The sequence below is a fragment of the Helianthus annuus genome, chromosome 16 (genome assembly GCF_002127325.2).
Source record: "Helianthus annuus cultivar XRQ/B chromosome 16, HanXRQr2.0-SUNRISE, whole genome shotgun sequence".
Taxonomy (NCBI): domain Eukaryota; kingdom Viridiplantae; phylum Streptophyta; class Magnoliopsida; order Asterales; family Asteraceae; genus Helianthus; species Helianthus annuus.
Genome location: NC_035448.2, coordinates 26,038,753 through 26,110,841, shown reverse-complemented (window position 1 = coordinate 26,110,841; position 72,089 = coordinate 26,038,753). Strand labels below are relative to the sequence as shown.

The 72,089-nt window shown below is 38.5% G+C and overlaps 3 protein-coding genes across 3 annotated transcripts; all 3 read right to left on the bottom strand.

Annotated features, from left to right (window-relative positions):
- Positions 1-41,879: 41,879 nt before the first annotated feature.
- Positions 41,880-42,765, bottom strand: LOC110918019 (anther-specific protein SF18-like). The gene is made up of 2 exons (XM_022162413.2): positions 42,695-42,765; positions 41,880-42,482 (listed from the first exon to the last, which is right to left on the bottom strand). The coding sequence occupies exons 1-2, from the start codon at positions 42,756-42,758 to the stop codon at positions 42,052-42,054; spliced, it is 495 nt and encodes a 164-aa protein (XP_022018105.2). The 5' UTR covers positions 42,759-42,765; the 3' UTR covers positions 41,880-42,051.
- Positions 42,766-48,015: 5,250 nt separating this feature from the next.
- Positions 48,016-51,256, bottom strand: LOC110918022 (anther-specific protein SF18-like). Its single transcript, XM_022162416.2, has 2 exons — positions 51,152-51,256; positions 48,016-48,653 (listed from the first exon to the last, which is right to left on the bottom strand). The coding sequence occupies exons 1-2, from the start codon at positions 51,240-51,242 to the stop codon at positions 48,193-48,195; spliced, it is 552 nt and encodes a 183-aa protein (XP_022018108.1). The 5' UTR covers positions 51,243-51,256; the 3' UTR covers positions 48,016-48,192.
- Positions 51,257-62,098: 10,842 nt separating this feature from the next.
- LOC110919147 (serine/threonine-protein phosphatase 7 long form homolog) lies at positions 62,099-64,534 on the bottom strand. The gene is made up of 5 exons (XM_022163427.1): positions 63,549-64,534; positions 63,378-63,465; positions 62,853-63,299; positions 62,523-62,774; positions 62,099-62,446 (listed from the first exon to the last, which is right to left on the bottom strand). The coding sequence occupies exons 1-5, from the start codon at positions 64,532-64,534 to the stop codon at positions 62,099-62,101; spliced, it is 2,121 nt and encodes a 706-aa protein (XP_022019119.1).
- Between the last annotated feature and the right edge of the window lie 7,555 nt (positions 64,535-72,089).

The window sequence follows — 72,089 nt, the reverse complement described above, 5'->3', positions numbered from 1 at the left end:
TCCTCGAACACGGGGCCGTGTCCTATTTTCTTCCAAAACATGGGGCGTGTTGGATTAGCACGGGGCCGTGCCACTCGTATTTTCCAACACAGGGCTGTATCAATTAGGATGTAGGTCGTGTCTCACTAACGGACAACATTCTCCGACTCATGCAGACAACACGGGGCCGTGTTGTCCAGGCACGGGGCCGTGTCGACGTGCTTTCACTGTCTATAAAGTCAGCCTTGAGGAGTATGTTTGGAGCCATTCCAAAAAGACAAAGATCCTACAGATCTTACACACATACCCAAAAAGGTATGTTCTTGAAGCTTGAATATTCAAGCTCAAAATACTTCAATAGGAGGTTCAAAAGTATGGTTTTTTGCTCAAGGTTTTGGAAATATACTATAGTAAAACATTATTTTAAGTTATTTACATCCAGAAAAGTAAAAATCAAACACATTTAACTTTAAATAAAATTTCTTGAGCTAACATTTCAGAGCTGGTGGTGCAGCACGGGGCCGTGCCACATGGGCACATGGTCGTGCTAATTAGTCTGTTATTCCAAAATTGTTAATGGTTTGTCATATTTCCTAGAATGTCGAGCCAACGGAGCGGAACCTCATCAAATAGCTGAAGGAATAATCGCCGAGGAAGAAGACTTTCCCTTGAGGCTACTCTCGTTAGATACGTGAGTGCTTTAAGGGAATCTCTTGAGGAGATGACCGCGGTAGAAGAGGTTATAATCAACCGGGTGAACTACCTCTCCATGGCCTTGGAAGATTGCTTCAAGGAGATAAACCTTTTACATCAAAGGTTGAACATCTTGGTTGTGCCTCCAATGGAACCAATCTCACCTCAAGAGGATTGGAACCTTGCAAACGAGGTCAATTAACCCACCGGATGGGATGACGAGATCCCGGAACCTCCTCCTCTCAATATCGCCTTTACGGTTTCGGTCAATCTCGTTCTCCTACCTCAAGAAGAGGTTGATGAGGAGCCTTTCATCTTCCTTCCAAGGGAGAGAGAGGAAATGCTCAACGACCTCTAATTGGGTGTTTCTAGAAATAGCTCAAGCCCTCCGAAGACTAACATTCTTAGATCTAGGAAATAGCTATTAAGGTTTTTAATAAGATCTCGTGCGGGCATCCCTCATAACTCTATCTATCCTAGGATTGTAATTTATATTTCTTATTTTATTTGTCTTTTATTTAAATTAAATGGAAGTTTCTTGGATGATGGTATCAATCAATGTGTGAAAGAAATTGAAAATGCCAAAGATGGACGTTGAAAAAGGACCCTATGCACGTAAACCACAATCTCTCGCTTCAAAAACTGCAGATCAGTGTCTGCAGCATGGGGCCACGCCCACCACACGACCCCGTGCTCAATTGTCTGATGTCAAAAAAATTTTTGCCGAGAAGATGGCACGGGCCGTGCTTATCCAGCATGCCCCCGTGTCCACCATATTGTAAGTTTTCTGTTCAACATTGTTACTGGCACTTTGGCCACGGGGCCGTGTCCCCATAGCACGCCACTGTGCTGCAAGTGCCAGTAACCATACAAATTGTTAATTTTTACCCATTTTTTACACATTTAATCAAAACAAATCTTATTTGGGATACATTGAGGACAATGTGTTATTTAAGTGTAAGGGGATGTTAAAACCTTGAATCGTTTATCCTAAAAACAAGCCTTACAAAAAACTCGCCTTGGAAAACCGCTAATCACCCCAAACTTTTTCAAAGTTTTTTATTTTCTTTTTTACTTATCTTGGTTTAGTTGGGTAAAATAAGTTCTAAAAATTATGTTTTTACTAATTTACACCTGATAGCTTCGTGATAAAAAGAAACAATTAAGAAAATTATAAAAACGGGCATAACAAATCTTTGTAAAATTTTATTATATATACATTTTTACACTATAACCCCTTTTCCCACAAAATGAGTATCGAGCCTTTACCAAGCATATAAATACACATCCATACTAATTGCTCAATTTTCGTTTCTTGTGTGAATAGCCCGTTTAGTGCTTACAAATCTAGAACTTGCCAAAGCGATACATTCCAACCCCTTTCCGGCACAAATCTAAGTAAGTAAATGATGGAGGCATTAGGATTAAATCCATTTTTCACTTCAAACCTTTATTTTTCTTTTCTTTACCAAAAACACCCCCTAGATAAACCCCTTTGAGCCTTAACCCTTTCATTTCTGAACTCGGAAAAATGCATACTTTTGCAAAAACAACCTCCCACATCCGCAAACCTTTTTATTTTCACCTTTTATTTTTGTAAAGAGACCCGTTATAAAAATTACAGGTATGGCTCAGTTTCAACTTTAGTAAAAACCCAAAGTATTTTTTGCTAAGCCACAAAGCAATGGAAAAACCGATACTTTTTACGTCTTTTGCCATTTTTACCAAACACACCTAACCGAACCACAACCTTTCCTTTAAAGCCCTCTTGCTATTTACGAGGATTAAACGGCACGAGCGTTTTCACTTAAACAACTTCGGCTGATTGTTGAGTGACCACTTGTGAGGTGTGTAAATTTGTATATAACTAAATAGAATTTTATAAAGGCATGTTATGCCCAAAATAAATAATTTTTCTTAATATGTGTTCTAAAGAAACCATGACGAATAAGATTGTAAATGAAATAATAACAAAATAGACTTAGAACTTCGATTCCCGACACTGTAAAGATAAGCCTAAAAACCTACACTTCTACCTATTCCGTTTGGGTGTGTAAGCCACATTATAGAGTTTTGTTTGAGGACAAGCAAAGATTCAAGTGTGGTGGTATTTGATGTGCGTAAAATACAACATATAAATTATATAAAATACGACGTAAAATCAACCCTTTTTCGGTAATAATGTTGGTTCCTTTGTTCCTTTTTAATTTACAGGGTCAAAAGAGCTTAAACGCACAAAAGAAGCAAATTAACAGGAGAAACCAACATAAATACAAAGAAGGAGGATTGACACGACTCGCCAAGCCCCCATGCACATCCAAACCAAAAAAATAACAAGAATAGAAGCTCTGGCATGGGGCCGTGCCCACCAGGCATGGGCCATGTCAAGATTCTTTTCAGAAGAAAAGAAAACAGCAAAAGACAAACCAGACAAACTAACACGGGGTCGTGCTAACCCAACACGGGGCGTGGTCAACTCTAAGATTCACAGAATCTCAGATAGTACAACAAGTACAATGGCCACGAGGCGTGCCGTTGACACGTGGGGTCGTGTTAGTACAAGACTTGACATTTCAGATAGTGAGGAAGAGAGAGAAGGAAGGCCACAAGGTCGTGCCAGGTAGGCATGAGGCCGTGTGAACTGATTGACTTCAGCTATAAATAGGTGTGCTTGGTTTCATTCCAATCCATCCCTTGGCAAATCACTTCTCTCACACTTGCCACCACTCCACCACCACTACAACACCAACACCTACCACCATCATCCATCTTCCATCAGTTAGAGTGTGTTGTAGTCTTGGGATCCAAGATCAATCGTAAGAGTTCTTGTCAAACAAAGGCCATGCTTGGCTAAACTCTTACATTACTTGGTGAAGACAAATCTTTTATGTATTACTTTTTGATTTCCAACCTTTGGCTCATTTTTATTTGGGTATGTATTAATGACTTTAATAACCAATTTTCTATATTGAAGGTGAATTTATTTAATCATTCTTGATGTTTCGTTGATTTACTCGTTCGTGTCTTTACGGTCTATATAAAGCACGTTAACTGCCTGGAATGGGGTTAGAAGGGTGGTTGGCTAACTCTATGTCTCGTTTAGTATATAGATCCTGTGAGAACCTGGTTCAAGCCTAGCAAGAGTTTACGAGTGGGCAGTACAATCTGCCTCGGGAGAAGTAAGAACCACTTGAATCCCTTATCTATAAACTACTATTAAAACTTTAAACCAACCTTGCGGGACTGTATCCTTGCTGACTCAGACGAATAGGTTGAGGGTAACGCTGCTTGGAAGTGGGCCTACCACTTTTCGCATTAATAACTTAATTATCTTTCAATAATCCGACCTTGCGGGACTGTATCCCTGGTGACTCAGATTAATAGGTTGAGGGTAACGCTGCCTGGAAGGGGGCCTACTACTATAACTTAAAGATAATCTCTTAAAATGCCCAAAGTTGTGGAAATCATTAAAGGATTCATAAAAGAGGAGTTAGAACCAAGTGATTCCTTCTTGTCTATTTGTTTTTCCTTATATTTTCCTTTTATTTTCTATTTTATCTTTTTATAACTTTCAAAACTTTTTTTATCAAAATTTGGTTACATTAGACGTTAACGATAAGTCGGTACTAAAAGCTTTTGTGTCCTTGGACGACCTCGGTATCTTGCCGTCACTATACTACGTCTGCGATGGGTGCACTTGCCCTAACGTGTGTAGAGTGATAGTATTATAATGTGTTCTATAAATTTAAAACTTAATTTGCGAGTAAAAAGAGCATAAATATATCTGAAAAATATAACCTCACACGCACACGTCACCGTCTTAAGATACGACGGAGAGACGCACATGTGGATTTTCGATCGGATTTGGTCAACAACTTTGGTTGGATCATGAACTAAATAACGACAAAAAAAGACGAGTAGTATGCTTTTATATTAGTTGGGTTATGTAATTTTCTTCTTCTTTTTTATAACTTGGTTGTAATTTTATTTTTTAGTTATTTAAATTGTATTTTATTTTTATTATTTGTGAGTAATTTTATTTATTATTTAGTTTTAATAGAGTAAAAAATTAAAATAATTATTAGGTAATGATTGTGAGGGCTTTAAACTACACTAGGGGCTTTATTCAGAAAATGCAATGGAGCCTCTTATCCTACGCGGAACCTACATGGTGATGAGGTGTCACAATGGAGCCCCTTAAGGGGCTCCGACTGTCACACCCCAACCGATGGCGGAAAAATCGGAGTGAGACGAAAACGAGATTTGTTTGAGACTTCATAACACTATTTGCGACAATACTTAGATAAGACTGGTCTCATTTCATTGATACAAATTGTCAAGCTACATCATACGAAATCAAGTACGACATTGTTTCAAATACAAAATAAGACAAGGTACAATACAACATAATTCAAAATTGATACAACTACACAGTCTAACGATTTCTAAGCGTGTATCTAAAGCATCCTCGCTAAGCCCATTTTAATATCATCATCATCCTGCAAATATGTTTAAAATACATAGTTCAATACAAAAGTATTAGCGAGTATACAAGTTTAATACATAGCATAAGTATAAAAGATTTAAACAAATCCACATGGAAAACTTAAATATCAAGATTAACGTAAAACTGGCATGTGAATGTTCAAGTCAACCCAAAGATTACCACAAGTGTTTAAAGACTTAACATGACCTCAAGAATACGGGCGGTGAATTACTCCTATAGCGCTATACATGTTAAGGGTAGGCTCGTATGAAGTTAATGACAAGTTTATCACACAAAGAATAATCAAGAACAACGAATCAAGTATAACGTATGTATGCATGTATTGGATTGTTTATGCATTTGAATAAAGTCTAAGTGTAACTGTGTATGTTTAATAGTAAACATATTGCACCCAAAGTGTAAAATAGAAAAAGGGTGTTCGAGTATACCTCACGGTTTTGCTAAATCTTCTTTAGTAATTCCGCCGGCGAAGAGTTGAGTGGCGTAGTACAGGAACGCCAAGTTTATTCTACCCTACGAGCAAAGGTCGTTGGTATTGTATAGAAACACCAAGGTTACCCTACAGGACAAACGAAGGCGTGAGTTGGAGTTGGAACGGAGTATTATGATACAGAATTAAAGTACGTAGTATAGTACGAAAGTATAAGTAAATAGAAAGTATATTCTGTCTGAGCACTTATCACGACACTGAGTTTCTGTGATTTTGCAGGTCCTAGTTTGCTCGACAAAATTAGTAACAAGGAATGCGGAAACCGAATAAACGGGGAAACCGAAACACAAACTGTTCGGATGAGAGAACAGTTAGGACGACAAGCCGTTCGCGCGAGTGGGACCACTTTTTTGCGTGAGAGGGACTGTTTGGCGAACCGATTCTTGTTTGAATGTTTTAACTATTAATCAGTTACGTTCCTGAGTACAGTTAATTTATTAGTTATAATATTAGTCTAGAATGTTCATAGAGTTCATAGAAGTCATGCATGGAGGTAATAACCTCGTTATAGTTCACCAAAGCACAAATTAGTTAACTTAGTTAACTAACCGGTTGGTCATGAATAAGGAAATGAAAATGACGGAATGTAAATATGGCCAAACAATTGAACAAGGACAACCCAGGGGTGCAAACACGACATAGAAAGAATGAACTAAGTGTCAGAGGCGGGACGAGATCAACTTGTTCTTGGTCTAGGAGATTGTTTAGGTGTTCATCTTACGAGTTTAAGTGAAGTGGTGGAACTAGGTTGGAAGGTAAGGCTTCCACAGACAACAGAATGATATTCCACAGTCGTCTATATTGAAAATAGGGATCTGGATAATCATTCAACACTTAGAAACGTTGGAAGGTAGTGAAACAGTCCCATTTGGACGACAGGAGTTCCCTCTCGCGCGAGAGGGTTATCCTCTCGGGCGAGTGGGCCACCTTTTCGGGCGACTAGTACTATTTCGAGATGAAAAAAACTCGGTTTTGGTTGTACTGTTCATCTTCTTGGATGGAAACTTACTCTAACATGAATCCACAGTAATGAACTTAGCTTGTGAGCTTAGAGAGTATTTTGTAAAAGATTGTAAGATTACTTGACTTTATGCAGCTCGGTCCTCACCATGGAGAGTTCAAATCAGATTGCCAAGGTAGATCTGATGTACCAGCTTAATGTGAAGTTCTTGTGAAAAGTTTGAAAAATAGAAGAAACTTAGAAGAAATGAGAGTGTTAGTGAGTATCAGTCTCACTTCGGAAGCTGCTGGAATAAGCTCAGAAGAATGCTCGAAGTTAGATTTTTGAGAGAGAATTCAGAGTTGTTAAGGTTGGAAATGATGGAAGTGGGTTGGTATTTATAGACTGAGGATAGAGGTTTGGGACGAGTGGATTCCAGACGAGTGGGGGATTTGGGACGAGAGGGTCCTCTTGTGCGAGAGGGACCAGTCCCTTATGTTCGAATTTTAAGTTTGCGTAATTTGTTGGTTTTAAGCGTTTTAAAGGTATAAGTGAAATGTATAAGTGTAATGCATAAATAAATGAATGTATAAGTGAATTTTGTATGTATAAACAAGTGTGAATTTGCGTATAAATTGTATCAAGTATGCATGTATCACGAATGTTTAACAAGTATTTACGTATTATGGATAACACAAGTGTATAAAAGCTCGAGTTTTCAGTATGATTCAAGTCTCGGATTACAACGTTTGAAATGGAATACAATTATCAGGGGAATATAAGTTTCCATAAATAGAAAGTACAAACAAACCTGCTAAATAAGAAAAGTATTTACGTATTATGGATATTCCCATCGTTCGCAACTTTCCTGAGGTATTTCCTGATGAATTACCAGGTCTCCCACCTCACCATCAAGTCGAATTTCAAATCAAGCTAACTCCTAGAGCAGCATCTATAGCTCGTGCACCTTACATACTAACCCCAGCCGAATAAGAAGAGTTATCCACGCAATTGCAAGAGCTATTAGATAAGGGTTTTATTCGTTCTAGCTCATCACCTTGGGGAGCCCCTTTATTATTTGTCAAGAAGAAGGATGGCACTTTTTGTATGTGCATTGACTATCACGGGCTGAACAAAGTGACTGTCAAGAATCGTTACCCACTTCCATGCATCGACGATCTATTTGATCAGCTGCAAGGATCAAGTTTCTATTCCAAGATTGATCTGAGATCGGGCTATCACCAACTAAGATTCCGAGACGAAGACATCTCTAAAACGGCATTCTTGACTCGTTACGACCACTATGAGTTTCTTGTTATGCCATTTTGGTTGACAAACGCACCTACGGTTTTCATGGACCTCATGAACCGAGTGTGCAAACCATACCTTGATAAATTCGTAATCGTATTCATCGACGACATCCTGATCTACTCGAAGAGTCAGGAGCAACACCTACGCCTTATTCTGGAACTCCTACGAAATGAACAACTCTATGCCAAGTTCTCGAAATGCGACTTCTGGCTTCGTGAAGTCCGTTTCCTTGGACATGTGGTTAATGAAGCTAGGATTCACGTTGATCCAGCTAAGATTGACTCCATCAAGGACTGGCGTGCACCTAAAACTCCAACCGAGATCCGCCAATTCTTAGGTCTGGCGGGTTACTATCGTAGATTCATCGAGGGTTTCTCGAAGATATCTCAACCCCTAATAACTCTAACCCAAAAGGGTATCACCTACAAGTGGGGTGATGCTCAGGAGTCTGCGTTTCAGCAGTTGAAGGAAAAGCTTCGTAGCCCACCTATTCTTTCGTTACCTGAAGGCACATGGGATTTTATTGTCTACTGTGATGCGTCTATCCAAGGACTTGGTTGTGTGTTAATGAAATCCGAGAAAGTTATTGCTTATGCATCACGCCAACTCAAAGTTCACGAAAAGAACTACACTACCCACGACTTGGAGCTGGGAGCTGTAGTTTTCGTACTCAAGATATAGAGACACTACTTGTACGGTACCAAGTGCACGAACTACACCGATCACAAGAGTCTCTAGCACATACTTGATCAGAAGGAGTTGAACATGTGGAAACACCAATGGGTCAAACTCCTAAACGACTATGAGTGCGCAATCAAATACCATCCGGGCAAGGCAAACGTTGTAGCCGATGCCCTGAGCCTAAAGGAAACCAAACCTAAATGTGTTTGTGCATTGCAACTAACCATTCATTCAAACCTCCCCGACCAAATCCGAAATCCTCAAGTTGAAGCATTGAAGGAGGAAAACCTTCTGGTTGAGTCCATGCGGGGCATGGAAAAGCAAGTCAAACTCAAGGATGACGGCATCTCCTACTTTATGGCACGTATATGGGTTCCATCCTACGGAAACATCCGAGAGCTTGTGAGGGATGAAGCATACAAGTCTCGCTATTCTTGTAGGACCGGTTTTGACATCGTTCGATTGCGTAACGAACGTTCGACGTGCGGAATCCGTGAACGTGCGTGACCGAACACACAATAACGTACTAGAACCGTGATTTTATTGATGAAGATGACGTGTACAAGCAAAAATCACGTGGAGAGAGTTTTCTCTCTCTAGACTTTCTCTCTCTAAACTTGAATCTCTAAATCACCAAATGGAGCAAAAGTCTTACACTTTACACAATAACTCTCTATTTATAGGCCAAGGCTTTTAATGAAACTTTTCATTAATTACAAGATTGCCACCTTGCCTTTACTAACTAGAAACACTATAAAGACTTGATTTCTTCGGTTTCGGCTACGAAATGGATTGACGAAGGCGATAGACATTAATGCACTAACAATCCCCCCCTTGGATATTGCCGCAGTCAATCTCGTAGCGTCTTTTCTTTCTCTTTCTCGAATAGAATCCCCGTGGATCTGTCTTCAACTTCAGTTGCTCCCCTCCTTGGTAGTCTCTTTCTTCAGGCTCCCCCTTTCGTCAAGCTTCTGTGCTTTGGGATTGACGCCTGGCTTTCCGTAGCAACAGAATTAGAAACCTACACATCTCAACCTCTCGTAAGACAAAATAATTTTGACTCTAAAAGAATTCACTCAAAATTCTCAAACATATAACACACAATATTGTGATTCAAATTAATGAATCGTCTAAACATTTGAGGATCTTTCACATTTAAAATTTTATCAAAATTTGAAACATTCCAATTTCTGATTCAAATTAATGAATCATTTTAAACATTTCAAACCAATTAACCAAACCATCTGTTCATCATGTTTAGCCTTTGAGATTTTGAATATCCACTTTTCAACATCAGTTGTCAAAAATCTTTTTGGATTTTTTTTTTCAATAATATGAAACATAAATGCAAAAACAGAAATTAAATGCAGAAATGAAATATGTACAAACATATTTTTGTGAGTTTGTGCAAGAGGATCATATCAGTTTTTGAGACATATCACCAACACCGTTAAGCTTTTAAAGATTTCAAGTTTTAAACAATTTACCTAGATTGTCAGTATATTGGTCCACTTTAAATTTTCACACAAATTTCAATTGATTCGAGATACGATATTAATGTTTTAGAAACTTGAACTTAAATGAGTATCACTCCACTTGAATATACTCCCGTATCCAGATCCCAATGTTCAGTCTTACAGGTGAGTATACCATAGATGATATCTGTAAAGAGGTAAATTGCGAGGGCCGTGAGAGCTCAGGTCGATACTTCTGTATACGCAGAGAGATGACGACTTCGACTTTCGGTGGGTCCCCTTTAGAGGATCTTTTGTTACAACAGCAGTGACTATCAATTTTATTGTTTTATCAACTTGCTGAGGGCTGCGCTTATATTTCAAAGCATTTTGCAGAAAGTATTATTCAGGGACTAGGTCAGTATTTCCATACAACAGAAGTCCCGGAATAATACCCCAGATATCACTGAGTATAAAGACCTAGTATCTCAGAAAGAGGGATCTTTCAAACAAGATTTCGGGGGTTACCCATATATCCAAGAATAGTTACCCACGAGTTAAGCAAGTTTGAATTTAGGTTTATATCTCATTTCAATTTACTAAGTGTGCAACAATCTACCGACACATCCGTAGTAAGATTGTTTATCACTTTTAAACATTACATATCTTTAGCGTGTTGTGATAGACCACTGATGTACTATCATTTCTTCTTTTATGCAACAAAAACTCATTTTTGATTTTTCAATGTTTTTGACATTTTCAAATTTTCTAATTTTTTTTAAAATTTTTCTCCCCCTAAAATCAAAATATATTTCAATTTTGATTTTCTGGGAAAATTTGAAACAAAACTGTACAGATAAATTGACAACATGATATCGAATCGCTTCAATTCGCCATCCACTTGGCGTAAACAATCAGAACTCCCCCTGACAACAAACTATTTTCCCATTATGATTTCAAAACACTTAAGTTTGTTTTAATCAAAATGGTTTTTCCGGAAAATTAGTTTTGTGTGTCGTTTCATAAACTCGGGGTTTCATCACCTTGTTCTTCAAATTACCAATTGTAGGAAAGATGAATCAAGTACAACTTAATGTCCTTAATTTATCTTTTGAAAGTCGAAATATCACCAAAGTGAATTTCTCAAGAAAGATGCCGATTCCTACTCCCCAATTACCAACCTGGGAGTTCCGGCAAGTCAGGTTTTTCTATTTGAATAGTTTCACCCAAGCCTGAATGTCCTTGGGTGATTTTGAATTCTTGTTCAACAATGGTGGAAAATTTGTATCATCCATTGTTAAACCTGAATTCTCAGATTTTACCTCAACAAATGGCTCTTCTGGTTTTGACACACCAGAATCATTGCCTGCACATGGCTTGTCTAACTTTGACCTGTCAGATTCATCGCCTGAAGGTGGCTTGTCTGACTTTGACCCGTCAGATTCATCGCCGACCATTTTCTTCTTCTTCCCTTCTTCTTTTGTCCTCAGATTTGTATCTGATGAATTCGTCTTGCTTGACTTTGCAATCGAGGGAGTCGATTCATCAGAACTCGTATTCTTACCAACAGATGAACCCAATGACAATATCTTCTCCAGATATTCTCTTGCCTTCTTCCTCTTCTTTCGCAGTCGGTCTTTTTGCCCTTGAGAAAGCTTCACTTTCATTTCTTGAACTTTAGGTTCTTGAACCTTTTGTTCTTTGGGCTTGACTTTGACTGGAATCTTTGCCACTTTCTGAGAATTAGCCCTCAATCTGTCATTCGATTTTCTTGGGCATTCTCTAGCAATGTGACCTTTGATTTGACAGTTATAGCATCTTCTGGTCTCATAACTCCAATTCTGGCAGTTAACAGCAATGTGTCCTTGATAACCACACCGGTAACACACTCTGTTATCGTACCATGTACCACTTTCACACCAAATGCTCAGATCATAGCATTGTTTGGCTTGGTGATATTCCTTTTTCCTCTTGATTGCTGGATTTGACATTTGAGCACTGTGGTCCGACCTGCACCACTTATTGCCAACTTTTTGTGAGTTTTGATTTTTCAATTTTTGTAATTTTTCATTGCGATTGGATGATTGATCTGATGAGCTTTTATTCTCTTTTTGTACATTTTTAATTTTTGATTTCTGTTCCACTTTCTTCTTCAAAGGTTCTTGCTTAGAGCATTCTCCCTTTTCAGTCGATTGTAGAACAGTTTTCTGAAATTTTTCTTTTAATTTCAAAAATAATTTTTGTTTTTCAATTTTTTCATTTTCATCATCAAATTTCTCATCACAATCTTCAACTTTGACATTGTCAAAGTTTGTGACATCGTCACTTATTGGAACAGAATTGATTGGTTCTGGACATGGAATATTCAAATACTCTGAAGAAGTCACAAAACCTATCAATTTCGTTTCAAGCTCGTTGATTTTCTTTCAAGCTTGCTCACCTTCTTTTTCAAGTTGAATAATCTTCTGAAGATGAGAATTTATCATTTTTTGCTTTTCGATGTTGTTTTTGCTAAACACATCTCTCCCATCTTCAAGAATTTTTATTTGACTTTGAAATTCTTTTTCCATTTTTAATTTTTCATTTTCAAAATTTTGTTTTTGATTTTTCAAAACATTTTCTGATTTTTTAAGATTTTCATTTTCTAATGACAAACTCTCTAAATCCCTCAAAAGTTTGGCATTTTCAAATTTCAGATTTTCACAATTTAAGCACTTCCCGATCATCTTTTCAGCTTCAGCTTTCGTCTCCACCTTGATAGCTGAAATTTCTTTAACATGCTCCTCTACCTCTTGAACGATTTCCTCAGATTTGAATTTTGCTTCATCATTTGCTTCTTTATTCTTCTCTCTTGAATCAGGCTTCAATTTTCTAATCTTTTGAAATTCAAGTTCTTGAGCTTGAATCTTCTCGACGAATGCACTAAGGTTCAAATTAACATAATCTGAACTATTCTTCAACACCAGCAAATAAGTACCCCACTCATCATTTGGTAAAGCATTCGCCAATTTCTCAACCAACGTCTCATCCATTTTGCTAATGTTCAAACGCTTCATCTCTAAATGCAACTTGACATACCTTTTGATCAACTCTTCAGTTGATTCTCCCTTTATACCTGTAAAATTATCAAATTTGTTCAGTGCAATATAAATCTCAGAACCCATGTATTGGATTTAAAAAGTTTACAATGATGAATTTTCAATCAATACAAAAATTCACACAAACAAACGACTATCCAATTGAATATCAAAGATTAGGCAACTGTGGATCGAGTGGGGATTCGCTTGTGCGTGTATTCGATGTTTCACAAATACCTTGGATCACCTGCAAACAAACAAACACACAATCAGTTTAAACTAACTGAATACATAAACGTGTGTGGCGAGTGTGAAATTAATCTAAGACTCGTGTCTAAGATTTGTGGACTTGTTTCAATGTTGATGACGTGAGATCGCTGAATGAATGAATTTTGCCAAAAAGATATGAATTCAATTGAGCCGATTAAACTTGATATAGAACACTTTCAACTGGACTGACAACTAACAAATGATTGGGCCGTTAATGATGATGAAACTTGGGCTTGGGCTGAATACTGATGTGAATTGAATTTGGTGTGGACAGACTTAAAACTTGGGCCGAAGATATATTGAACTTTAGTAATGATTAGGCTGAACAACACTCAAAATGATATCACCAACTTGACCTTAGTGAACCGTATATATGAGTTGACACTCACTAATTTGAGACACTACAATTTTTAAAAAATTCTGACAATCTTTACATTACACAAAACATCATTGGGCCATATATATTTTTTTTATTAAAAAAAACACAACTAATTGGGCCAAACAATCCACCAACACTTTCAATTAATCTTGTGAATATGTCAACCGACAATACTTATGACTAGTTAACTCTCATTGGGCCGCATATAAAACTCACGTGGGCTCACACAAACAAAGTTAATTCTGAATCAATAATTGGGCCACAAAAGTGAGTTGTTATAATATGATAGGGCCGGCTAAAATCACTTAACCAACAGCTGATTGAGCCGCTAAGATTTGTCACATGTATCAGTCAACATTTATTATATCTGAAACTGATTGGGCCACAAGATCACATACAGCTATGAATCACCACTATTCAAAATATGTTTTTCAAATTCACATGGTCATCTCTAATGTGATTGGGCCGAAAACTGTGACTAGATCATATGCAGCTGTCAACTTTAATTTTTTTAAAAAAACTGATTGGTCCGTTTATTTAGTGTCCGACAACACTTGTTCAATTCAACTTATGATTTGGCCTCTCCTTCCACTAAGCCGACATCATTAAATGTAAATCAAGCTGATCGGGTCAAGAAACACACTTATTTAATCAGAAATTCACATGGCCGACAACTGTTTAATTGTTTAACACAACGATGACGATGACGATGACTAATAAGCGAACCTATTGGAAACCACAAAAGCGAAACCTGAATTGATTGTATAAGCGGAACCTTTTGGTGTCAAATATGCGAACCTAATAAATGACCTATAAGCGGAACCTACAAGCGGAATATGATTGTTCGAATAAGCGAAACCTGATTATATGTTCTTTTCAAGCGAAAGTGTGATTTTAAGGAGGTTTCTCTTGAAATGTTCAAGTGAAATGTGCTTTTTCAAGCGACCTGGCTGTTTGATACAAAATCGGACCTAAAACTTTCGATTTCTCCTAAACGACTAGGAGTTTTGATCTGAAACTTGGTAGGGTTATAGATCAGGTATTTTCGCACAATATATCAAAAATTCAGCCGATTCGGACCGTAAAAACCCCTTCAATTTGACGAATTTCAGTAAAAAACGTGAAAAATAGGTAGAAGATGAAGAAATGATGAAATTCGGATCTAAAATCGCTGAAATCTGGTACGAATCAATGTGTTTGATCAGCAATCGAGCTCCTAGCTCTGATACCACTTGTAGGACCGGTTTTGACACCGTTCGATTGCGGAACGAACGTTCGACGTGTGGAATCCATGAACGTGCGTGACCGAACACACAATAACGTACTAGAACCGTGATTTTATTGATGAAGATGACGTGTACAAGCAAAAATCACGTGGAGATAGTTTTCTCTCTCTAGACTTTCTCTCTCTAAACTTGAATCTCTAAATCACCCAATGGAGCAAAAGTCTTACACTTTACACAATAACTCTCTATTTATAGGCCAAGGCTTTTAATGAAACTTTTCTTTAACTACAAGATTGCCACCTTGCCTTTACTAACTAGAAACACTATAAAGACTTGATTTCTTCGGTTTCGGCTACGAAATGGATTGACGAAGGCGATAGACATTAATGCACTAACAATTCGATACATCCTGGTTCCGAAAAAATGTATCACGACTTCAAAACTAGGTACTGGTGGCCTAACATGAAAGCTATCATCGCAAAGTATGTTAGCAAATACTTGACTTCGTTACCGGGATACCAAGGTCCCAAAGTGGAAAAGATACCATTTGGGTGATCGTAGATCGCTTAACCAAGTCTGCACACTTCCTTGCGATCAAAGAAACCGGCAAGTTTTCGAAACATGCAAGCATCTACTTGAAAGAAGTAGTTGCTAGGCATGGGGTGCCAACTTCTATTATCTCTAATCGTGACCCACGTTTCGCATCCGATTTGTGGCAGACTATGTACAAATCCTTTGGCTCACGTTTAGACATGAGCACCGCTTATCATCTGTAGAAGGATGGTCAAACTGAACGTACCATCCAAACTCTTGAAGACATGCTGAGAGCATGTATTATCGACTTTGGTAACGGTTGGGAACGACACTTACCTTTAGTAGAAGTTTCTTACAACAACATTTACCACACTAGCATTCAGGCAGCACCGTGCGAGGCATTGTACAGACGTAAATGCCGATCACCTTTGTGTTAGGCGGAAGATGGCGAAAGCCAAATCACTGGCCCAAAAATCGTACTCGATACCACGGAATAAATTGCCCAGATTAGACAACGAATGGCGGCGGCTCGCGACCGTCAGAAAAGCTACGCTGATAACCGTAGGAAACCTTTAGAGTTCCAAGTTGGGGACCAAGTTTTGCTAAAGGTCTCACCTTGGAAAGGCGTGGTCCGTTTTGGCAAAAGGGGCAAGCTTAATACGATTATGTCAGACCTTTTGAAATCACCGAGAATATCGGTATAGTGGCTTATAGACTGAACCTGCCTGAAGAGATCAGTGCGGTACACAACGTTTCATGTATCAAATCTGAAGAAGTGTCTGTCAGATGAAACTCTCATTGTTCCTTTTAAGGAACTCACGATCGATGATCAGCTTCGCTTCGTTGAGGAACCAGTTGAGATCATGGATCGAGAAGTCAAAACCCTCAAGCGTAGCAAGATACCTATAGTTTGAGTTCGTTGGAACTCACGCCGTGGCCCATAGTTTACCTAGGAATGGGAAGACCGGATGATGCGCAGGAATCCCTAGTTGTTTAAGAATAAAACCTCCAGCACCGAATCTACAACTGAATTTCGGGGAGAAATTCCGAACCAACAGGGGGATGATGTGACACCCCGCGGAAATGTTTAACTACACTAGCTTGTTCACTGGCTGCACACTAAATTTCGGGATGAAATTTCCTTCAACTTGGGGATAATGAGACAATTCGGGTTTTCCCTTCACGATATAGCTTACGTTGTAACTTTGAAAATATTTATGAACGTGATTAAGTTTTGATTAATTGGTCTTTATGTGAAAGTGAGGGAATATATTTGATTTACTATAAATACATACATACATATATATATATATATACATTCATACATACACATATATATATACACACACACACATATATATATATATATATATGAGTGTTGTAAATATAGGGAATGATTAATAAGTGTGGCCGCACACTACGTTTATAAACATATGAACGTTATGTTTTGGCCGCACACTTGCAATAGTCCACACACTTTATTAAACCTCGGCCCACACTCCAAAAGTTCACACCTGGCCCATGGAACCACACAATCCCATTTAAATAGACTGCATACTCTCCCACATGTGTGTGTGGAATCCTTGTTGAGTATAAATACTCACATGATGCAAAACCCTAACATTTCCACAGTCATTTGACGGCAGAGAATATCCCCTTTCTTTCCCAAACATTCCTTTCCTTTGAAAAACCCTAGAAAAATCCTTTCCCTTTTTGGAAAGTGAAGGCAACAACACATTTGAAGATCAACTACAATCTTTCCTGTTGGTGCATCCGTCTGTCGTCTTCGTCTTGTATCGAGTCTTGTATAGAGTCAGTTAGATCAGGGCATGAAAAACGAGAAAATGGGATTAGTGGAGATTCCGCTTGAAATGACATTGAGTCAGTTTCAAGCGAAATCACCAAAGTCTGATTCCGCTCGAGAGTTAAATGATGATTTCGCTTGAAGTTTATCATGTAATTCCGCTTGGAATGTGTCCAAGCGGAATCAGGAGCCTATAAATAGGTGCTCCCAAGCGAAATCAGGCATAAGTTGTTCTTCTGGTTTGCAACGAAGTGCTGCCGAAGTGTCATCAGGCTGTAAACATCATTCTATCAATCAAAAAGACAGTTTAAAGTAATACTCTTGCTGAATTGAGCTTAGTTTGTTTGTTTCCGCCGTTCAAACTAAGTATAACTCTTCTGATCGACTCGTTCGGGTCTGAAAACGATCCTACAACTGGTATCAGAGCTCAGGAGGAAGAGTTCATACCAATTCAGCTGCATTTTCTGACTTCTACACCTTCTTTTTCAAAATTCAAAATTTTTCACGGTTAAAATCAGCCAAATTTCACATATGTTGTGCGCAATTATGTTTTAACAAATCCTGGAAAGTTTCAGGCTGAAATTCGATCTAAAACAGATAATTTTTGCTATTCCGCTTGAAAAACGGCGATAAAATGATGACATCAGCAGCATTTCAGGGTGATTTCGCTTGAAAGGCAGTATTTCGCTTGAGTTTGTCTGCTGATTTCGCTTGAAATCCTGTTTCCGCTTGAAAATATTGATGTGATTCCGCCTGGACGTGTTATTCCGCTTGAAATACTGGTTGATTTCGCTCAAACTGGTATTCCGCTTGAAAGACTCTGGTGTTTCCGCTCGAAATGCGTTATTTCGCTTCAAATTATAGTTGATTCTGCTTCAACCGTATTTCGCTTGAATCATATTGTTTGTTTTCGCTTGAAATCAGTGATCTTATTTGAATTGATATTCCGCTTGAACAGTCAGTTTTGAGAAATTTTTGAAATCCGAAACATGGACGAGGATTTTTATAATGCCTTTGCTACCCCAATCACAATTGCTCAGCAGACGATGTTGGAGAACGAAACTGGAACCATGCAAAAACCACCCACACTTTTGAACATTGAAGAGTATAAGAGTTGGGAAGAACGTTTTTAAAACTGGGTACAAGCAAACTACCTAGATGCTTGGGAATGTATTGAAACGAAATATGTTAGACCAACAAATGATGATGAGGAGTTGATTGCTATCAAAGATCTTAGTCCTGATGAGAAAAAGAAATACAAAAACGAAAAGATGATTAGCTTACTACAACAGGCAGTCAAAGAGGATATCATGGTTTTACTGCAACACACTGGGAGTGCTTATTCGATTTGGAAAGCATTGCGATCTAAGTTTGTTGGAAGCCAAGAGATGATTAAAAACAAGAAATCACTTCTGAAAAAAGAGTTTGATTTATTTCATGGTTTGAAAAACGAAAGCACAAAGCAGATAATTGAAAGATACTGCAATTTATTGGTGAACATGAAGAGGGCTAGTATTACCAAAGAGAATGAAGAGTTAATTGAGAAGTTAGCTGATGCGTTACCGTATGAGACTTGGGGCACATACTTGATGATGCTAAGGAACAAAAAGGGTTTCAGCAAGAATTTGACACTTAGCAAATTCATTGAAAAGATTGAGGCTCAGGAAATGGAACAGATAAAAATCTCTAGAATGTAAGTGTTTGATGGTGAACAAGACATCGGGTTGTACTACAAATCAGGGTTGAATGATAAAATAACCAACATGTCACCAAAAGTTGAAACTGCATTCAATGCAAAGAACTCATCTGGAAGTTCATCCAAATGATCAAACAGCAACACAAGTTTCTCATCATTTCCATCATTTGATCCAAATATTTCAACAAAGAAAAATGGAAAGAAGCTTCAGTGCAATATTGTTTTGAATCTTGAAGATGATCAAGATTATACTGAAGAAATTGCAAAAAGCCATATGTCTTTATTGGGAATTGTTTTAGAATCTTATGGTAGTTTTATTACAGGTCGAATCGGGAATCCAATGCTGACTAAGGAAGATTACGACCAGATCGATGCTGAGGAAATGGAGCTAATGGATATAAAATGGTGCTTGGCAAGCATGTTGAGGAGAGCTGAGAAATTCAAGCAGATCACAGGAAGAGATGATCTTCGTGAGGCTAATGTTTCTACTTTAGGATTTGACAAATCTAAAGTCACTTGTTTTCGTTGCAGGGAAAAAGGACACTTCAAAAGGGAGTGCACCAATCACGAAGCAAGTGGAGCTCAAAATCCATTCAACAACAATGATTACTACCGAAAAGCCATTTACCATCAAGTTACTCAACAACCACCTCAACAACATCAACATCAAGCACAAACTGCACATGGAAGAAATGTGATTGAAGATTCTTCAAAGAGAGCTTGTGTGGTTAATCAAGATTCTTCAAAGAGAGCTGATGGTAACGCCTTGATAATAGATCAAGATGATGAGAGATTACCTGAAGGTTTTAGCTGGGAGAATTTCACTTGGGATGATTATATTCCTGACCAAACTCCAGTTCACACAACTTTTGTTGCCAGAGTTTAAGAAGACAGTGATGATGATACTGAATACTATGCTAAAAAGATGAGAGATCATTTGAAAATGATGGCTGAAAGCGATAGTGAAGATGACAAAGCCAAGAAGAAAAAGAAAAAGGTAAAGACACCGGTCAGCAGTGAAGATGAAGCTCCGGTGGTCAAAAGAAAAGTAAAAGAAGTTCCAAAGTTCAAAATTAGTGAAGAGGTTATTGCCAAAGAGATTCCTGTGAACTGTGAAACCTGTGATATCATGAAAAAGAAAAACAGTGAGTTGATCAACAACATGAACAGGTTGAAGGAATCTTACGATGTATTGAACAAAGAAATAAATATGTATAATGACACAAGTGAAGAACAGACATCTGCTATGAAAACTCTTCAAGGAGCATTCATGACGAAACAAAAAGTTGTGAACAACTATATTGAGAAGTGTGCTGTTCTTGAACAGAAATTAGAACTTCAAAGAATTGAAACTGAAAGAGTAAATCGTTTGTTAAAAAGTTACTCATGTACTTCTTATGTCATTGACATGATTTATCCGACTGTTGAAGTCATGAAGGCATTTAAAGAGGATGAAGTAACTGAAGGAAAAGATGCTGGAAAAGTTTTTGAAGAAAAGACTGAGAAGAAAAGTGGCACAAAGAAAAAGACTGACAAGAAGAATTTTGGTAAGAAACAAGGTGTCAGCTATAACAAGTGTCCACCCCCGCTGGATAATGGATATTTGCCCAGAAATCCAAATGATGAAAGAGTAAAAAAGGCTACAAATTTACAGTGGGAGTCGGAGTCCTCAGTCAATTTGCTAGAAAGTATTGATGTCACGTTTACATCGTCTGACACTGATCAACAATCTCAATTGATGAAGAAAGTGGTGGATCATGTGTTAGATAACGATGAAACTAAGGAGTCAAAGTCGGAGTCTATGTCGGAGTCAAAGTCTGAGTCTAGCACTCCGGGTCAAAATGAAAAACAGGGCAAAAGAGTTTATGATAAAGAATTCTTGTTATCAAAATCTAATTTGAATGACGAACTGTTTAAAGTTGCTTATACTTTGAATGATTCGGACAAATTATATTCTGATGAGGAATTTCCAATAAGAGGTGTTAAAACTGAAATGATCAAAAAGGTTTTCAAATTAACAGAAATTAATATTTCTGAAATAAAAGATTTAAATCTTACTGATAAACCTAAAAAATACACCTCAAGAGTACAACAGAGATTAAACAAGAAAAAAGGGTTACAGTTCTAGTTCTGGTTTTCAAAATAAACCAAACCATAACGGTAATTTCAAAAAGAAAGGTTTAGGATTTACTCCAACAGAAAAACAGAAAAATGAAAAATATGTTCGTGATTTTAAATCAAAGATGACATTTGATTCAGGTACATCTTCTGAAGAAGAAGAAAAGAAATAGTTTTGGAGGCAATCGAACAAAGAGTTCCTTGGAAAGAAGCAAGAAGAGATGAAGAATGCTGATCAGAAAAAGGAAACTCGAACCTGTTTCAAGTGTGGAAAAAGTGGTCATATTGCCATGAATTGTTCACAGGCAATTCAATCTAAACAGGGAGTTTTTAAACTCAAAGAGAAAGTGGTTGAGTTTGAACCACCAATTGAGCGAACTAAACTCTTTAAAAATTCAAAATTTGAAATTGGTGAATGTTCAAACAAATTTTACAAGAAGAGAGCTAAATCTGACAACCAGAAATGGGTGGTTAAAAAGTCTGGTGATAGTTCTAGCGATGATTCTGATAGGTCAAAATCAGAGGAACTATCTTCTGGCGATGAGTCTGATTCCACAAAATCAGAGGAGCCACAGGTTGTTAAAAATGGTGAAAAATCAGTTCCGACTGTGGATGATGAGAATTTTCCACCACTCCGGGCTAAAAATTTTAAGAAGAAAATTGGTAAAGTTGAAATTTCTAACCAATTTTATTCTGATAAGCAGGTTTTTGATGTTGAAAAGGCCTTTCACCCCAAGGTAAAATATATCTTTGGTAAAATGATTGATCGAAAAGTCAAAGGGGTTAAAGAGTTTTATGAGAAGAAGATGGGAGGTAAGAAACCGAGGGTTGATGACTCGGTGACACCCAAGGCTGGTCAGGCTTGGGTGGATATTTTCTTTGAATAGAAAAACCTGACTTTCCGGAGATCCCAAGTTTGTAATCGCGGATCAGGAATCGGCATCTTTATTAAAAAATATTTTTGAAAATGTTTAAATTTTGGCAAGTGATACTGCTGGAATTGCCGGAGTTCCCAGGTTGGTAAGAGTGGAACATGAATCGGCATCATTCTTTATTTTTGACTGTGTTTACATACAAGTGGTAAAGAGGTTTGATTGTGCATACTTGCAAATGATAAATCAAGGACATTAATTTGTACTTGCATTTTCCTACAAGTGGTTGAAAGACAATATGATGAACCACATCCCCGAACCTACTAATGGTATACATACAAGTGGTAAAATCAACCAAACTTATTTTCCAGAAAAATCAGTTCGATTAAAACAAACTTAAGTGTTTTGAAATCTAAATGAGAAAATAGTTTGTTGATAGGGGGAGTTCTGATTGTTTATTCCAAGTGAATGGCGATTTGAGGCGATTTGATATCAGTTGTCAACTTTCTGTATAGTTTGTTTTCAATTTTCTTTAAATGTGTTTGCATTTTAGGGGGAGTAAAAATTTCAGAAAATCCAAAAACATTAGAAAACTTGAAAAAGCCAAAAACATGATAAAATCCAAAAATTGAGTTTTGTTGTGAAAAAGAGGAAATGATTGCACATCAGTGGACTATCACAACATGCTAAAGAATTGGAAAGTTTAAATGTGATAAACAATCTCACTGAGGATGTGTCAGTAGGTTTTTATACATTTAGTAGATTGTGACGAGATATAAACCTAAAATTCAAACTTGCTTATATCGTGGGGAACAACTTATTGGATATATGGGTAACACCTGAAATCTTGTTTGAAAGGTCCCTCTTTCTGAGATACTAGGTCTTTATACTCAGAGATATCTGGGGTATTATCCCGGGACTTCTGCTGAATGGAAATTCTGACCTAGTCCCCGTATAATACTTTCTACAAATGCTTGTAATACAGCATCGCCCTCAGCAAAATGATGAGACAATAAAATTGATAATCATTGCTGTTGAAGAAAAGATCCTCTAAAGGGGACACACCTAAAGTCGAACCGTCATCTCTCTGCTGAACGGAAGTTCTGACCTGAGCTCTCACGGTTTCGCACCTAACCCTTTACAGATATCATCTAGGTATACTCACCTGTAAGACTGAATATTGGGATCTGGATACGGGAGTATATTCAAGTGGTGGGACACGCGATTAAGTTTAAGTCCTTAAAACATTAATATCGTATCTCGAAACAGTTGAACTTTGTGTGAAAGTTTAAGTGGACTAGTATACTAACAATCTAAGTGAATTGCTTAGAACTTAAAATGAAATGAAGCTTAACGGTGTTGGTGATTTGTCTCAGAAACTGATATGATCCTCTTGCACAAACTCACAAAAATATTGTTTGTAAATACAAAAAGATTTTCGACAACTGGTGTTAGAAAGCTAATTTTCAAAATTCCAAGTGCTAAACATGATGACATTTCGTGAAAAAGAGTTAAAGGTTATCTTTCAAGTGGTCATCATAAGTTTTTGAAAATGTTTCTCCTACTAGTGGTTCATCAGATACTATATGATAGATCAGTTTATGATGAAATCTACAAGTGGTGTTTGTATGTGTGAAATTTCTCGTGTAACATACTTATGTTGGTGGTAGAGAATGTGCAGATTAGAAAATGAGCTAGGTGTATCGATCCTGAGAAGCTTATGGTTGAAAAAGCTAGGATTTCGATTCAGAGCAGAGTTTTGAGTCAGGCGACGATCTTGAACCTGTGAAAGCCAGACTACGATCCCAGCTTATTGAGAGGGGGAGTCTGAATGACAAAGAGCAAGGTTCTGATTCCGAGATTGTTGCTGCTGATAAATTTAAAGATTCAACATTTGAGGAGGAGTGTATGTTGGTGCAAATGACTAGAGAAGAAGTCAACATCCGAGGGAAGGAGTTTGTTGAAGATGAAAGAGAAAAGATAGAGATTGAGGATGCTTACAACGTCAAATACTTCAAAGAGAAGCCCATAGGCTGATAAAGACTGAAGATGCGAAGACTCGCCACTGAAGACTCCGTCAACATCCGAGGGGGAGTTTTTTGGTGCATCCGTCTGTCGTCTTCGTATTCGTCTTGTATCGAGTCTTGTATAGAGTCAGTTAGATCAGGGCATGAAAAACGAGAAAATGGGATTAGTGGAGATTCCGCTTGAAATGACATTGAGTCAGTTTCAAGCGAAATCACCAAAGTCTGATTCCGCTCGAGAGTTAAATGATGATTCCGCTTGAAGTTTATCATGTAATTCCGCTTGGAATGTGTCCAAGCAGAATCAGGAGCCTATAAGTAGGTGCTCCCAAGCGAAATCAGGCATAATTTCCTCTTGAAACATCATTCTCCTCTTCTTTTATCACACACCCCTCATCATTACAAATCCTAGGTTAGTGTGGCCACTATTTGATCTATCGCATATATATAGTGATATTTATGCTTGTTCGTTGATATGAATGATGATATGAAAACATGCTTGTCAATGTTTGCAAACATACGAAGGATGATTTACATAGCTAGGAGTTGTTGATGTGAGGTTGATAAATCTGATAATATGTTTGGGAAAACATGCTTGTCAATGTTTGCAAACATACGAAGGATGATTTACACAGCTAGGAGTTGTTGATGTGAGGTTGATAAATCTGATAGTATGTTTGGAAAATTGGATAAAGATCTAGGGTTTATGCTAGATTCAAGATTTAGTATTGCTTTGATGATGTAAAGTGCTTAACTAATATGTATTATTCACGAATTATCTCTGTAAGCTAAATCTAGATCTACTTGATGAAGTGAAAGCCTAGATACATGATAGATAATTATATTATAAATAAACTGGAAATATGTAATGCCAAAAGCTTAAAGATTTATGAATGGATAGATTGATTAAAGATAAGGAAATGGTAAATCTGATTAATGTGATGATTGGTGTTCATGAATTTTGGTGCAAATTGGATAGACGATTACTGAATAGACATGTGTGTGTGTACGACAAGAATGACATTAGAATTCATAAGGATTTATGTAAGAATCCATAAATTTGTTTGATTTAATCTAGAAAACATGTGAAAATCCCTGTTTGAATTGTTTGGGGCCATACACCCTCACCCACTTGATGCGCCGCACACCCCAGAGTGTACAACTCAGATTGCGAATGGGACAACCCCGCACAGTGGATGACACACTAGCACTGCCACGCGTGCCGCACATTCATGAGGATATAACCAGTGGTGCATATCGTACACCTGGACAATGTGAACAGCCCACACACTCATGAAGTGCAAGTTCTGATGCACACAATACAACACTTCCTTGCATGGCCGCACACTGTCAGGTGGTCGCACACCCTCCCATGTGCCGTACACCTGATAGTGGGCCGCACACTCAATTCGGGCCGTGCCTTGTAATTGGGCCGCACACTCTAGTAATGAACTATGTGTTAATTGGACCGCACACTTAGAATATACATATTGGACTGCTTATGCTACTGTTCACATAGATAGACCCGTATATGGCCCACATGCTTGTTTATGTGCTACGTGATGAATGACTAGTATGCTACTTGCTAGATACGTATAGGAATACATGGATTGCTTGCATACAAACATAACTGTTATTGGTAATCGTAATAGGACGTGGTTGATCAATTCCAAAATAAGTAAATAACCTGCCGAGCAAAACAAAGGTGAGTTCACACACTAAAAGCATGCATCCCGGGGGGACAAACGGATGAACTACTATCCCTGGGTGGGATACTTTTAAACTACTATTCCTGGGAGGAATGCGGTTGAATACTTTTTATATTGCATGTCTTAGCAAACTAAACGAAACTCTATCATTAAGTCCCCACTTACTATACCGATTAATCGTCGGGGGCAAACGGGATATTAGTTAATAGCGCTATTAGGTTTGACAAACTTCATACCGTGCCCGGGGGGATAGGCATGAACTATTATGCCTTGCAATTTGGTCAAGATGATTGACATTGACTTCGGGCACACACAACTTGACAGTCACCAGTATTCGGTATTACTCAGTTTAGTAGCTTACAAATGGGGTAGCTCCCCATATCATGATAATAAATAAGTAATTAGACAACTCATGTTTTTGGAAATAAAACTTGTAAACTCGTGAACTCGCCGCTTTATGTTGACACCCTACTGCATGCTTTGCAGGTACTCAGTGATAGCTCGGGAGCTTGCAGCGGGGAGTGTAGTGGTTACATTGGGCCCTTTTTGGGTTCTTATTTAATAACTTCGAACTTTTAAAACTGTTACTTGGATTATCAAACTATATGCTTCCGCTATAAACTTTAAACGTTGCTCTTGTGCTTTAAACTTCTAATGCTAGTCACTAATCGTATTGGTGGTGATATGTTTACTCTATTATATTTATTGTTCAATATGATTGGTGGCATGATCCAGGTCGGTCACACGCCTTGCTGTAGTACTCCGCTTGTGGAAATTAAGGGTGTGATAGTTGATAATCAGCTTTGCTTCGTTGAGGAACCAGTTGAGATCATGGATAGAGGAATCAAAACCCTCAAGCGTAGCAAGATACCCATAGTTCGAGTTCGTTGGAACTCATGTCGTGGTCCGGAGTTTACTTGGGAACAAGAAGATCAAATGATGCGAAAATATCCTCAGTTTTTAAGAACAATGCATCCAGTACTGAAGCTACTACTGAATTTCAGGACGAAATTCCGAATCAACATGGGGATGATGTGACACCCCGCGGAAACACTTAACCATATTAGCCTATTCAGTGACTGCATGCTAAATTTCAGGACAAAATTTATTTCAACTTGGGGATGATGTGACAACTCGTACCTTTAACCTCGTATCATTTCCCTCTCGCGTTCCGTTATACATTATATAACTCATGATTTATTATAATTAATTGGTCCTCATGAGGATGTGTTGATTTTTAATTGATTTGTTAAATGTTAGATGAATACAATAATAAAAAATCCAGCCGCACACTCATGTTGTTGACATGAGAATTTTTATGAATTATAATTATGTCTAGCCGCACAATACCGAGCCGCACACCACTATTACACCCCTGTTATTACTGGACCAAACCCAAGCCCACTAAGGCCGCACACCCCCTTTATTTGCACCGCACATGTGTGCGTGGCACTCCCCTGTGAGTATAAATACCCATAGCTACCAACGTAGAGAATGTTTCCCCTAAATTATTGTGATGGAAGCTTTTCACAAACATTCTCCTCTTTCTAGAAACCCAAGAACATTTTCCTTCCTTTTTGAATTTTGACAGTGGCATCATTCCTCCATCATTTTGAAGGCAGCTTGCATTCATCATTTTGGAGCTCCCTTCCCCCCTTTCTCCTACATAGTCTTTTATTCTACATCATTCGGTTAGTGCATCACCACTTTTAACTTAGTATAACTAATTGTATTTTTATTTATTTGATGATTTCGTGAATAACATGAGGAACAAGAATTTGATTAAAGAACATGCTTAACATTGTGGTAAATGCATGAAAGATGATTTACTTAACTAGAGTTGCTTGATGTTAGGATGTTGATGATTTGGTGTGATGATTCATAGATCTGATTGTGTTCATGGTGATAATATGCTTGGTGATTAGTCCAAGATTTAGGGTTCATGCTAGAATCAAGATTCAATATTGCTTTGGCTAAATTATTTGATCTAATGCTATGAATTCTCTTGATGTATTGAAGAGAAGGAATGGGGATGTATATTTGGATGAATTTGTGCGACATGATGATGATTGTTAGACCTGTTTGTAATCATAAATGATTAAGAGTTGTTGGTGATTCCTGAATCTGGTGGATAATGATGATTTTTGAAATAAGGGCTCATAAGAACAGTGCAGAAATATGAATATAATATTAGAGTTCACAGGGATTGATGTTTGAATATGTGTTTTAGTTATTTTGATCGTATAAACCTGAGTGGATATTGTTTGGATATTGATGCCGTACACTCCACCTCGCATAATGGATTACCGCACCCTCTCGAGTGTGCAAATGTTGATGCACAATGTCCAAACTAAATGACGCATGGTCGCACACTCCTGCAGTGTACACCGTTGACTGCACTTAGTACAATCAGATGATGCGGGGTCGCACACCAGGGGAAACCGCACATCCGTGTTGTACAAATGCTTGTTGCACGTGGCACAGCTTTAGCTTGCATACCTTCACATTTGTGAGTGTGCCGCACACCCAAAATGGGCCGTACAATTAAAAAATGGGCCGCACACTTACAATGGGCCACACACTTAGGTGTGTTGGGCTGCATAGTGCTGTTCACTACTAGGGTTTTGTTCAGAATCCAATTATGGCCCACATGCTATGCTATATGTAATGACTTTACTTGTATGCTACCTGTTAGTTACGTGTAGAAAATACGTGGATTACTTGCATACAAACCTAATTGATATTGGTAACCATAATAGGACGTGGTTGACCAACTTAACACAAGTAATTTATTTGCCGAGCAAAACAAAGGTGAGTTCACACATTTACTAAAAGCGTGTATTCCCGGTGGTTGGGAACGAACTACACTTTCCCTGGGGTTGGGATTGCTTAGTATTCCGGGGAGGGATACTGTTAGATACTATTTATATTTCATGTCTTAAGTGGATTAAACAAAACCCTATCATGAAGTCCCCACACATTATACCGATTAGTCGTTAGGGCATGGCGAACGGGATATTAGTTGATAGCGCTATTAGGTTTTACAACCTAACATCATGCCAGGGAGGACGGGCATGAACTAATATGCCTTGGTAACTGTCAATGAATATAGACATTGGCAAACTGGGCAACAACAACTCAATAGTCACAAGTTTTCGGTATCGTATAGTTTAGTAGCTTACAGATGGGGTAGCTCCCCATAACATGATTATGAATGAGTAACTTAACAACTTACATTTTCGGAAATAAAACTGGAAAACCATGAACTCGCCAATTTTATGTTGACACCATACTGCATGCTTTATAAGTCGTTAGGTACAGCTCATGAGATTGCAGCGAGAAGTGTAGCGGTTGCATTGAACCATTGTTGTGTTCTCACTTAATAATTATGAACTTTAAACTATTGTCTGGATTTTTAACTAAATGCTTCCGCTTAGGGTTTATCATCCCGATAATTTGAACTAAGTTTTCAAACCTCGATCGATCTAATGTCTTTGTAAACAGGTCTGCACAGTTGTCTAGGGTGTCAATTCTAACTACATCAATTAAACCTTTTTCAGCACAATCACGAATAATATGACGCCTAACATCTATATGTTTAGTGTGTGAATGGTGTACTGGTTTATTTGTTGTTGAAATAGTTGAATTACTACCATGATGGGAGTTTGTGTATAATTTGAAACATAATCCCGCAATTGCGGTTATATCCACAAGACATGAGCACAACAGCTCGAAGCGGAGATGTATTCTGCTTCAAATGTGGACAACATCACTGAAAGTTGCTTTTTGCATTACCAGTATATCAGACGGCTTCCAAGCAGCTGAGCACCACCAGAGGTTGATTTCCTGTTGATCCGGCACCCACCAAAATCAAAATCCTCATATGTTATCAAATCTAAGCTTCCCTCGGCTGGATACCACAATCCAAGTCTTGGTTTGCCTTTAAGTTAGCGGGAAAATCCGTTTGATGGCTTTCAAATGTGATTCTCTCGGAGTGGCTTGGTACCTAGCACATAAACACACCGAAAACATTATGTCTGGTCGAGATGCATTAAGATATATTAAAGAACCAATCATTGCATGATAAACCGAAGGATCCACTTTAGGATCTTTGTCCTTTTCATCAGACAACTTATGATTGGTAGGCAACGGAGTTTCGTAAGGCAGAATTTCTTCCATGTTGAATCGCTTAAGGATCTCATGGACGTATTTCTTTTGATGAATATATGTGCCACTCACTTCTTGATACACTTGCAACCTGAGGAAAAACTTCAGCTCACCCATTGCACTCATCTCAAACTTCGATTTTATCACTTGTTCGAATTCTCGACAAAGCTCTTCATTTGAAGAACCAAAAATAATGTCATCGACATATATTTGTACAATCAGGAAATCTCCCCCTTTCTTTAAGATGAAGATAGTGGAATCTATTGCAACACGAGTGAATCCGTTTACCAACAAATGCTTTGACAGCGTCTCGTACCAGGCATGAGGAGCCCGATGAAGATCGTATAAAGCTTTTTCTAGCAAGTACACTTTCTTTGATGATTCAGGAGCTTCAAAACCCGGCGTCTGGGATACATACACAGTTTCTTGCAACTTCCCATAAAGGAAAGCAATTTTGACGTCTAACTGATAGACTTTAATACGCATGTGAGCAGCAAAGGCTAGGAAAAAACGAATTGCTTCAAGACGAGCCACTGGCGCATAAACTTCCGTGTAGTCGATCCCCTCTTCCTGATTGAACCCTTGCACCACCAAATGAGCTTTATTCCTGACGATGACACCTTTATTGTCCTTTTAACTTTTAAAAACCCATTTCGTGTTGATCGTGTGCTGGCCCTTCGGAAGATCTACCAAGTTCCAAACGTTCAGCTTGTCAAACTTAGCTAACTCCTCCTGCATCGCCTCACACCATAAGCTGTCTTTCAGCGCCATATGGTAGTTTTTCGGCTTTATCTATGAAATAAATCACTCATGCAAGATTAAGCTTTAGATCTCATTCTCTTTGATTTCTGTGAATAAACACAGCATACCATTAACACTTCTATGTCGAGTCATTATTCCTCCACGCGGATCTCCGATAACATTATCAATTGGATGATTCCTATTTGTCCGAGTGACAGGAACAACTGGAACTTGCAGATTTGTACTGAAGTTTGATTAGATCTCCCCCTCAACAGATGCGTTACCAGATGCTTGAACATTTCCAGACGTCGTACCAACATTTGGATATGTTGAAAAATCAACATAAAGATCACCACTTGTATTTTGAGCAGCTTCTACGTCATCATCGGAATCACTTGAATCTGCATCATTGGAGGTTTAAGTAGCACTGACATAATTTACATTTGACGTGCTGGAACGTTTACTCCTGAATCACCATTTAAAGAGACATTTGTTGGAATGCTGGTACGCCAACCTGCATCCACTTCATCTTTGTGATCAAGTGTGAGTACACTAGTTCAGTCTCATCATCTGTTAGATCAGGTAAAGCAAAAAATTAAACAACTTATTGGTAACACGATTTGGGATCGAATTCAGATGGTGGAGGATCGTAACTCAAAGGAGTTATATCAAAGACTACTTCCACCATCTGTTTCTTGACATTGTATACTCGTTTTTTCGGAGAGCCTAGATCGTAACCTAGGAAGAAAGCAATTTCTTCGATATCCCCAAACTTTGGAGTATACGATGTCCGTAGGATTATACACTTAATCCCAAAAGGTTGGAAACCTTTCAAATTTAGTTTCTTTTTTCTGAAGAAGTTCATCACAAGTTTTATCTTCCCGTTTCACTATAAGCACATGATTCAGCACATAGCATGCGGTGTCTACAACTTCAGCCCAAAAGAACACGAGCAATTTGGATTCTGAGAGAAGGGTTCTTGCAGCATCGATAAGGGTCCTATTCTTCCTTTCAGCAACTCCATTCTGTTGAGGAACATAAGGATCACTAAACTGATGAACAATACCAATAACACGACATAACTCATCCATATTTTTATTTTTAAATTCAATTCCGTTATCACTTCTGATTCTTTTAATGGGTAATGAGTAATTTTTCTCTAATTGTTTAATTAAATCTTTCAAAGTCCCAAAAGTTTGATCTTTCGATTTTAAGAAAAATACCAATGGATATCTTAAGAAATCATCCGTGACAACCAAATAGTAAGAGATACCACCAATGCTAGTTACGTGGATCGGACCAAACAAATCCATGTGAAGCAGCTCTAGTGGTTGTTTGATAGAGTTTATGTGTTTAGGCTTATGAGGTTTACGTTTGAGTTTCCCTTTCTCACAGAATTCACATTTACTGTGCATATTAAAACTACGTATAGGAACACCCAACACCAAGTTGTTCTTTATCAAGTGATTCATTTTGCTTAGATGCACGTGGCCCATCCTTGATGCCATAGGAAAGATTGATCTTCTGTTGCCTTTGAAAGTAAACACATTTCCGGACCAGAAGAGTTCACAACCGGACGCATGTCCATCACATAGGTGTTGTTCACTCTTGGAGCTCTCATCACAATCCAATCTTCAGGAACTACAAATCCCGGCTTCAGAATAAAACAAGCCTTATCCGTGAAATGCATTGTATACTTATTATCATAGATCTGAAATACTGACAGCATGTTGTGCTTCAGTTCTTCAACAAAGTTCACCTTATGCAAGATAATCTTGCCATTTGACATGGAACCTTCACCCATGATGTAACCACCCGTTTCACCCGCAAAGTTAACATAACCACCACGAATAGATTTCAAATTTGATAACAATTCTCTGTTTCCCTTCATATGCCTGGAACAGCCACTATCGATATACCAAACATAGATAGCCCTCTTCAGCCGTTCCTGCATTCTCAAATAGGAAATCAGTTAGAGTGGGGGACCCAAGGCGTGACGGTCACGGGTAGTCTAAATTCATCAACAAATGAAAATTCTTTGAAATAACCATCTGCATTATTGCTTCTAACATTTCCACCTCGGTAATTGTTAGAATGTCTACCCGCAAATCGAGGATTGTGCAGAGTTTGAGGACGGTTATTGTACCCAGAATTTCTACTAAAACGATTACCAGAGTTTTGATATCCAAAGTTTTGACTGTGCCGAGGTCTAAAAATTCAATCAAATCTTGTTGCTCGTTATCATGAAAAGCATGTCGTTGTTGGTATCCCGAATGTTGTCTTTGACCATGAAATCTGGCCGGTGAAACATTTCGGTTATCAACGTAACGATTTTGAGCATGAGGTCTAACATTGTGGTTGTAAGAACCTCCAGATTGATGATCTTTTTTCTTGTGGTCGGAAAGTTACATTAGTTCGTCATTGAGCAGGGGTTTTCTGACGACTTTCACGTTTTGCTGAAGAACTTTCCAATCCACGATCTGAACCACGACAGCTATCATCATCTGAAAAGTCGGTATCCTGATCCTTTTGTTTTTTTATTTTTGACCTTAGGTTTAGAAACTGGTTTGCTTTATTGTTTTAGAACCTTAGGTTTTTCTCCCTTTTGAGTTTTACCACTTTTCTTTTCATTCTTTTTAGGTTGATTTTGTGGTTTGGGGACAAAAGATTTTTCAAGATCAGGATCAACACAACTCTTTCCATTGTCGTTTGGACAGTTTGCAGCTAAATGTCCTTTCAAACAACATTTGTAGCATCGTTGTTTATCAATCTTTTCATTCTTTTCTTGTTGATCATCCTCACATTGACTGTTCGAGGACGAGGATGCTTTGTAACACCCCGAAAATATAAAATTACATATTAGAATTATAAAACATTAAATAAACAAGAACAAACTAACTAGGACTAAATAATCCAGTTAGTTACAAGTCTTGTAGTAACTCATAAGTGGGTTAAAACACTCAAAATATGAACTAAAGGAAATTAGAGGGACCAAAGGTGTCAAAAATGAAACTAATTATAATAAAAACCATTTTTTAATCACAAAACACACATTTTGAGTGTGCTGGGATCGATCAAACACAGAAGGGGGAGACCAGAGCTTCTCCAAACCCTAGTTCATGGTATTTGATCAAATTGAAGACCAAATTCTGTCCCAAATCAAAATCCGAACATAGATTAGTGATCACCTCAGTGAAAGGGATCATAAGGTATGTAAATTTTGTGAAAAAATTCTCATTTAAATTTCTGAATGAACATGGGGAATTCAAATTAGATGTTGCATGAGTGTTGTATAGATGAAATTAGAGTAATATGATGTCTAGGGATAAACCCTAGATGATTTCTTGTTAAAATTTTGCTTGATACTAGCGGGGTTCATAATCACCATTGTAGGTGATTAATGGGTTTTGTAGAAACTTGATAAACACTAGGATTATGATTCTTATCTAGTGTAATCCGAGTTTTAGGAAGTAATTTCTGAAATATTGATGTCAAACACATGTATAAATTGCCTAATTGATGTTAATATTGGCTAAACAAAAAGTTATGAACTTAATGATAAGTTATGAGAAATTATGCCCTTAAGGTGTTTGTGAAAATGCCTAAAAAAAGATTAAAAAACTGGAAATTTGAGTTAAAACGCGTGTTTGTAGAGTTATGGCAAACTATGCGTATTATGTAAACAAAAGAGTTCTAAACGGGTTGTGATTGAACTCTATAGGAAAGGAAACCGGAGCGTCAAGTGGACAAGCCGGTGGTGACGCGCGATTGAAAGGGGTGCTTTGAAAGGTATGCATCTTTTAGTTTCGTTACATTATGCATAAATACTGTCCTTAGAAATGTTAATGGAAATGTAGTGTAATACCTGAGTTTGGTATCTCATAGAAGTGGCGAAGTTGACTCGACAAATCGAACGGGTCAAAATATGAGTTGGAATAAAGTTTGGTTGTTATTGAAGTGGTGAATTCCATTAAACATCCGAACGGGTCAAAACAATGTCAAATTGGGAAATGTTGAAGTGGTTTGACTATCACTCATCGAATTAATATTTGCAACGTGTAAGCTGTGAAACAGACACGCTAAACTTGCTATGAGTAAGCCCTTGGAAATGGGTCAAAACCTTAGTATATTGATATTGTGAAATTGATTAAACGCGTATGCTTGGAATCATGGTTGTAAAAGTCGCTAGGCGCCCCCTAGTCGGTCGACCGGGGAGTTGAGAGTACTCGACCTAGGCGGAGAGTACACGGGGAGTACTCGGAGATGCCAAATTATAAAGAAATTAGTTTTCGGAAATTAAATATATGTCAAATAACATAAATTTACTAATATTTATAACAAAATACGTGAAATTGTATTCATTCTATAATATGATAGGCATATAAGTTATGTTTTATTTTATTTTAATTCAAACTCGGCCCGAGTTGACCTTATAGATGCGATTTTGGCCAATGTTAACCGCATTTTATCGATTCCAAGTAATTAGTCGGAGTTGAAGAAAGTCGCCTCGTCAGTTTACCTTGTAGCGACTACTCGGGGAGTACTCGGCCTTGGAGACCTTGTTTTACAACCATGCTTGGAATAATGAAAATCAAGCATGATACGAATGCGCGTGCAAACCATGTGATGGGAGCAAAACGCTAATGCTTGGTAACCTATGGGTAAAACCGTTTGAAAATAAGTGATGATAAGAAACAAGTCGTATGACTTACAACCAAACGGGTCGAATAATCAAAAAGTGGGATTACAGGCTAACTGTTTATAAACCGGGTTTTAATGCATTTAAAGATGATAAACTGGTCCGTATTTAAATTACGGACGCGTAGGAAAAAGAATCACGTAATTTGGATATGTAGATTAAAAGTTATGAAACTTTGAAGTTGAAATTTTGGTTAAAATCATAGCTGGGCGAATGAGCAGCTTAAATAAGGAACATTCTGTCAAAATTAGGTGCTGGCATCGCGCGACGAAGAGAAAGGATGGGTGTCGCGGCACGCGACCATTGTCGCGGCACGCGACAGATAACTCCAAACCCGTCGCGGCACGCGACAGGTGAAAAACCTGAAATTTTCATTTGGTTTGCTTGTTTAACTTGGAGAACTTGTTATAACTTGTTATTAATTTATCAAAACTAACTTTTATGTTAGTTTTGATCTTAGGTGATTGTTACGGGCCTCCGGATGAAAGATCAAGCGCGAAACAAGAACCGAACACGCAATCAAATGAAGCTTCCGCATTGATCACGTTTTCTTTTTGTAAAAAGGGCTATATGTAAACACTTATAACTAAGTTTTAGAATGTTTTAAACATGTATGGATGTTGGCATAACAAAGTTTTTGTAAAGTCGTATTTTATATGGTATAATTATGTTAAAACAAGACGGGTGTCACATGCTTCGTTTGAGCCTTTTGCCTTCTGTTTCACATAGTCAGAATTTGAACCTTTTTCAATCCTTTCACCTTCTTTGTTAAAGCTTTTGCCTTTCACAATGTTGGGTTTTGAAATGTTTTTAACATTCGTTTTACCTTTGTTTTTAGGTTTTGGCTTTTGAACATTCTGAACTTGATTTAATGCTTCCAAAATCTTTGAGTTAATTAAATTTTCAATTTTGCTCAAATAAATGTCATTTGTTTTAGCATCACTCGAACTATTTTGTTCTGCTTCCGATTCCGATTCTAATTCAGACTCTTGCTCACTCAAAGGATCAACAGTCAATGGAGCAGTCGGAATGAAATCTGCAATTTCAGGAACAAATGAAGGTGTCGATGTATAGTTGTGGTTAGTAGGTGAAGGAACCTTCTTGTAATCAATACCTTAAATTTCATCTTCTGAATTTTTGAGACGAAGATTGTTTATGCAAAAATTCATCACATTTGATGAATTTTTGAACTTCTCAAGTCTTCGCTGTAGATTAAGAATCAAGTTATCTTTATCTAAAATTATTTTGTTTTTTTCTAAAACTGTGTTTTGACAAGTTTCAAGTTCAGCTTTTAAATCTTGATTCTTAACTCTCGCTTGAGCAAGTCGTCTCTCAAACTTATAGATGTCCTTTTTCAAGGCAAGCACCTGACATCTATGTTCTTTGTCGGCACTCGAAAGCGCGACAATGAACTCTCAATATTTCTCTAGATCAGTAATCAAATTACTTTTATGGAGTGTGTATCTGTCACACTTAGCAACAAAGTCTACGCATCTGGCACATCTTTTATCAGCAGGATTAGATTGTACCTCTATGTTAGCCATAAAAGCTTGAACAGAGCTTTCTGCTTTTCTTGCTTTCATTTTTGCCATTTCTTCATCAGCTACGATTTTGAATTCAAATCGATCATTTTCCTCTTTTTTTTCATCTTTCTTTTCTTCTTTCCACTTCGTCATTCTCTCTTCTATTGTCTTCCTAAGATTTATTGATTTTATCCATTTCCAGATTTTCACTTAGAGCTTCCGCCACCACAGTCAACTCTTCCATATTTGCCTCTTCAAACAAATCTCCAAACCCCTCTTCATCGATTTTAGCAATAAGCACTTGAGAAACGATAACAGTGGCTGTTTCTTCCATTACAATCCCCCAATCATGTGGCTCACTAATAGCTTGAAGGGGTTGAACAATCATAGCGTTATTAGCACTAGGAGTAAGCTTATCAGATGAGGTTGTTGTTGAAGTGGTAGAAGTTGTATTGGATTGGGTTGGACTATTGTTGTTGGATCTTGTTGAGCTTCCTTGAACATTGCTGCCTTCTCTATTCTTTGGTTTTCAACATTTTCTTCCATAATGACCATAGATGCCACAGTTGTAACATATGACTTTGGTCATGTCAATCCCCATACGTTTCTTTGTGTTACCACCAATGAAACTCTTTCCCGTTCGCTGGAGAAATTTCTTCGCTCTTCTTAGCAGTAACGCCATACTTAATTGCAAAACGAGCTCTTCCAATTCATCTTGATCGATTTGATCAAGATCTTCATCGAGAGTCGATGGTTCAACTAATTTTCCAACTGCAAAATTCTCGAATGCCGTCATGAACGATAAAGAAGTGCCATATTTTATTCTATGAGCTAAAGACAATGCGAGTCGATTTAAGGAACATTCAAGCTTGGTTCACTTGGTCTAGTACTTGACGATGACGTTCCATGGGATATAGGAGTTCCACCAACGGTACTTCCACTATTGGTACCAACGACAAAGGCATTTAGGTTTGCAGGATCTCCTTGAGTAGCTTTTTCAGAAAGAAAAACAACACCTGAATTGCTTCCCTTTTCAATTTGCTTTGCACGGTACAAAGTCGGATCCTGAAGCTTCTCAAAAACAGAGTCTTGATCTTCTAAAGTCCATGCGTAACCTTTCATCATCTAGATTTCTTGATCAAGTGTGAGTTCGTCACATTGGGCACTCTCTTTGATTAAGGCAGAAAACATATTCCACTGTTTCGGTAAACAATTTAGAAGCTTTTCTAACGTTTCGAACTCGGTATACAATCCTGGTTGGCTTCTATCTAACTCACTCAAAAAATGGTAAAATCTGCTTACCAGATCATCCAACGATTCACCTTTCATATATTTAAAGACTACGAATTGAGTCTTAAGTCGACCAAGTCTCCTTTTCTTGAATAGCTCGTTTCCTTCGTATCTGTCGCTCAAACTGTCCCATAATTCCTTTGATGAGTTTTTGTTACCAAAAGTGTGTAAGATAGATCGTGGTAATGACATTGTAATTAAGGACATTGCCTTCTCTTCGCATTCGTAATACTTTCTTTGATCATCAGTTAAAGTGAGATAATCGGTAATTGTTAAATTACGAGCAGCTTCTCCGCCAAGACCTGACATCATACATAACCACATTCTTACATCTTTCACTTTGATGTACCTTTCAAATCGTATGTTCCATTCAGGATAATCTAACTCGTTCAACAACACGGGAGGTTTATCACTGCTTCCCACTTCGTTGTTGTGTCTGATACTTTGAACAACAGTGGTCAAATTGTTTGCCATCTTCACTGTGTCTTTGTTTCAAAAAATGTTAAAACTTACTGAAGAAATCTCAACAAATTCAACAAATACGGACCAAGATCACAAGTACTGACAAAATTTGACTAAATGCGACAAGCTTATAGAGTATAAGTACGCACAAGTTCAAGTAAGTGCGGACAAGTGAGTTTAATCCCTAAATGCGAACAAGATTTGAATGACTTTATGCAGACAAAGTGTTAAACCCTAAGTGTAGATAAGATGTTTAAACCCTAAGTGCGGATGAGTGAATCAAAGGTAAGTGCGGACAAGTGAATATTAACTACAAGTGCGGACTATGAATGTTTCTAAGTGCGGACAAATTTGTTTTCTAAGTTCGGACAACTTGAAACAATAAACAAGTGCGCACAAAGACAAATAAATATGTGCGGACACTATCAAAACAATTAAGTGCGGACAAGTCTAGAGAAGTATAAGTGCGGATGAAGTAAGGTTTAAATGCAGACAAGATTCTCATAGATAAGTGCGGGCAAAGACTTGACAAGTGCGCAGAAGTTCAATTATGAACAAGTGCGGACAAGTTGCTCACAAATGCGGACATAACTTATGATCTCACAAGTGCTCACAAAGAACCTTAAGTGCGGACAATGAAAGATATGTGCGGATGAATACAAGTTCTGATGAAAACCACAAGTACTGACAATGTATTTTTGAACAAATAAGGACAAAACCCACAAGTACTCACAAGGGTTTATCCAAATTCGCAAAAAACAACCAGCTCTCTGAATTTATTTCCCAAGTGTGACCACACTAGGTCATCACTAACTTCAGAGGAACAAACACGGACAACAACAATCCTAAAATAGATATGAAAGCAAATGATTGCTTACCTCAGCAATCTTCTTCAAAAACCCAGAGAATTTGAAGAAAACTTTTAGATCTGACACAATCTGAGCAAAATCTCAACAATCGAATCAAGCATAAACACTCACAACTAAAACCTAATCACCATCCATCATGAAAGATCAAGAAACAAGTGAAGAATCCATGAAAAACATGAGAAAAGTATGAGACAACCCTAGAAAATTGAAAACCCACTAGAATGAACAAAACCGAACAATAGATCTAACCTCCAACACGAAGTCTACAGCGGAAAGAGCACTCTCTATACAGAGCCTGCTCTGATACCACTTATAAGGTCGTCTTCCTATAACAAACACACGAACCCCGGACCGATCAACACACACGCGATGTGCGAAAACCACCGTGTGACTCGTACCGCACCGTAGATCTTGTACAGAAGGTGTAGAATATGAGAGAACCGAACAATCTGTGAATGCACTGAGTATTCACATATCACAATCACACACAGTGAAGAACACACAAAGTTAGGGTTTGTTTCTCTCTCTAGGATGCAATCTTGCACAGAAGGTTTTCTCCAAAAAGCATTTGTTTCATTACCACCACCACCATCGCCACAACACCTCCACCACCGTAACCATCGCCACATCACCACCACCACCGCACCGCCACCACCACCACCACCACCGTCACTAGAGCTGTTGGATCTGTGATGTTTTTGGTCAGTCATCGTCTGTTGCTGCATCTGAATTCAAACCCCTTAGGCGTCGATGATCAAAGTCAGAGATGGTGGTGGTGGCGGTGCGGTGGTGGTGGCGGTGCGGTGGTGGTGGTGGCGGTGCTGTGGCGATGGTGGTGGTGGTGGTGGCGGCGATGGTGGTGGTGGTGGTGGCGGTGCGGTGGTGGTGGTGGTGGTGGCGGTGGTGGCGGTGCGGTGGTGGTGATGGTGGTGGTGGCGGTGCTGTGGCGGTGGTGGTGGCGGCGGTGGTGGTGCTGTGGCGGTGGTGGTGGCGGCGGTGGTGGTGGTGGTGGTGGCGGTGGCGGTGCTGTGGCTATTAACCTCAGGGACCATTTTGGCTATTAACTCATAGTTAAAACTAGTAAATTACAACTACAAGGACTGTTTGTGTAATAAATAAAACTTAAAAACTAACTTCAGTTAAAAAAAACTAACGGAGGTTCATTGAGTACCAACATATTGATAGGTAGGATTATTATATACCAATTCTGTAGGTTGGATTATTATTTACCAACTGGGCAAAGATTGATTTATTAAATACCAATTTTCCTTTTAAGGATAATAACAATCATATTATGTGGACTTCCAATATCGTGTAGATCTAGGATTTGTATCTTAGGGGAAGGTTCATTTGAGAAGAAATTTAATGTGAGAATAAAAAGAAGAAAGGGCATATTAGTAAAATACTATTTCATTTATAACTCATATCATTAATTTTTCCCTCTTTAATTAATTAGTCAACTAATTATTAATTATCCTACATATAATCTACAAAACCTACACATATCAAAATTTTCCTATATATACCCTACACATTTTAGAATTTTATCCTACACAGTCGAAATTTATCCTACACACCTCGAAATATATCCTACACAACTCGTAATTTATCCTACACAACTAGTAAGTTATTCTACATTTTAAATTAAGTTGTTTTTTTTTTTTAAATTTGGAAAAAAATATATATTTTGAAAAAGAGTTACAAATTTAATTTAGTTAGTTATTAAATGGGAAGAATACAAATTAATGATTTATGTAAGTTTACCAATATACCCTTATATTAAAATTAAATGCAAATATTAAATAAAGTAAATGGAGCATTCTTATTGGTTGAAACTTCTTCTTTTTTCTTCTTACAAAAAAATTCTTCTCATTTGAACCCTCCACTTGTATCTTATTCCAAACGTAAATCTAAATTTCACCAATTGATCTAAGACACATTAATTGTTATTATCTAACATTTTTATAGATAACGCACAAGCGGAACACACGACATCCTCTTATGCACTATACTTTAACTAATATCTATAATCATACAAATTTAATCTTTTATTGATTTAAGTATTAAATCTTAAGCTTTTCATCATTTAGGCTTGTTTATTCAACTATGGTTCAAACACTTTAGTATTATCTAGGGTTGTAGAGCGAGACAACGGTGTTGCAACCACAGTTGCTCCATAACCGTCGCCTAAGTGACGTGACGATAAATAGGTTTGATGGTGTCCTGATCTTTGGTGATTGATTCTCTGTACATACACTCTTGTTTTACAAAATCAAATACTTTTAATCAATTCTCTATTCTATTTCTTGTTCTTGTATTTCTGAATCACAAACAACACATAATGATGAAATCGAGTTCCAATGATTGCAACATCAACAGGACATTATATATGCAAATATATTACATACTTATAATTGAACCCATGAGGTTTTATTATACATGCAAACCAAATTACAAGCTGGAAGCATGTACGTTCGCCTTATTCATAATCAAATATATATAAAGTTTTCTATTCAAGACTTTGGCTCTTTCTCGCCTAAGAAGCTGGCGGTGCTCCACCTCCACCACCTCCCTCACCACCTGCGGGAGGAGGTGCCCCACCTCCTCCGTCACCACCTGCGGGAGGAGGTGATCCACCACCTGCAGGAGGAGCTGGTGTACTGCCTCCATCACCTCCAGGAGGACTTGGAGTAGGAGGAGGATGAGGAGCATCTCCTTCACCCTTTCCTGGAGGAGCAGGAGGCACCCCTGGTGTTCCCGGGGCCCCTGGTGGTGGCCCTGGATTCTTCTTGGGATCACAATCAAAGTAGCAAAAGCACATGTGTTTAGCTTCACGTTCATGACAAGCTCCATGCTTTGCACCCTCCCAATCTATACACCGATTGTCACACTTATCTGTATCTTTGCAGTCTCCAAACCAAGTCTTACTTGGTTTTTCACATATTTTTCCACTGACAGTCCCAATTTCTGTTCACAACATTATAGTCATGTTTTAATATTATAAATAAGTAGACTAGTTGTTGTTAAAAAAAATACTTTTGTACATGAATTTAAGCTTCAAAACTTTACATTTGTTCTCCATTATCGGACAAATAGCATTGAGAAGTTTGATCAATTAAGATTACAATCAGGATTAAAAACAAATAATCATCATGAAATAAATAAGATTGATTATGCACCTGAGATTGCAACAACGAAGACGAGCAAAAGGAATACCAAGTAAGAAACTGAATTGTTGGCCATTTTCGAGTTGAGCGAAGAAGAGGGCATGGCTATGAGTAATTTATAAGAGAAGAAAGGAGTTAGAAGAAAGGAGTTTCAAGAGCATACGTGTGGAACTTGAACCAAATTTGTAACAACTTAAAGTAATTAATCAAAATATCAAAACTTCATCACGTGTGAAGTTATATATTTTAGATGACTATATTTTAATAAATCTCATTTTCGGTTGTTGTGTTATGCAATAAAAAAATTGGTCACTTTAAGTGTCTCTAAATTTATGAAAAACTACAGTTTTATAAGATTCATTACTTCGGATAGTTTTCTGTGGAACTTAGTTGAGTTTTTTGTATTGCTTTTGTTCTCTTTTGTGAACACTTTAGTTCCCTTACCACTCTCACCACATCCTTAACTGTTGTACACAATGCAATATTTAGATCTTCAACCGATACTCCCACTGGCCACCATATTGATTTAGCCACCAAGCATAACCACATATCGGGCATGTCATGTTATCCACGGGCACCCCTCTTTTTTTATAATTCCGCGTTTAATGGGATTCTTCCATCCATAACCCTCTATACTACTAGCATGTCCGCCTTTGATATTGCCCATTTACCACCACTGCGTCTGTACCCCGGTTTGTTCTGACGGTTCCACAGCCCTTAATTCTTCTCGTACATATTGATCTCAAAATCTGACCCCCATTATAATTCCATCCTCATCTATCTTTCTGCCGCTTAACGGAACATCCTTTCAAGGCTGCCATTAATCTTAGACGAAGTTCATCACATAATCCAGGTGTGGTAGGGTATGATAACAACCACTTCCAATCCCACGTTATTTCTCCCCTAAGTCTTTTATAGTTTTGACTTATTAAGGAGCCTTTCATTTCTGCCAGTTTGAACATACCTAGGAATGTATCACATAGAGGACTTTCGGCCAACGAACTATCATACCAGAATCTTATATTGCTCCGATTCCCAACCCAACATGTTAGTCTGTTTTTCAGATTGATATTGCGTTTTACAAATTCCTTTCCAACCGCCTCAATATTCTTCCATCATCATCATCATTCTCAGTAATTTCTATCAATAGCAAAGCTTAGATAGGGTCCGAGGAGTAAGATGTACACAGCGTTACTTCTACCCGTAGGAATAGATAGTATTAGACTAAAATAACTCTCCCTTGATTCCCTCACTGTCAACAATCACAATTAAATTTTGTACATTCAAAATATTCCATTATTGTAATTGTAGCATATGTATCTCCTTAATTGTCTCCTTTGCTTTAGTATTTATGTAACCTCTTCTATAGTTGTAAATGATTAGAGAAGAAATTGAACAGCTTGGTTTATATGGTATCAGCCAAGTCCCTTACCTAGCCAATCCCCTCTTATTTTTTCTACACTTCTTTTTCCTCTGTCGCCACACTCCTTCTTCTTTCAACCCTAATTTTTCTTTCAACCATGTCTACCTCATTAGACCTTTCTGCAATTCCACTACCTTCTCTAACCCACCTTATCAACATCAAGCTTACTTCTACCAATTATCTCACATGGCAAAAACAAGTCCAACCTGTTCTTGATTATCTTGGTCTCTTTAACCACATCGATCCTACCTCTGTCATCCCATCTCAAACCATCACTACTAATGATCAAACCACAGTCAATCCGGAGTATACCTCCTGGAAATCGGCTGATCAGAAAGTCTTATTGTTGCTGAATTCGACACTTTCTGAGGAAGCCATGGCCGAAACTATAGGCCACTCGACTGCACTTCAGGTTTGGAAGGCTCTTGCGGATGCATACAGTCATTGTTCTATTGAACGTGTGCATAATCTTCAAGATTCTCTTCGCACCATTCAAAAAGGCACCTCTTCCGTTTCCGAATTTGGTCGTAAATTCAAAGCCCTCACAGACCAACAAGCCGCTATCGGACACCCGGTAAGTGACGAAGACAAACGACACTATTTTCTTTGTGGCCTCGGTGCGTCGTTTGAAAATTTTTCCACCTCTCAAAGGACCATACGACATACCCCAACTTTTCGTGACCTTCTCGCTAATGCCGAGAACCAAGAAATGTTAGTTCAAAAAATACACAACACCCAAACCACCCGTCAAGCCGCCTTTTATGTAAACAATCCCAAACCGTATACCAATCGGGGTAACACCTCACGGGGCCGTGGACGTCACACTTCCTCAAACCGTGGGCGTAGTACTACACAACCTAAACGAACACCACATTGTCAATTATGTCGTACCGATGGTCACTATGCGAGTACATGCCCACAACTCGCCTCCTTTGCCAAAAAGGCCACATCTCTTGATGCAAACCTAGCCGAAGCTTTCCTTGCTCAATGCAATATTGCTGTCGACACTCCAGATTGGACAACAGATTCAGGTGCTACCAACCACATGCTTCCCACAACTTTCGGTCTAAATAATTATGCAACTCAAATCGGTAACACACGAGTTACATTTGGGAACGGGGAATCTTCACCCGTTACCCACATTGGTAACACTCATATTCATAAAAATCTTCCCTTACAAAATGTCTTAGTAGTTCCAAATCTCACGAAAAAATCTACTCTCCATTAGTAGATTAACAAATGATTCTCCCATTGATGTATTGTTTTCTAACAATTATTTTCAAATTCAGGACCGAAAAACGGCGGAAGTTCTAGCTAAAGGCACGTACGAAAATGACTTTTATGTCTTAACTCAAAGTCACAAGTCTCTAGTTGCTGCTCTCTCCGCTTCCCATCTTCGTGCTTCTTTCAATAATGGCATGATCGTCTTGGACATGTGTCTTTTGACACTATATCTACTTTAAATAAAAACGGTCATGTTTTTGTTACTTCCTTGTTACCCAAACCGGGATTATGAAATTCGTGTGAAATAGCTAAAGCAAAACATTTACCTTTTCATTGTGATTTGTGGGGACCCGCACCGGTCTCATCCACCGATGGATACCGGTATTATGTCATCTTTATAGACGACCATTCTCACTTTACTTGGTTTTATCCATTAAAAGCTAAATCGGAATTTCCTACAATTCTTAAAACTTTCTTAGCATTTGTACATAATCAATTTTCTTCAAATGTTAAGATTTTTCAAAGCGATGGAGGAACCGAATTCACAAACCACCAAGTACAAGCATGCTTTCAAGAAAATGGTATTCATCATCGGATTTCTTGCCCTCACACACCGGAACAAAATGGGCGAGCCGAACGGAAACACCGTCATATCACCGAAACCGGGTTGGCCATAATGTTTAATTCCCATGCACCCACAACTCTTTGGTTTGATGCTTTTACCACCGCCACATACATTATCAATCGACTCCCCACCAAACTCCTTAACAACCTCTCACCCTTTGAAATATTGTTTCATCAACCACCAACCTACTCAAATCTTCGAATCTTTGGTTGTCGAGTATATCCATACCTTAGAGACTATGCCAAAAACAAACTACTTCCTAAAAGCACTCCATGCAATTGTATCGGCTATAGTCCTAGGTACAAAGGTTTTCGTTGTCTTGACCCCACAACGGGACGCATTTATACAACTCGACACGCCAAATTTGACGAAGATATTCTTCCGTTCAAAACCAACTCTACGTCATCTGACATCTCCTCTCTACTCATTACCAATTTTGAAGAACAATTACCTACACCACCTACAAATATTCCTAATCCTCCTACCACACCTAACACCACTACAACCACACCTTCTGTTCACAATCCCATTTTCATTCTTTCACAACCTATACCACAACCACCTCAAAATCAATTACCTACACCTTCACAATCACATACGGACCCATCTCACACCTCCTCTATTCCCGAGCATACCTTACCCTTGGCCCACTCAACTCCACCTACAAATACCCAACCCACGACCCAGTCAACAGAATCGAACTATTCTCCATCTACAGCCCAATCTTCCACTGCCAACTCTTTCGATTCAAATTCAACCGAAAATCAAACCACAAACCTACACCCGATGACAACTCGCTCCAAAAACGGTATCTTCAAACCAAAACATTTTGTTAACATTTCTAACCATCACTCTCTCTTCTCAAGCCATGTTCCCAAAGGGATCAAAACTGCCCTCAAAGATCCTAAATGGGTCACAGCCATGCACAACGAACTTGATGCCCTACATCATAATCATACATGGAATCTTGTTCCACGACCAACCAACACCAACGTCATCGGATCCAAATGGATTTTTCGAATTAAATATAAATCCGATGGATCCGTTGACCGCCACAAAGCGAGACTTAGTATTTATGTAAGCTCTTCAATAGTTGTAAATGATTAGAGAAGAAATTGAACAGCTTGGTATATAGATAGGTTGTTTCCAGTGAGACCCACGGCTCGATAGTAGTTTTGCATCAAGCCTTGGACACAAGGCACATAACACTCAACAATCGAGACAAATGCTGATTAGTGCATGTACCCTATTGTCTTTCAGCTATCGACACCACTACATGATGCATGATTAACCATCCCCTCTTTTAACATTATTTTCACGAAATTAGTAAATAACGTTAAAGTTAGAGCATTTTCATATTTGCTCTCGAGCGTCCACACATATATACATTATTTGTGCATATCGCAAGCGGGGCTAATCAATATTCTTCCATACGCCAGCATAATTTTTGTTTACCGGTACCAACTCTTTTCGCCATTTCTTACCATGTATGGCTAAGATTACCGGTACCAACTCTTTGCCCCATATTATGTGGACTTCCAACATTATGTAGATCTTGGATTTGTATCTTATTTCAAATATAAACTTAAATTTCACCAATTAATCTGATACACATGATTAATTGTTATTATTTAACATTTTTTAATATAATGCATAAGCTGAATACTACATCCTCTTATGCACTATACTTTAGTATCTATAATCATACAAATTTAATCTTTTATTGAGTCAAGTATTAAATCTTAAGCTTTTAATCTTTATTGTAATCATTTGGGCTTGTTTATTCAACTATGGTTCAAACACTTTAATATTATGCGGGGTTGTAGAGCGCGAAAACGGTGTCTTAACAACAGTTGCTCCATAACCACTGCCCTAGGGATGCGATGATAAATATGTTTGATGGTGTCCTGATCTTTGGTGATAGATTCTCTGTAAATACACTCTTGTTTTACAAAATCAAATGCTTTTGATCAATTCTCTACTCTATTTCTTGATCTTGTATTTGTGAATTTACAAACAACACACAATGATGAAATCGAGTTCGAATGATTATGGGAACGATTAATGCAACACCAATAGGACTTTATACATGTAAATTTATTATAGACTTATAATTGAACTCATGAGGTTTTATTACACATGCAAACTAAATTAATTTCAATCTGTAAGCATATATGTTCTCCTTATTCATAATCATATGTATAAAGTTTTCTATTCAAGACTTTGGCTCTTTCTCGCCTAAGCACCTGGTGGTGGTGCTCCGCCTCCATCACCACCTGCAGGAGGAGGAGCTCCACCACCTCCGTCACCACCTGCGGGAGGAGGTGCTCCACCACCTCCGTCACCACCTGCAGGAGGAGGTGATCCACCACCTGCAGGAGGAGCTGGTCCACTGCCTCCATCACCTCCAGGAGGACTTGGAGTAGGAGGAGGATGAGGAGCATCTCCTTCGCCCTTTCCTGGAGGAGCAGGAGGCGTCCCTGGCGTCCCCGGTGCCCCTGGTGGTGGCCCTGGATTCTTCTGGGGATCACAATCAAAGTAGCAAAAGCACATGTGTTTGGCTTCACGTTGATGACAAGCTCCATGCTTTGCACCCTCCCAGTCTATACACCGCTTGTCACACTTATCTGTGTCTTTGCAGTTTCCAAACCAAGTCTTACTCGGTTTTTCACATATTTTTCCATTGACAGTCGCAATATCTGTTCACAACATTAAAGTCAATTTTTAATAATATAATTAAGTAGACTAGATGGTGTAAAAAATCTTTTTGTCACCTCTAAATACGTTATATAACTCTTGTTATTTATATATAAACTAGGGTTAACACCCGCCCGCGTTGCGGCGCGAATACATCGTAAACATTAAATGAATTAGTCCAAATGTTATATGATGTATTAACCATATGAAAATACACATTTCGACGTATCCAGTTGAATTCAGTGTAACCTGTATAAGCATTGTGATTGGATCAAACGTAAAGTAAATGGAATTCATATCGAACAATCATAACGTATTATATGTGACCCAACTCATACATAGAAAACGTAAGGGTATGAAGGAAAATATGCACATGTAATCGAAAGGAATTAATTAGAGCTTTCGGAAAAAAAGGGAGAAAAAGAAACCATAATTTGACTCCACTCGGTTCGAAAAAAACTTTACGAAACATACATAAAATAAACACGAAAACATATTATATTTGACCTGAATCATTTCCCAAAAAAGTTTACGTCGAAACGTAGAACAACTTGAATTTATACCAAAACGTACATAAAAATATGCACTTAAAAATTGTTTCTTTAAACGAAAACGTATTATATTTGACCTAACTCGTCTATAAAAAAAGTTTACGTCGGAATGTAGAACAAATCATATTTATACATACTCGTACATAAATATGCACGTAAAAATAGTTTTTAAGTAAAGGAAATATAGGGGTAAACCGAAACAAAATATTGGTAAAAAAATTAATAGGTTAAAAACGTTCGTAAAACCATGCCAAGTAGCACCAATGCCACAACGACATCGACTCTCAACATCGTAAAAATAAAATAGATAAAATGGTAAAAATTAAACTGAACGAAAAGGAGACTACAATCGTTGAACCACGTACACCTGTTACAGTGTCTTGATGCGAAGAAATTAACCAGAAACGTAAAACGTACAAAATAATAATTTAGTCGATCTAGGACCCGCCCATTGCGGGGAAGTTTTCAAAAGGGAAAAAACGGACGCGTTGCGATGGGTCTGTCAAATATGAAAAAATAGAGCAAAAACGTTGAACTTCACATGCACGCTATGACATGTTAACTCGCAAAATTTAGAACGAAACGTAAAACAAAAAACTTACGAAAGATAAAAGTATAGGGGACCTAATTTGTAAATAATAAAGTGTTGTGTTAAATTACAAAAGATGAAAAAGTTTGAGTTAAAAGTGAAAATTTCAAATGGATTAAAATGTAAAAGAAAAAACTTTAAAGTTGAAAGTGAAAAATCAAGTTTTTTCAAATGGGTTAAAATGTAAAAGAAAAAACTTAAAGGTTGAAAGTAAAAAATCAATTTTTTTTTGAAACACTCCCTAAGCATGGAGTACAAGGCATGATACACTAAAAAGGTGATAATTAATATATGAAATAATTTTCGCTTCGAACTTTACATTTGTTCTCTATTATGGGAAATTGCATGGAGAAGTTTAATTAATTAACACTAGGGGCGTGAATTTCTGACACGACTCGAAAACCCGACACGAACCTAACACGAAATTCGCGGGTTTAGGTTTAGTCTAAACGGGTTCGGGTCAGTTTCAGGTTGAACCCGCGAACCCGTTTATGTTAACGGGTTGGGTTCGGGTCAACCTGGTCGGGTTGGCGGGTTGACCCGTTTAACACATTTATACTATATTATATTTTTTTACAATATATTTTATGTTATAAATTAAATGAGGTGTGTATTTTTTGCCATGATTATAATTTAAAAAGAGAAATTAACATAGATTTTATAACTTAAATATGATATTATTATATACATTTGTGTTTTTAAGTAAATTTTAATTTTAATATATTAATTTCAGAAAAAAAAAAAATAAAAAAATTCGGGTTGAACGGGTCGTGTTCGGGTCGACCCATGAAACTTCGGGTCGTGTTCGGGTTCTTATGTGTGATACGATTTTCGGGTTCGGATCGGGTTCGGGTTTGTGTAAAATTTTCGGGTTCGGGTCGGGTTGAACCCGCCAACCCGCGAACACGACCCGTTTAGTACCCCTAATTAAGACTACAATCAGAGGATTAAAAACAAATAATACACTACTAGAAAATCTGAAACTTCTTACACCAGTTTTCCTAGAAAATACGTCATAAAACTGGTTTTTCTACGCAGTTATGACAAACACCTGATGTAGGAAAACAGCTCGTAGGAAACCCGTTTTCAACGCATTTCCTACGCAATTTCCTACACATTTTCTACGAAACTACTACGTCGCAAATTGCTACGAATCTCCTACAATATATTTAATTATTATCTTTTATGATTTATTTTTTTGTGACCCATTTCCTACAAATAAATTAGAAGTGTTGTTACAAATTTCCTAGAAAACTGGGTATTTTTTGTGACCAACTTCTTACAAATAAATTAGAAGTGTTGTTACAAATTTCCGAGGAAACAAATAATCATCATGAAATAACTAAGATTGATTATGCACCTGAGATTGCAACAACAAAGACGAGCAAAAGGAATAATAAGTAAGAATTTGAATTTTTCGCCATTTTTGAGTCGAATGAAGAAGAGGGCATGGCGATGAGTTATTTATAGGAGAAGAAAGGAGTGACAAGAACATGCGTGTGGAAGTTGAACCAAAATCCTGAAGAAATTAAAGTAAATAATCAAAATGTTAAAGCTTCATCACATGTGGGATTATATCACATGTGGGATTATATTGATTTAATTTTAGATGCGTACATTAAAAAAAAAAAAAAAAATCTCATTTTCGGTTATTGTGTTATGCGTAAGAATAATGAAATACTTGTATAAATTGGTCCAGTTAAGTGTGTCTAAACTTATTAAATACTCTAGATTTATCATTGGTCCAATGACGTATAGTGTGCAATATCAGATTTTTTAATCGCTGAAGATATATATATTAAGAAAACAAACACCAGCAAAAAGCTAGAATTGTCAAACCACCACATGTTAAAATGTGGGAATGGATTGAATTATAATTGTGTATTGTTTGGTAGGCAAGAAAAACGAAGAAATAAAATCAATGGTGAGTGGTGGTGGTCGGTGGTAGGGATTGTGGGTGGCTATAGGTGGCGGCGACGGGGGTGGCAGTGGCGGCCATCGGTGGTGGTTGGTAGCGGCGGAGGTATCGGTGGGTGGCGACGAAGGTGGTTGTTGGTGGCGGTGGTTGCTGGTGGCAGTGGTTGTGATGTCGACGATGGTGGTGGGTAGTGACGGCAAGTGGCATTGGCGGCAGTGGTGGTTGGTGGCGGCTGTGGTGTTGTTGGCGAATGGTGTAAGAGGGGATGGAATAAAAAAACAAGGGGGTGGATGGAATGATTTTGATGGAATGGAATAACTTATGGAATGGGAATCTTCCATTCCATTGACCAACCAAACACCATTTTCTTCATTCCCTCGTAATGAACGATTCCATTCCGCCCCTCATTCATGCATATCAAACACTACCTTATAATTATGTTCAAACCACTTCTTGTAATTAAGGTAGTTAGGGTTGTAAATGAACCGAAAATTCAGCAAACAGTTTGTAAACAGTTTAGCGAGAAGTTCTTTTATGTTTGTTCGTTTATTTAATGAACGAACATAAACAAAAAATTCCATTCTTTAAGCTAAACGAACTAACATGAACAGAGAATGCATTTGTTTGCTTATGTTCGTGAACGTTCGGTAATGTGTTCATTTATGTTTGTTCGTTTTTGTCCATTTGTGTTTGTTTACAAAGAGGTTTTTATATGCTATATTTTTATTCTATTGGTTTTTTTAAAGAGTAAAATGCTAAAATGGTCACTGAGTTTAGAATTTTTTGCAGAACTAGGTGGTCTACAAAAATAAAGAGTGCAATTAGGTGCATTTGAAAAATGTTTTCAGATATAGGTAAGTTGTGGAATGAATTCGCGACCTTCTCTCCATTTTCTGCAAAAGAACATGATTTCCTGCAAAAGCTGACATTCTCTGAAAAGGTTTGAGTCTGAAACAGCGACCTTGTGAAGGTCGCGAATTGATGTCACAATCTTGTACAAGGTCGCGAATTCATATACCAAGCTTATTAAAGGTCGCTATTTCATGTCCCAACCTTGCTGAAGGTCTCTATTTCAACTCCCAACCTTGTTGAAGGTCGCAGATTGAAGTTCCAAGCATGTATAAGGTCGCGGATCCATGTACAAACCTTGTTAAAGGTCTCTGTTTTGTCTCACAAGCTTATTAAAGGTTGTCAAAGTTTATGATGCTCGCAGAATGATATTAAATGTGTTCTGAAAATCGGAATTTATAACCCAACCACACATAACAGATGCACACCAAATTCATACTGTGTTTGTTTAAAAAATTTACTTTTGAAATTTAAATTGTGTCTGTATGATGTTCTTTATTAAAAAATGTCTTCTGATTGGAAAATTCGGTCAATGTATGATGATTCTCTTGGATCATTCGTCATGATGTTTTTCTCAGTTTTAATTTTCGTATACCTGGTGGGAAGATGTTGTGTGCATGAGAAAGATTATTCTCATCTACCATCTCCTCCCGTAACGTGTACGAGGATAATAAAATCTGCTGCTGTGGTTGCGTCAAGGTCTGCTATTGAGTCTTATGAAAGATCTGGCAGACGCTGAGGCGTTTATCATCTACCACCTCCTCCCGTAAATTACTCTGCAACTTCTGGTGGTGGCGTCAGCCGCATTTTCGGTATGAACTTAAAAAAAATTTGTAATGTGGTTCGCCGAACATCACCGAGGTTGCAGAATTTTCAGCATCCTTAACCTTAGACCTCTTATTTCCTGTCGCAGAAAAAGTTGCATCAGGAAGCTCGATATATGAATAAATGGGTCGGGTTTAAATTCACTGTATTTATGTTCTAATTGGAAGCCCGACAAACAGTCTTGCAATTAGAAATTATTTTTTAAAATAGTACGAAGTGAACATTGTATTTCTGCATTTAGCAGAAGTTGATGTCTGTGTCATCTACCACCTCCTCCCGTAAATTATTCTTCCAGTTTTGGTGGGGGAATCAGCCCCACGAAGATCCTCCAGCGACCTCTCATTTCCTTCACATAAAAAGTTGCATCAGGAAGCTCGATATAAGAAGAAATGGGACGGGATTCACTGTATTTTACTTCTAATTGGAAGCCCGACAAGCAGTGTTGCATATAGAAATGATTTGTTAAAATAGTACGAAGTGAACATTGTATGTAATTAAAAATAGTAATACATTTATGTAATTTGAGTGTTTGATGGATCGTAATGTTGTAAACCTTTTTATATTTGGGTTTGTATCATGATTTGTTGTAACCTTAATTTCAATGATGGTTGAAAAAAAAAATTAGAACCAAGACTACAAATGAATAATAAAATCCCACTAACTTCAATGTATTAAAAATCGTTATAAGAGAACTGCCACCATTTTTACTTATTAGAATTTTAAAAAAATATTATTATTTGTCTATTCATCCACCAAGATGGTGGGCTCCACCAACTATCTTGTTACTCCAACACTATAAATACTGGTTGTATTAGCTTCTCCACACACTACACAACCCACTGAGTTCTTAACATTTCCTAACAAACCAAATCCAGCTTACACAACCCACTCATCCTTATCATATCTTAACATTTCACTTTGTTAGTTCATGGATTCTTTTCGGCCGTACCTCGTAAGACTATATTGGGGCGGTGTGTTTTCTTTTGTTAACGGGTCTGTTCAGTTTGACCAATCCATGCTAACAACCTCTTTCCTTATGCGACATAAATCATCGTATGACGAATTGGTGGATTCAATCTGTAATCATGTTCAACTTCAGAAAGAATCGGTGCGCCTTTCATTGTTACTAGGGTACACGTTTGAGGGCATATCTCAGACAACAAAAATATTCAACGATGATGGAATTGAAACAATGAACTATTTAGCCCAAGTATCGGAAACCAACTTCATTGCCGAGATCTATGTTCAGTGGGAGGCAGTCAATCCTGTCCAACACTTCAGTTTCACAAACCTTCTGCATGACATTACACAACGTAATGTTGTTGACACCCAAGATTCTGATGAAGATGACGAGGGATACGGGCAAACAACTCAAGAACACCACTTGATGCCTTCTGTTGATAACATAGTAGGACCGTCCTCCCAGTTTCTGGTGGGTGACAACAATAATGACGGTTTTGATGATTCTGAAAATTGCAGCACCGAAGAAAGTTCTGAAAGTGAAGAGGCACCACCATCCGACGATGGTACTTCTGACGACGAGGCTGCAGTCAACCAACACACTGAGTTGACCCTGGCTCAGCCGCGGCCTATCATTCCAGCGACACATGACGACCCAGACGACGACGAGGAACTTAGGGATTACATGTGTCCGGATTATGAAGATAATGTGATGGACGTATGGAATCCAAAAGTAAAACATATACGTCTCGGCATGTATTTCAAGTCAAAACAGGAGGTGGACCTTGCTATCCGAGAATGGAACATTCGCCGTGGAAGGGAAATATTTGTGATGGATAGCAAACCAACTTTATACAAAGTTAAATGCTACACGAGAAACAAAAAATTTAAAAACCCTTTCCCTCATGCCCCTTTGTGTGAATGGCGTGCAACGGCATCAAAACAGAAACACCAACACCTTTGGCAAATTACCAACTGGGCGCCTGCCCACACTTGTTATTCCACGGTGGTACGCAACAACAACAGGTGCCTTAGATCTAAGGATATCGCTGCACACATCCTACCGCAAATTCGTACAGACATTGCGTTGAAGGTGAAACACATCAGGACGCATATAAAGCAAGCGATGTCTGTCGATGTTACGTATACGAAGGCGTGGCGTGGACGAAGAAAAGCAATTGAGAGGATATATGGAACCTGGGAAAGCAACTTTCAGGAGCTGCCAAAGTACGTGTTACGGCTTCAGTCTCGAAACCCTGGAACGGTTGTTTCATGGTTTCATCACCCGCACTCGGTTCCAGGAAATCCAACATTCAAATATGTTTTTTGGGCATTTGGTCCTTCTATTCGCGCGTTTCATCTTTGCCAACCTGTCATCTCTGTGGACGGCACACACTTGAAAGGAGGGTACCGTGGTAAGCTGTTGGTTGCGGTAACCAAAAACGCCAACAACTACATAATGCCAGTGGCGTACGCGCTAGTTGACGAAGAGACGGTTCATAGTTGGTGTTGGTTTTTCCAAAATTTGAGAGAATATGTCACCAAAGACTGTAACAGTAGAATTTGTGTTCTATCAGACCGTCATGCAGGGATAATTAATGCGATGGAGAACCTTCTGGATTGGAGGGAACCAAACGCCTACCACCGTTATTGTCTTCGGCATGTCAGAAGCAATTTTAGTGGTAGGTTCAAGACCAAATCTCTTAGGAAGCTGTGTTGGATGATCGGGAGCACAAGTCAGAGAAGAAAGTATCTTTGGGCTGTTAGGGAAATGCAGATGTTAAATCAGGCTGCTTGGAACTACCTGAACGACATCGACAAAAGCAAGTGGACTATTGTTCATGACCGCGGAAACCGCCGTTGGGGTAACCTTACGACGAACATATCTGAGTCTATGAATAATGTCTTACGGGAAGCAAGACTCCTGCCAGTAAAAGCCTTAATTCATTATACGTTCACCAAGGACGTATCAGAGTATGCTCGCCACGCGCAGATGGCCCAAAGCTGCAATACCCCTCTACCCCCTAGAATTTGGTCCAGGTTTAACAAGTTGCATTCAGTGGCCATGCAACATGAAGTGTCCGTCTACGATGTCAGAGAAGGTCGTTACGCGGTGGTTTCAAGGGAAGAAAACAATGATGACGGTGGAAACGAGTACACCGTTGAATACAGACGCCACCGATGCTCATGCGGGAAATGGCAAATGCTTAGATTCCCCTGTTCCCATGCTATCGCTGTTTGCGGTTGGAGGGGTGAGCAACCACATGACGTTACCCACTCCATATTCCACACCACCACCTATCAGGAACAGTATAGCGGTCATTTTTTCACCCTGGGACACAAAGATGAGTGGGAAGAAGCGGACTGGACAATTCAAGGGGACCCTTCGAGGGTCACAACACATCGTGGCAGGGTTCGTTCAAGAAGAATTCAAAACGAGATGGATGTTAACTACCACGATGAACCCCAGGCACGTCGATGTAGCAGATGCGGAGAAACCGGGCACAACAGGAAGACCTGTGGCCGACGTTAAGTTAGTATCTTTTTGTGGTTTTAATGTTAACTGTTAGGTGTATCCTCCTATGTTTTGTGTTTGGTATTTCTGTTTGAATTGTCAATTGGTGGTGTAATTTAACAATTAAGACATGTGTTCCAAAAAAATGAGTTTTTACGACTATTAATGTAAGAAAATTCACAAACACAAAACACTAAATAAAAACATCAAAGTACATTACGTGGTTTATTTTAATTTAGGAGAATTCACGAACACACAATACATCTACCAATACAGGAACCCCTAAGTCACTAACGACGGCATCATCTGGAATCAAAAGGATGTATCAGAGTCGATGTCAAAGTTGTCATATTGTTCCCATGGATCATCACTAACGACGGCATCATCTGATAACGCATTAGAGTCACGATCACTGTCGTATTGGTGGTAGCACATGCTATGGTAGATGCATCCAAACCTACATATCGGGTATGGATCTATAACCCTTGGCGATGCAGTGTTAGGGTTCTGCACAATCCAAGGATTTGGATGTTCAACATATGGTGGTGGGCGAGGATGTTGGTTGAGGGGTGAAGGTCTGGGAGGGGCATGCAGGTGTTCAGTGGAGGGGAGCACACTGTTAGGGTTTGGTTGTCGACCAATATGGTTACTGTTGGTTTGGGGTGCAAGAAAGTTACGGTTGGGTTGTGGTTGAACAGAGTTAACGTTGGGTTGTGGATGAGCAGTGTTACGGTTCGGTTGTGGCTGAACAGAGTTACGGTTTGGTTGTCGTTCAACATTTGCAGGGTTTGGCTCCCCTTCATGTATATGCAAATGAAAATGAATGTGTAATTCATTATCACCATCTGCCATCGGAATAACTAGTGTGGTGAGGTAAAGGTGTGAAGACATATTTGGGTGATAGGTGGTATTTATAGACAGGAGAAGTATAGGGGTGGGTGGTTATTATAATACTAGTACAATACATTACTGATACAATATAGTACAATAACTTCTTCCACTAAAGAGATAGAAAAGGACAAAAAACTTTCAAGTAAACACCACTACAACAAACATCATGATAGAAACGGAGCAACCCTATTTCCAATGGCAGTCACCTCTAGATGATAGTTCCGAGTCTGACTCTTCTCCAGAATATGGGTTGTGCCAAACACAGGACCAGTCTTCTTCTTCTTCCTCATAGTTCCAAGCTTCCTTCAGGACTTCTGGATCGTAATCCTCCTCCGGGTTAGGGTTGAAATCAAACTGTTGATTTTGATAGGTCCAAAGTTTTTTGACAACGGGGATTTCTTCAACCTCTTTATTTCTTCCACGAACGTCCTTCTGTTTCGCCAGTTGCTGATTCACAACTGCACCGGAAGACGATCCTCCTTGCTCCACAGGTTCCGATTTTGATGATTTCTTTCCTTCATCCAAAACAGTAACCTTTGGGGGTAGTTCCCATTCCAAAATAGCTTTCTTGTCTTCTTCAGTTAAGCAATTGTTTTGAAAGTGGGAGAAAGGAGGTAACCGTTTGCCAACATTGCGCTTATGCATTACTACGAAATGGTATTGCATAGAAGAGTGATGAGGTACTACAAATGGAGGGCCTTTTATAGACGAAACAACGACCTTATATAACCTCTCTGAATGAAACAGCGACCTTGTATAACATCTCTGAATGAAACAGCGACCTTGTATAACATCTCTGAATGAAACAACGACCTTGTATAACATCCCTGAATGAAACAGCGACCTTGTATAACATCCCTGAATGAAACAGCGACCTTGTATAACATCTCTGAATGAAACAGCGACCTTGTATAACATCTCTGAATGAAACAGTGACCTTGTATAACATCTCTGAATGAAACAGCGACCTTGTATAACATCTCTGAATGAAACAGCGACCTTGTATAACATCCCTGAATGAAACAGCGACCTTGTATAACAGAAGAGTTACTTGTATAAATAGTCACTCATACCCCCATCTCGAATTGCACCAACGACACACAACAAATGGGGGACCAGAAGACTCGTTATTGGAGCTTGAGGAAGTCCCTGATACCCCCCCTGAGAAGATCCCCAGAAAGAGACGCTGGTACTATTACCCAACAAAAGAGTCTAGATCGTGGTCAAAAAATGTAATGGCGTTTTATCATAACGGAGATTCTTCTTTCTGTTATAGCGGCTTCCTTGGAAGGAGACAACTCGGGTCCGAGTTTTGGGGTGCCCTACTTGGATACGAGAACTACGGTTACCTGTCGCCACTGGTAAGGATATAAATTATTAAAACCCTCCGGAAATTTATTTTAATTCTCATGTTATAAAACTTTCACCGTTGTAGCATGTGTGTGGGTGGGTAACGAGAATGATGAGGTTCAGATGGATTTTAATAAAAAAATCAAAAAGACCAGAACAACTGTTTCCATGGACGATTCTTCCACCTCAATTTCTCGACCTTTTGGAAGAGAATCCTAACCATCGCGCGTTACCTTTTGCTATTGGAATAAAGGAACATTACCCTCCATTATGGGACATCGATACGGTAACACTATCATCCCCCACTGTATATCTTAAACCAAATACGTTTATCTTATTTATTTTTGTCTCAGGTTTATATTCCAATATGTGTTGACCTTGAAGACTGGTTCATGGTTCGTGTTGATATGCGGACACTTCACCTTACTTTGTATTTTACTGGGACGTGTACTTCTAGTGTTTCTGATGGGTCAAACTTGATTCAAGTTAGGGTATACCCAACCCTAATAAAATTTGAATCTTTATTCAAAACTTTTTTGGAACAAATTGCATACTGGGAACATTCTGGACGCCCACATGTGGAAAAGACAATGGTGACACATACTGAAGTTTGCCAACATCAAAAGGAAAACCCAGGACCAGATTCAGGGGTGTTACTTTGTATGTTGTTAAGTAAACTGGTTAACGATGAGGACGTCGGGATTGGGGGAGATGTTGTGGAGGCTTGCGCGAAATACAGAAGAGAGATGGCGGATGAGTTTTATGCAGCTCGTTTTCACCCCCAAAACGAGAGGATACTACCTCTGGCGAGACAACGCCAACTCCCCCTAGTCGTTAATAAAACGTGTAATTGTTTATCGTACTTGTATTAAATAATTAAATATCAAATTTTGACTTTTTATGTCAAAAAAACGCATGGTTGGCCCTTTCTGGGCCTTTTTGACAAAAGGCCAAAAATGCCCTTTTGGCCGTTTTCCACCACTCATAACGAGAAGATACGACCTCCGGCGACACAACGCGAATGCCCCAAGCCCTTATTCACCCTAGCAGACGACACGAACAAACCCGGTGATGGCGAAGTTGGACACACCGGTGAGATAACGGACCCAAAAAACGCATGGTTGGCCATTTCTGGCCCTTTTTGACAAAAGGCCAAAAATGCCCTTTTGGCCGTTTTCCACCACTCATAACGAGACGATACGACCTCCGGCGAGACAACACGAATGCCCCAAGCCCTTATTCACCCTAGCAGACGACACGAACAAACCCGGTGATGGCGAAGTTGGACACACCGGTGAGATAACGGACCCAAAAAACGCATGGTTGGCCATTTCTGGCCCTTTTTGACAAAAGGCCACAAATGCCCTTTTGGCCGTTTTCCACCACTCATAACGAGACGATACGACCTCCGGCAAGACAACACGAATGCCCCAAGCCCTTATTCACCCTAGCAGACGACACGAACAAACCCGGTGATGGCGAAGTTGGACACACCGGTGAGATAACGGACCCAAAAAACGCATGGTTGGCCCTTTTTGACAAAAAGCCTAATATGTCGGAATATTACTAAACATTAAATTGTTTATTATAAAGAAACTACGAAACCACAATTCATAAACAACAAAAACATTAATCCTACATACAACGCCATCTATAAAGCTCGTTAGCCATGTGGCGACGATAGTTGGTACAACTCTCCTCTACATCAGTTTCATCAATGAGCGACTTGCCTCTTACAAGGTTGTCCATCATCATAGAGACAAGCACCCCTGAATTAGCAATGTTACCATTGTCCTGAGGCACACCGTCTTGAACATAACGAAAAGAAACTTTTTCTTTGTGCAGTATCTCGAGTTTCGCCAATATTGGATTTGGTCCAGAAAATGCTTGAAGAAAATTGGAAAAATGTCCATCACGTGTTCAACCAGCCGTCTTTTATCATTTCCCCATCTTTTATCAGTCCAATATTGTGTTATTTCCATGTTAAACAGATCAACACGGAATAGTAACCAGTCCTCCTGCTTAATCCATATCGGAATATACAAATAATCAACCTCCCAAAATGGAGGGTACGGTTCCTTCTTTCCCGCCATGTCTACCGCTCTTAAACAATCCTTCGTATAACACACGTCTTCATAAAATTGCGGAGGTAAAACCGTCCAACACAATTTCCTTGACGGGTCTTTTAAAAGTTTAGATTGTCGAAGCCGCATCAGCCTTAGCGTCCACGCTTGAACATGCTGCCATAAAGAAAATATATATCTAATCATTCATTTGTATAATCAAAATTTAATAATGGAAGGATTGGGTTTACAATGTCATTTAGGCATGAGCTAGATTCGTAGCCTAGTAGGCTACCCCAAAAGCTTCTAGGTAGCTGTATTTCCCCTAAAAAGCGAGAATAACAAAAAGGGGAATCCCCGTTTAGGTAAAACTCAACAGCATCCCTTGACCAATTTTCGGAATTTTCGGTTGGAAATGGAAAATTTTTTCTTTCTGGAGGGCTGCCACCAGGTTTACTCAACTGAGCAGACGACCCATGGTTATTTACCACGACCTCGGTCGGCTTTGGAAAAGACGAAGTGCTAGAACCAGCCGTTGGACGTCTTAACTTGTTTAGAATCGAAAATGACTTTCTCTGCACCACATCAGCTACTTGTTTGTCACCTGGGTTAGCCATGAAGGTGGTTGTGGTTTTTGTGGAATTCTCACTCACTATGGTAGGGGTATTTATAGTGGGTAGAAATTGAGTTAAAAATATTTTTTCTTTTTGAGAAAAATGCTTATCACTTTAAAATTGTGAAATGTCCTTTATACCCTTAATGACATACAAATATAAATACATCATTATGTGTTTTTTTAGCATCGGCTTACATTGAAAAAAAATTAATAATAGACATAACAAAAACAAAAACAAAAACAAAAACAAAAACAAAAAGAACAATATATTTATTTCACAGTTTATTACACAATATATTTAACTCACAACGTATTACACTCTATGGGTCATTCGGTGGTGGTGGAAACAGGTTCAAGTCGAGACTCCAGTCTAAGGGGTTTGGTTCAACATCTGCATAACGGTTCCGGTGATCTTCGTTACTTTGGTTTGGGGCCCAATAATGATAGTCTGTTTGGGTCTCCGGCATAAATGTTATCATCTGTGACGCGGGGGTAACAAACCCTGCCAGACTAGTGTTGGGGTCCATCATATGGGACGAGGGGCTAAAGAACCCCGCCTGACTTATGTTTGGGTCTACAAACTGATTGTTGTGACCCATATCATTCTGTTGGGGGTTTAATAACATACCCACGTCAAAACCCTCGGAGCATGCCGTAGCCAACGCCGACTGCCATGATGCACCCGTATCAGTATTACCAAGGTTTACCGCAAAGTTTAAATCTTCGTTACCACCGGATCCTGACCCCCCCTGTTTCGAAGTTTGGGGCCCAATTTGATGGCCCGGCCTCTTCAACGTTTCTACCACCACGAGCACGACGTCGTTGCCTACCTAACCTCTGTGTACGAGGATATGAAACAAGGTCCACCGGCTCCTGTGACAGATGAGTCGGATATTGTGTGTATTGTGGAACATTAGACATCTCAAGGGCCCGATAAGCCGCACCATGAATAACGTCCACATCTTCAGATCGGTGAATTAGACCCATCGTCTCCGACTGCAAAAATAAATTAATAATTAATTTTTTAATAAAAATAAGAATGGATGATTTCAATAATTTTACACTTGTAAATACCATCATTTGGACCCTCGCTCCTTCGTCTTGAAATCCGCTCGTAGGGCCAGCTGACAACTGTGGGTTAGACACATATAACATCGTATGTTGCATGTACCACGACATGTAATCGTTGGCAACTCCAACAGATGTCGTGAGTTCCCCCGTCACCAAGTTTTGATGACGTGCCTCCCACTGACTAACATACGGTGCGTGACGACTTAACCAGTTCCAGCCGGTTTTCCCACTCCGGTTCATGGCATGAAGTCTGGCATGCTCATTATGATCTATGGCAATTGGGTTAGGTATGTACTGGAACATGCCAAACTGTCTCATCACTCGTTGAGGATAGTGATGCTCCACAACCGCGTAGCATAGCAAAGGGCAACAACTCCGCCAAATTCCCATACCACTCCGACATATATCGGGGAGTCTATCGAGAATGTCGTCGTATGGCCTCCAATTAAACTGCAACAAAAAAAATTCATTCATTAAAACCTTTTCAAACAAACTTAAATTTTATATGTCAACAACTAACAACCATACCGTTGCCTCGGTCATTGATTGCAGCTGAGATCTATATGTTCTCAGGCAATGTGTGGAAACATCTGTACACGTTAAGCTTCCCTTCCACCTAAAAGGATAAATTAAAAAAAATAACATAAGTCAGGTATATATATACAAAATAATAAATTTATTATTTACAATTCACACTACCGAGCAGCTAACGGGGCATTGTACTGGAACCGGGCAACAGCAGGAGCAAAACAGCGAAACCTCTCCCAAGCCCACACTTGTAGAAGCGCAACTGGGCCAGTAATGGCTATAGCATTAGGTGCTGTAGCATTACAAAGGTTTTTGTAAAGGAGAGCTAACACAGCACCTCCCCAACTATATCCCGAACATGCGGGCAAGTCTACCAGAAAATCTAAAAATTTGACATCAATCAGGTTGTTTGCATTATTAGGAAAGATTGTGCACCCTATCAAATAAAATATTATTTGACGTGCACGAAAAATGCAATCTTCATCTGATGCTTCATTTTCAGAAAAATTGGATGACGTTATTTGTGCTAAAACTCGGGGGGACCTAACCCTTTTGCCCTTCACAAAAGCTTCTTCAGGGGTAAACCCCAACACCGTTTGACACTTGTCGCGTACAGTATACATCGACATACCAGTGTCAGCCCCAGAAATAGGCAACCCATCTATCGGTAGCCCCCACAACACGTTGACATCCTGTAATGTCACGGTCGTTTCTCCAAATGGAAGGTGAAACGTGTGAGTTTCTGGCCTCCATCTCTCAACCAACGCAGTTATTAACGCGTGGTCAAGATACTTGTACCCACATTGCAGTATCCCGCTGAAACCTGCTGCATGTATTAAAGCTTCTACCCTTCCACTAACCGGATTTTCTTTGATATGTTGCCAGAACGTTCGATCTGATCGTCTAACATCTAATGGGTTATCATACGGTGTAGGATTTTTAAACACCTCAAACGCACGGTGATTGTTGCCCAAGAACAACACCGATGCATTCATCGGACCAGGATGACATTCAAAATTCATCTTCGGCTTATAACACTTGACTGAATTTTTTTCGTTAATGAAAGGATTGACTTTGATATTGAAAATGTAGCTCAACTCCTTTGCTTTATGTTCATATGTAAATACTTCACCAGCTGCCTCAATTTTCGAATTCATTGTGTTTGCAGAAGTTTTCCTTACACTACAGTTGGATTCTCTTACACACAACTATTCAAATGTGCAGGTTTTATTTCTTATCATGTGAGAGCTAGGGTCAAGTCATATCACCAAAACATTTACCACTCACATTTCATGCAAGAAAGGGACAAAAACCTCATACATGCACCTATACACTACCATCCGAAAAGCTTAATAAATTCTGCAACTTTTGTCCATATTCAAAAATAATCTGCCATGCTTTATTAAAGTAGCGAGACAAAACAATAAGCTTGTGGTTCAAATCTGCGACCTTTAATAAGCTTGGGATATGAATCTGCGACCTTGTATAAGGTCTGGACATCAATTCGCGACCTTTACCAAGGTTTATACATGGATCCGCGACCTTATACATGATTGGAACTTCAATCTGCGACCTTCAGCAAGGTTGGGACATGAAATAGCGACCTTTAATAAGCTTGGTATATGAATTCGCGACCTTGTACAAGATTGTGATATCAATTCGCGACCTTCACAAGGTCGCTGTTTCAGACACAGACCTTTGCAGAGATTGTCAGCTTTTGCAGGAATTCATGTTCTTTTGCAGAAAATGGAGAGAAGGTCGCGAATTCATTCCACAACTTACCTATATCTGAAAATATTTTTCAAATTCACCTAATTGCACTCTTTATTTTTGTAGACCACCTACTTCTGCAAAAAATTCCTGAGTTTAAGCTACTTTAATCCAAAAATGAAACTTTTTATATTCGAGTCATTGAGATTTCAAATTTGTTGCTATTTTCATTCGGTTGGCAAACTGAATTAGAATTTTCTGTTAACTTCTCCCCTTGTTGTTTTTCTCAGAAGCATATAATTGTCATTTTATGCCATTATGTATTTTAATTAAATGAGGAAAACAACAAAAAGGGAGAAGTTAATATAAAGTGTTAATCTCGTTTGCTGATTGGATGAAAATGACAATAAAAATGAAACCGCGGGGACAAGATACAATAAAAATCATTTTTGGACTCAAGTGGAAAAAGTGGCCTAAACTCAGGGACTATATTTGCATTTTACTCTTTTAAAATTTTGAAATCCTAATTATACTATATGCCTCCGTCAATATCACTCATTTAAACATTTCATACTTATGTTTATGACAATTATGTCAACTATGTTCAGATAATTACATTAAGCACTTACTTAGTTTTAGTGGATTCTTTATAATCTTTAGGATGAGAAATGCAAATTTTATTCTAAAATGAATATATGTTCGTCTGTATTTGTTTGCATGCATGAACGTTTGTTTGTGTTCTTGTGTTCCTTTGCGTTTGTTTACGTTCGCTAAGTGTTTTTGAACAGTTCATTAACACGTTTATTTTGTTAATAAATGAACACAAACAAGAAATCGCGTTCAGTACATTCGTGAACAATTTATGAACATGTTCATTTCTTAACGATCGAACACGGACAAGGTTTTTTTCGTGTTTGTTCTATTCGTTTACAACCCTACTTGTAGTGATATTTTTATTTTTGTAAACCGTTGTCATTTTAATAGTTTTGTTAAATGTGATCCAACTTGTACGTCATTTTGGTTTGGTTTAGTTTGGTTCGGTTTAGAAGTTCTATGGTTTGGTTTTGTTTTTTTATTTTGGTTTTAACTTTGGTTTAGGTTTAGGTTTATAAGAATCAAAAGTGTTACTAATGATTTGGTTCACGTTTTAATCTAAAACCCATGAATACCCAGACCGTGAACACCCATACAAAAAATACCTCAATATTTGCTTAAGTGGATTATTAGATGTTAGGTGAAAAATGACTTTTTTAGGAAATGTAAAACGGGACATTAGACTATTGTAATTTATAAAGATTTGGGAATGTCAAACGGGACATTAGACTATTGTAATTTATAAAGATTTTTTTGGAAAAATTATGTTCAAATCACTTCTTGTATTGACATTTTTACTTTTGTACCATTGTCATTTTAACAGTTTGTGTTAACTTTGATCCAACTTGTAGGTGAATAGTCCTCTAACGTAGTTATATATTGGATAAACTTTGCATGGATGTTAACATTTTGTTGATGCACACTTATGGTGTGGATGTGTTACGGTTCGGTTCGGTTTAAGACCGACGCCGAAGACATTCCTCTGTCTGTTTGACTCGGCGTACGAGATGCAAGTGACGACGATACGACACGACGCGAGAATGACATCATCATAACATCATCATGACATCATGATGATAATGCCATGCTTGAATGAGTTGAATATATACACACACGAAACAGTGGGACAAGAAACACTTATGCCACGATATATACATGTTTCGTGTAAGAGCTCTAGCAACACGAAGGAATCAATCATGTCTGCTTGTAGTGTTTCGTGAGGTGTGTATTTCCTTCGTGTGTTCCCTATTGTATTGCCTATAAATACAGCAGGTTAGATTTCATTCTGCAAGAGTGCATTATGATAGAGTATTGGAGCTTATTTTGGAGAGTATCTACTGTTACTCTGCCAAAATCAATTGAGAAACATTTGAGTGATTTGTCCTTCTTGATTGATTATGCTCTTGCTTGGTTGAGTGTAAATCAGGGATTCCGCACCTGTGTTTATGCATTTGATAACTTGAAATCACCTTGTTCTTAGATCCTTGCAGGGACCTACAAGTGGTATCAGAGCATAGGACTGATTTCTTGTTAAAAACCAAGTATTTTGGTGAGTTTTGGTGAGTTTTTGAGTGTTTATTGAAGATTTCTAGACAAAAACACAAAACCCACTTTTGAATGATAAAAATGGATTACAATCAGCCTATATGATGTTATTTGATGAACTTTTAGCTGAGATCTTGCTAAAATCAATGGAGATAATGAAAACCCAGTTTGTTTTTGAGTTTTAAACATATAATTTTCAAACTCCATTTTTTCTTGCGAACTTTCTTGCTGAAGAAGACACCAGAATTTGTTGCCGGAAAAGCACATTCACCTGAATATTCCCTTTGTGAGCTGGCAGAGTTGTTTTAACGGAATTGCATGAATTGTCAGATAAGGATTTGTCTTAGCTGGCTTTATTACACAAAACACACATAAGTTCACAGTGCATACGAATCCTCCTTCGTACGTGTCAAGGTGTTTCGCCCCCAGATGTTTCGGCCCAACGTGTTTCGCCCCCAGGTGTTTCGGCCTAAGGTGTTTCACTCCTTAGGTGTTTCGCCCCAAGTTCTTTTTCCTCCACATGACAATTTATTGTTCGTGTTCCTTCGTGCCACCACAAAGTGTTTCGCATGAAGTATCCATTCCATAGTTTTTATAACAGTAAGTTGTTTTAACTCTGTTAACATTTATAGTTGCAAAAGTTATTTTACCCATCTTAGTATTAGTCAATATATCTTCTAATCTATGGGATTCGAGTGTCAACGGTACATCAAGCGGTACCGCACCTTCACAAAATTCTGCAACATCATGGGTTAAATCACTCATGCCATCTGCATCCACAATGATATCGGCACATCAATGGGAGTTCGTTGCAAATCAGAATTGGAGCATTCAAAATCTTTTGATTGGTGAAAGTGAATCTGGAAGTAATAATCGTCCACCAAAGCTCCACTATATTAACGACTATCCTCGGTGGAAAGGTAGATTTCACACGCATGTTCTCGGTCAGAATACCGAGCTTTGGACTTGTTTTACAACTCCTTACAACGAAGAACTTGAAGAATCTGGATCGAGTGCCGCATCATTAGCAAATTTAACTTAGCCAAAGAAAAAGGCTTCTGACTTGGAGAAGAAAGCTTTTGCCATTCTCACTTAGGCGCTTCATAAAGACATTTATCATCAATTTATTTATTGCACAACTACTAAGAATCTGTGGGATACCTTACAGGCTAGAGGAGAAGGAAATGCGGCTTCGAGAAAGATTCGACATGATTTATTGAAGAAAGAGTTTGAAGGGTTTATTTTTATTGAGAACGAATCACTGGGAGAGATGACTACAAGGTTTTACTACTTGTTAAGGGAAATGTTTTCATATCAAGCAATTGTGACTCCACAAGAGATTGTTTCCTGATTTGCCGATGCACTATCTCCAAAATGGAGTCAATTTCTGGAAATCCTAAAGCAAAATTGTTTTTTGAACATGACTAGTATCTGTGAATTTATTCAAATGTAAGAGAACAAAAGATGAAAAAGAAATTATAAAGGCAAAAAAATTTCCAGTTTTGCAAATCCAGAAATGTATTTTGGTATCGGTGTTGGTATTAGTGGAACTTTACAACCAGCTTAACACTCCAAGTTGCAAACGCTTTTGTTTTCAATGCAAAACCTTTCCTACCACAACAACCCGCAACTTCCGAACCCGTTGGCTAAACCCTTTCCAACGCGAGTGTCACACCCCAACCGATGACGGAAACATCGGGGCACGGCACTGAGCGAAACAGATTGTCCAAGAGAAATTCCATGACAACTACTTTACCGAATAGTTAATATTATGTCCCATACCATAACCTATTAAGCAAATCAGTTATTACAGACAGCGATATCTCAAAGACGAATAACATGTTCCGACAACTCAGATTTAAATAAAAATAAATTGTCTTTGTTGGTTTCTAGACTCTCCTAAGCTCGATTCCATCAAATAGCAAGCAAGCATCCTAAGCATTTCAAACAACTGTCACATACGTTAAAATAGAGGTCAATACACATAGTGTAAAGGTCAGCATACAAGTTTAATAGTAATAGTAGAGTTCGAAATCGTTTACGCATAACCAGCAAAAAAAAAAAAAAAAGTCGTCGGGTACTGTTAACTTCCCCACCATTCTTGTAACTGAAAAAAAAAAGCTAGTAGGTTATCGACAATGAAATATGCACAGACTTGACTGCGAGTTGTAGAATGCGCAACACATATCACCACCGTGATATGCGAGAGGTAACCTTAACAACCCCTGTCCACGATAGGTGCTGAGTCCAAACAAATAGTACTATCATTGCTAAGGCGTCAGGCAACAATCACTGTGTTAACATAACATACCAGCATTCATCGAGTAACACATATCATGCAATAACGGTCAGCGTATAAATAGTGTTTGCGTTGTGTGGTTGATGTGATTTAGAATAAGTAACGTATGTAACACCCAAAAGTGCATAAAGCAAAAAGGGATCGAGTATACTCACAACGATGGAAATGGATTGAAGGGATCGCTTGAGTGATTAGCCTGAACAGTTAACGATATCATAAGCGAAGAGCGGTGCGTAAAATGGTGAAAAGTGACCAAGTGTTGAATGGTAATCCGATTGGATGGCAATCCGATCGGATGTCAATCTGTTCGGATGGCCATTCGATTGGCATTCGTTGGTAAGGAGATGTTTGTGTATGATGGCTTTGAAGTTTTCGTTGTAGCATTTTGAAAACAGAGAAGTATCTCTACCCTTCAGGTCGATCGATCGAAAGGTCGATCGATCGAAAGGTCGATCGATCGAACGGTCGATCGATTGAACGGTCGTTCGATCGAACAGTCGTTCGATCGGATAGTCGATCCGATTGGTAGGACACTTAGTGAGAATAAGTTCACAGCAGGATTGTCACTCGATCGGATAGCAATTCGATCGGATGGCAATCCGTCAGTTACTGATGCTTTTTGAATGTTGAAAATGATTAAGTAACGATGTTCCAAATGTCACATGGTCGGATGGTCGTTCGATCAGATGGCTATCCGATCAGACGGTAATCCGTTCGACGTACAGATCCTTAAGAGTTTTAAGGAAAGTTTAAGTGTTGGAACAAACTGTAGTCCGATCGGATGGATGTTCGATCAGATGGCAATCCGATCGGACGTCAATCCGTCCCAGCGACCTGATCATCTTGGCACTTGATTATCTTGAAAGTTTATGGCGGTTTGATCGAGACGGTATGACCACGTGCTAAACAACAGAAACCCCATCTTGACCCAAGTGATTCGATTGAACAGGAATCACCCTAGTCTAATCAGTTAACTGTTTGAGACGGTTGTTCATGTTTAACCCGAAATCAGTTGTCCATTGAATAGAATTCAGATCTTGGACTAAAACATCACTAAGAAAGAGTAGAAGGTCGGAACGAGCTTCGATTCTATCGGTTTTGAGTGAATTGAGTGTAAAAGAGTTGAAAGAAAGTTAGAAAACCATCTTTCAATCCTTTTAACCATGAATATGAGTAGATCTATGCGAAAACATTATTTAATCTTGTGGAAATTCTTCAGATTTGAGTTGTTCTTGGTGGAATGAAGCCAAAACTTGAAGTTCATAAGAACTCGATGATGACATCACCCGAGAACACCTCAAATCCCCTGATTTCACGGTTAAAAGTTAAGATTCAAAGGTGAAAATGATGAAGAAGTGTGTGTAGATCATAGAAGTACAAGATTTAGGTTGAAAACTTACAAGAATCGTGAGAAATTGAGAAAGAAGGCTTTAGTGCGGATGACCGAGTGGAGGAGCTGTCACATCACAAATGATGTGACAGGAGGGTATTTATAGGGTTTCCAAAAGAGGAAAGTGCACAAGGGTCGGATTGGTTACCGATCGGATGGCAATCCGATCGAATGGTCACTCGATCAGTTGGCCATTCGATCCAAGTGTCCGGCGTGTTGAGTTTAGTCGCTTCGATTCACGTGTTGAGCATTTGCGAATCAAGTGAGCGATGCGATAGTATTAACCATTAGTTACACAAATAACCTAACTACTATATCTAATATACAATCACTATAAATAACTTGCGTTTAGCGTTTGCGATTAGATTGCGATGCGATAGGATTGCGATTAAACGCCTCAACATAAACACAACATGCACAAGTAACACATAATGGCACACACACGTAAAACATTATCCAGAACACATAATTCGAGTTGCGATGCGATAGCGATGCGGTTAGCGATAAGTCGATTAGGAATAAACATATGATTAAACCTCGATTGTTAATAGATACTCCACATAATACAACTAAAACAAACAAATAATATAATTCGACTACAAGTCAAAAGTAAGATTTGATGGTCAACCAAGGAGTGACCGATCGTAATTAGCAATCTTTTCTTCCTTTGACTTTAACTTTGACTTTGACTTATACTTTGACTTCCCAAAAGCGGGTTGTTACAGCCTCCCCTACTTTAGGAAATTTCGTCCCGAAATTTATGAATTAGGCGTAACAAACAGTTGCGGGTACTTCGCCTTCATGTTACTTTCGAGTTCCCAGGTAAACTCGGCACCGCGTTTGCCTTCCCAGCGAACCTTTAGAATGGGAATGCGTGAGCGTCTGAGCACCTTGGTTTCTCGTCCCATGAACTCGACAGGCTTTTCCACGAAGTGTAATGTTTCATCCACTTGTAAATCTTCGATAGGGACATATAACTCCTGGTCGGCCAAGCACTTTCTGAGGTTCGAAACGTGGAAAGTCGGGTGGACGTTACTAAGTTCCTCCGGTAGTTCGAGTCTGTAGGCCACTTTCCCAATCCTTTCCAGAATTTTAAAGGGTCCAACATATCGAGGCGCGCGCTTTCCTTTCTTGCCGAATCTGATCACCCCCTTCCAAGGTGAAACCTTTAGTA

What these genes read in the sequence shown, in the direction of transcription:
- LOC110918019 (XM_022162413.2), bottom strand. Translation starts at nt 42,758, where the DNA reads ATGGCCAACAATTCAGTTTCTTACTTGGTATTCCTTTTGCTCGTCTTC. An exon ending in CTTCGTTGTTGCAATCTCAG is followed by an intron (nt 42,483 to 42,694) that starts GTGCATAATCAA and finishes TGTTGTGAACAG; the next exon opens with AAATTGGGACTGTCAGTGGA.
- LOC110918022 (XM_022162416.2), bottom strand. Translation starts at nt 51,242, where the DNA reads ATGCCCTCTTCTTCATTCGACTCAAAAATGGCGAAAAATTCAAATTCT. An exon ending in CTTTGTTGTTGCAATCTCAG is followed by an intron (nt 48,654 to 51,151) that starts GTGCATAATCAA and finishes TGTTGTGAACAG; the next exon opens with ATATTGCGACTGTCAATGGA.
- LOC110919147 (XM_022163427.1), bottom strand. Translation starts at nt 64,534, where the DNA reads ATGAATTCGAAAATTGAGGCAGCTGGTGAAGTATTTACATATGAACAT. An exon ending in AATGCCCCGTTAGCTGCTCG is followed by an intron (nt 63,466 to 63,548) that starts GTAGTGTGAATT and finishes TTATCCTTTTAG; the next exon opens with GTGGAAGGGAAGCTTAACGT. An exon ending in AATCAATGACCGAGGCAACG is followed by an intron (nt 63,300 to 63,377) that starts GTATGGTTGTTA and finishes TTTTTGTTGCAG; the next exon opens with TTTAATTGGAGGCCATACGA.